Source organism: Triturus cristatus, chromosome 3_1, assembly GCF_964204655.1.
Source record: "Triturus cristatus chromosome 3_1, aTriCri1.1, whole genome shotgun sequence".
Lineage (NCBI taxonomy): Eukaryota > Metazoa > Chordata > Amphibia > Caudata > Salamandridae > Triturus > Triturus cristatus.
Window position 1 is genome coordinate 425,432,599 of NC_140583.1, and position 72,089 is coordinate 425,504,687.

At 47.7% G+C, this 72,089-nt stretch overlaps 1 protein-coding gene across 1 annotated transcript; it reads right to left on the reverse strand.

Annotated features, from left to right (window-relative positions):
• Positions 1-16,844: 16,844 nt before the first annotated feature.
• On the reverse strand, positions 16,845-49,090 carry MYEF2 (myelin expression factor 2). Its single transcript, XM_085644205.1, has 18 exons — positions 48,868-49,090; positions 47,781-47,986; positions 46,739-46,791; positions 45,760-45,767; positions 45,582-45,675; positions 45,134-45,325; positions 44,242-44,395; positions 38,341-38,390; positions 38,191-38,254; positions 36,732-36,830; positions 36,605-36,649; positions 36,451-36,525; positions 36,263-36,379; positions 36,035-36,133; positions 33,698-33,766; positions 20,508-20,695; positions 20,377-20,428; positions 16,845-17,246 (listed from the first exon to the last, which is right to left on the reverse strand). The coding sequence occupies exons 1-18, from the start codon at positions 49,017-49,019 to the stop codon at positions 17,083-17,085; spliced, it is 1,881 nt and encodes a 626-aa protein (XP_085500331.1). The 5' UTR covers positions 49,020-49,090; the 3' UTR covers positions 16,845-17,082.
• Positions 49,091-72,089: the final 22,999 nt, after the last annotated feature.

The following is a 72,089-nucleotide window of genomic DNA, read 5'->3' on the forward strand; positions in this document are numbered from 1 at the left end:
ATCACAACCGGGTGGACTACATTGGGAACCACCTGCTCTGGGGACACCAGCTGACTCCTTACCATAGTCATGCTGGTTCCTGTGTCCCTCAGAGCCTCCACCCTCTGGGCATTGATGGTGACCCATTGCCTGTACTTAGTAGTATTCGAGGGCACCTGGGTCTTAGGAACCATCTCACAATCCCCTAAGGACACTAAGGTTAGCCCTGCCCACTCACCTCCTTTATCTAGGGGCAACTCCTCCCCAAGCACTACACTCGCCACCCCAGGGGTCTTTCCTCCAATGGGAGGGTGTGGCCTCTTGGGACACTTGGCGTCCCCCTTATAGTGCCCAATCTCACCACACTTATAACATCGGACAACCCTAGGCTGCTAACCACTGTCAGGATAAGGGGGTTTGTGGGGGCCAACCTTAGGAGGGAATCCTACTCCCTTCCCTTGTGAACTCTTTTGGGGGCCTTTGGAGAACTCCTTCTTTTTGTCTCCCCTCTCTTTCTTCTGGGGGGTGCCCTCTCCATCCCCTTGGAAATTCCCTCCAGTCCCTTTTGAGGATACCCGGGTACTTGCCCAGATATCATCCTCCTCTGCAAGCTTCCTAGGATTAGTTAGCTTGCTGTCCACCAGGTGTTGACGCAGCTCCGCAAAACTTTTCTCGAGGAGGTGCTCCTTTAGAATCAGATTATACAATCCCTCGTAGTCCTTTACCTCACTGCCCTGTACCCAGCCCTCCAAAGCCTTTTTGGCGTAGTCCAGGAAGTCCACCCAATTCTGGGTGGCCAACCTTTGACTGCCCCGAAACCTCTGCCTGAATTTTTCAGGGGTCAACCCAAATTTCCTGACTAGGGCGACCTTCATGAGGGGGTAATTGGTCTGATCTTGCTGTTCCAAAGCTAACAAGGCATCCCTCCCCACCGGAGGCATATACCTGTATAGACCACCCCCCACTGAGCTTCGGGGACCCCATGGGCTCGTAAGGAGACCTCATAGGCAGCCAGCCATTTAACGATGTCATCCCCGACACCATAGCTGGCGACCACATCTTTTGGCAGGTAGGGCCTGGGCTCCCTGGGGATTTCTCTAGGTACGCTGCCACCACTGGGACTGCTGGGGGTTCCCAACTGTAGGGCTTTGAGTTCCAATTCCTTTAAATGGAGCTCATGGAGGAACCTCCTCTCCTCCCTCTCTTTCTCCAAACGGGCCAGATCCATTCTGAGCTGCCTCTCCTCCCTTCTGTCAACTAAGTCAACTGATGACAGGCTTCCCCCCCCCGAGGCGCTACTACCCGCTCTTGAAGGGGCGCTAGGTCCTATGTCCATGTTGCCACTCCCAGGGGGGAAAAGTAATTCTGTTCCTTCTGTGATGTCCAGTCCTGGTCCCTCCTCCCGTTTCCCGCTAGGGTGGGCCATAACCCAGGTTCTCAGCCAGTTTGGAGTTCTATTTTCTTTGCCCCCGGCTTGAAGAATACCTCCCTCTCCTGGCAGAATTCTTTTAGTTGAGTTACCGTATATTCTTCCAGCCTACCCAACTCAAACTCCATCCTACCAGGTGGGACCCAACTCTGCAGAACAGAACTCTACAATAGGACACCTTTCCTTTAAGAGGAAGTACACCACAGGACAGGACAATTTAAAAAAAACAAAATTCCAATTAGGGAGGCAATCTGGAGAAAACTCCAGTAAAAACAATCAGGTGTAGGTTGTGGCGCGCGCCAAACTGCTAATGAGCGGATGCAAGCACAGACTCTGGATCCCACCGATGAACACCAACTTGTTGGACCTACGTCCTAGGGGTAGCTTGGCTCAGGTCAACAGGCTCTCATCTCAACATGGTATCTCGTGCTTGCATCCTACCCAGCTCGCAATCTAGCGCAACCCCACTCAAAAAGGACACTACACAGATTAAATTTAAAGTTTACTAGAAGTCTTTATCTCTTTTTAGTAAACTCGGGTATTCAATTTCACACTACAACCTGAAACATTTCATTACATTTCCAGATGAACGTTCCCCTTTATTTTGGGGTAAAACATGACATTACAATTCAAAATAATCTTTTCATCAAACTTTTTAGAATAAACACTCTGTTACATTTCAGAATAACATTTCCGGGCATTACTCGAACAACAACGGACCTGGAATATTACTTCTAGCTCAGCACATATCTAAACACTCTAGGTGGGTTCCACATGGCACCGGGACTCTGGAGGGATGACTAACTCCTTGCAGACTGCACGCTGTAAAACACTCCCCGATCCCACAATTCAGGGTAACCCTTAGTCTAATGAGGGTTCTTCTGATAACTGGCTGCCCTGGGTATCAGGTTTCCTGGCCCTTAGACTGTCATTCCCCTCTGCTCCTGACATATACAAATTATCGGGACATCGGAAGTACTGTTGGCAATCAATGGGCTACTTTCATCCAGGTAACTGTTAAGAGTGTTTGACCACTGAAACTACTCCACCCCCGTTATGCTATAAATCTAAGCGCTTTCTGATACTGGAGCTTAACCCACCACCTCCCACAACAGAAGTGAGTCTCCTTTCTAATTCATCCTAGTCACGGGCATGGTTGCGCTATGCCGCCAGTACATACATCAGGGTCTGATGGCCTTCCCCCTCTCAAGCCTTGACAAAGAATTCCTCAGCGCCCAGTTCTCTCTCCCTTCTCCCGCGCTGCAATACCCTGCTTACTGTCCACCAGTGATGTCCTCCTCCTGGAGCTCGCGATGCTGCGAGACGTGTTCCCTCGCCCTTGACACGGAGCCGGAAGGGGTATCACGGGGGAATCCTCACACGAGTGAAAGGAACGATAATTCACATCCTCAGGGCCACCTCCCACAAGGGGTTCCCCCACATATGCACTTCCCTTCACTGACGGGAGCCTTCTTCCTTCGTTGACGGAGGGCACTCCCCCTTCTGAGGCAGAACCTCTTCCTCACCGGGCACCCGACTGGTAGGCTCCGTTGTCGGCCGTCCCACTGCTCCTGCTGCTCCAACCCGGAACAGCGCGTCTTGCGTGGGCGCGGCCTCCGCTCTTGTACAACAACCAAGGGGCGGCGCTCCGGCCCCCTCTCAGGTGACTCGGGCAGCAGCTTCACTGCCGCTCCGCTTGCACTTCCTGACTGTTTGCTTCTCTAGTCCGACATTCGCGTCTCTCTCTCTCGCCCGCCACACACCTGGGGCCGACCCCTCTCCTCAGGCCACACGATGACGGCGGACCACAGCCGAAGATCACCAGGTAACCTCTCGACCTGACAAAAGGGTGGCGGCCAGGGTTCGAAGGCAGAACTCGTGGAGGGAGGGGAGGTTGAAGTAAAAGGGGCCGGTCCTCTCACGGCACCGTGGCTGAGGCTGAAGGGACTCTCAGGGCATGGGCACATACATCATTCCCCTATGTCTGAGAAGGTGGCAATCCCAGGCAACAACAGAGCTGAAAGTCGATAGCCCCCGGCAATGGCCCTCTACCAGAACTAAGAGGTCAGGGGTTCACTCTTCCTGGAGACCTCTAAAGATACGAGTGTCTCAGAAGTCACTGGCGGCGCTCAGGGACCGGTCAAAAGGTTGGGGGTGATGTCACTGACGAGGGGAACCGTGCAGACCCTGAGACCTGTCATTCCCTGTCCAGCACAGCCACCTCCCCACTCAAGTGCCTTACTCCTGACTAACCGGCAGCTCAGCTCTACTCTAAAATGGCCGCCCTCCTGTCACCTCCATTTATCACCTTGGGCCTGACTGGCCAGAGGGGCCCAGAAGGTTCCGGAACCTCTCATGGCAGTCATGGTCCAGGTGCTGAGGTGACAGTTGGAACCACCATTTTGTGAATCTAACCTCCCTTATCTAGTTTCCTCAGTGGAGTACCTTGCGCCTCTCCCTCAGGTAGTGAGGATGAGGCGCCCAGAACCTCTACATCAACACCCAAAAAGTTGGTAGTAGACAGAAAAAATGAGAAGGGGACGGGACAAAAAATAATAAAATGAGGAGGGAACTGCCAAAGGGCTGACAGGTCTAACAGGCACTTTGCCAAAAAAGGGTCATTTTTCACAGCGAAATTGAGGTGTGTCCACATTGCGTTTTGCGCCGTTTCCTGTCGCGGGCACTAGGCCGACCCACACAAGTGAGGTACCATTTTTCTCGGAAGACTTTGGGGAACGCGGGATGGGTGGAAATTTGTGGATCCACGCAGATTCCAGAACTTTCCATCAGAGAAATGTGGGGAAAATTTGTTTTTTTTGGCATTTTTTTAGGTTTGCAAGGGATTCTGGGTAACAGAACTTGGTGGGAGGCAGTCAAGTCACCCCATCCTGGATTCCCCTGGGTGTCTAGTTTTAAAAAATGTATAGGTTTGCTAGGTTTCCCTAGGTGCCGGCAGAGCTATGGTTCAAAAGCTACAGCTAGGCACTTTGCCAAAAAAAGTTCATTTTTCACTGCGAAATTGAGGTGTGTCCACGATGCGTTTTGCGCCGTTACCTGTCGCGGGCACTAGGCCGACCCACACAAGTGAGGTACCATTTTTCTCGGAAGACTTTGGGGAACGCGGGTGGGTGGAAATTTGTGGATCTACGCAGATTCCAGTACTTTCCACCACAGAAATATGGGGAAAATGTGTTTTTTTGGACATTTTTGAGGTTTGCAAGGGATTCTGGGTAACAGAACTTGGTGGGAGGCAGTCAAGTCACCCCATCCTGGATTCCCCTGGGTGTCTAGTTTTCAAAAATGTATAGGTTTGCTAGGTTTCCCTAGGTGCCAGCAGAGCTAGGGTTAAAAAACTACAGCTAGGCACTTTGCTAAAAAAGGGTAATTTTGCATTGTGAAAATGTGGTGTGTTCACGTTGGGTTTTGAGCCATTTCCTGTCGTGGGCACTATGCCTACCCCTACAAGTGAGGTACCATTTTTATCGGGAGACTTAGGGTAATTCAGATTTGTAAAGGAACTATTATTACCTATTGACTTTCGATGCATTTCTGCCTTCCAAATGAAAGACATTGTGTAAAAAAGAAGTAATTCTAAAAATTGACTGATAATTCTCATGCTAGTATGAGCATTCCCAAATTTGGAAATGTGCAAATATCTACTGTTTCTAAACTCTATATTTTGTTCCCATTTCAGAAATACATAGGTGTCTTTCATACCGATTTTTCCATGTACACATTTTTACAGAATAATTACTATATACCCGGTACATAATAAAAAAACATTGCAAGTTGCTGCTCAGTTTTTGGCTCCTGGTTCATCGGGTTCTTGGTGAACTTACAAGTCCTATATATCCCCACAACCAGTAATGTCCAGCGGATGTAATGGTATATTGCTTTCAAAGAGGTGTCATAATTAGAAGAAGTTACAGGTGAAAACGTTGACACAAAAGGCGCTTTTTTTCAACAAATTTTCAATTTATCCTATATTTAACTGTTCGTTTCTATAAAGAAACCTTGATGGATCTACACAAATGACCCCTTGCTGAATTCAGAATTTTTGTCTACTTCTCTAAAATGTATAGCTTTCCAGGATCCATTATTGCTTTTGTACCCATTTCTACCATTAACTGGAAGGAGGTCGAAAGCACAAAAAATAGCAAAAATAGGCTATGTCCCAGAAAAATGCCAAAACTGTGTAAAAAATGTTGGGTTTCTGACAAAAGTCTGGTATCCCCTAAAAGCTGGGAAAATGGTGATTTCAGCCCCACAAACCCTTTTTTGATAACACTTGCAGTGAAAAACCCAGATGCTTTCATTTGCAGCCCGTTTTTCCCATTCTCCCCCAAAAAAACCTAAATTTTGCAGTATTTTGGCACATTTCTGCGACCCCTCCAGGGGAATCCACAAACACTGAGTACCTTCAGAATCCCCATGATGTTGGAAGAAAAGGACGCAAATTTGGCGTGGATAATTTATGTGGTCAAAAAGTTACAGGGGCCTCAGCGCGCGCTACCCCAAATAGCCAAAAAAGGGCGTGGCACAGGAGGGGGAAAATGCCCGGCAGCGAAGGGGTTAACAAGGTTATTTTAGATGAATCTATTTTTGTCTACAAGAGGGGGAAGACCATACGCAATATATTGTGTCCCAGGTTTTCCAACCCTAAAAAACAACAGGAAGGCCCGGTGTGGCTACGCCCCTCCACATGTAGGTTTTTTCAAATGTGGTCACTGTAATGTCTGCCCATACACAATAAACAAGATCAAACACTTCAAATATAACACCACTACTCAGTACAAAATAGAAATATTTATTAATTGCAACACCAAATTTGTGGTCTATTGCATTATATGTGTGTGCAAAAGTATCTATATTGGAAGTACTACTAGGCCATTTAAATAAGGGATGCAAGAGCATATTCGGGCCATCAGGAATGACAAAAGTAAGTATACTATGGCTGTCCACTTCAATACGCATCATGGGACAGCAGATATACCTCGGATGAGATTCCATGGAGTGGGGGTGGCCATGGACCACCCTAGAGGTGGTGACAGGACACACACATTGCGGAAACTCGAACTGGCATGGATTACCAAATTTAGGTCAATTGATCATGGCCTTAATATGGTTAGAGAGCGGTTTGTATTTTTAAAAGATTGAATCTGTTCATACATCATAATCAGGTTGTGACATCCAAAAACAGTGTCTATATAAAAACGTGGATTCTAACCAATCTATAAGCCTGATTAGTCTGGTAACCATAGCCTATGCCGTTGGGCAATGTACTAAAAGCATTCTGTATATGCAAATTATTTGAAATTAAAATGTGGATAGAAGATCAATGTGAAGGCTATGCTATCTACAGTTGACAGCCACTTATCCTTTTCTAGTATGAGACTTACTACAGTTTTATTGAACTCCTTTCTTACTGTCATGTCAACTAGGAGACAAGTTTTAGTTATTAATAATACAATGTACTATGCTGCTACCACACCCGATCATGGTCACCATTTTCATTCTCATATCAATGGGTAGATCTGTTTTAACCCTGCCTGAGGTACTAACCCATTCACTGGCACTATCTGTACTTTCCTATCTCTCCTTCCTTTGTGAGTGTGAAACTAATCTTGATGATAACCAGCGTTTAGCATTAAAAGAGACATTTAGGTTTTAAGTTAATCTTTGACTGACTACTGTTCACATCTGACGAGATACAATATATTTCTGGTATTACGTCCAATAAGTCGCTCGTTCCATCTGTGTGCACTGAATATTCTTGGCGATATTAGTATTCAAAAGCAAAGAGACATGTAAATTTTAAATCATGTCTTGACAGGGTATGGTTTACGAGTTATAAATTACATCTTGTATCACTTCAAAATGGCGCTCCTGATCGGAGTACGGGTTGCCCATTTTACTCCGCTTTCCATGTCTACATAGTTTATTGCAGCTTCAAAAATTAGTCAGTTACGCGAGTCGAAAGACGCATACATGTTTAGAGGCCAGGCGAGCCGCTACGGTTGAGCTTTTTATTACATTGATGTCTTTAGCCTTTCATTGGTTTTAATTTCAATGTTTACGATACTCTTGATTATTCATCTTCTTTTTGTAATTTTGGTGATTACGATTGCATTGCTGGCTTATGTTCTTCATATCGGGCCGATCTTATTCCGTGGTTGCCCACCATTCTCACTTAACTACATGGGGAACGCTGACACAATAGAGGTATGTTCAAACACATATCCTGTACTTGAATATTGACTTGTCTTTTTGGTGTTTTCACTTAAATAGTATATGGGGCAGTACTAAGCTATATACATAAAGAAAATGGGTTATAATATATGCGGCTGTTACATGTTGACTATGACATCGTCCCTTTTCTTGTTGCCTGGCCGATGACCCGGATTGCCAATTAGAGATTTGGTTAGGCTATAGTACTTGGGTTCTAGCCAATTAGAAATTTGGTTAGGTTGTATTATTTTAGTTCGCTTCGGTCATCCAGCGTCATTGAAAAGTACTTTTCTGTGTGAACATATGAGTCTGATTACTCATGTATCCTAATGACACATTCGGTCTGATATAAAGAATTTCTTTTTTGGGTACAGAATTTTGTGTTTTCTCCTCCTGATATAATGAGTTTACTTCTTTTTGTAGCAAACACTGTAAACCAGAGGTCTTTAAAATTTAAGACTTCAGCTTTGAATGTACCTTTTACCTTTCTTCAGTAACCAGCACATGAGGCAGAATTTTTTCTTACTATGTCCTCGCTCCGAAAGATTTATGAGGTAAATTTCTGTTTTTGAATCATGGCCTACATCAACAAGACACTGAACGGGGGTCTTGACATGAAACGCCTTTTTTTGGTTAAAAAATAGAAAGGTTTCTCCTCACCTCGCTCCTTTGGTTTGGTTTTGGGTCATTATCACTTGGTGAATTTCTCTCTTCTTCACCTTTCTCAACTCAGGATTATGAAGTGTTACTAACAATATCCACATGAGAAAGTAACACTTGATGAGCACCTGTTTCTCTGTGCACTTTGTCAGGATGCAAGTGTTGTATAATTTTGTATAATACATATGAATGAAATCCAGTTTATAAATATGCAATGTTTTTAATTTTTAATTAACAGCCGTGAAAAAGTCGCCATTACAATGAAACATGTGTAGGCTGTTTGTATTTATTGACAGCCTGTGTGTATTCATCGACTGACCTGCGTGTTAACGGATTTTGGATTGTCTGAAAGTTAGAGTTGGATCTGCTAGATTGACAGACCGAAATTACTATATTTGTGTAGTGCTCTGGATCGTTCAATATTTGTTTGTATACGGAATCCTTGTTTTTTAATATACACTATTTTCACATCAAATTTAAAAAAAAAATCTTTATTTAATTTTTTTAAACCATAAAAGATGCATTTGAACACGTACAGATTCAATAAGCAAATAGTGCAGCAATGTTAATAAATGGAAGGAGCATAAAAGAAGGGTGTTGTACATGACCTATCACAATTACATTAAGAACATAATATGTTTAAAATAGGCATCAAAATAAAAATATTACCGCTAATATTAAACTCGTTATTTTTGTTCTTTGTGCTTTCATCCCTAGAACATTAAAAAACAATAATAATTTCTTACTATCATTTCCCACAAGCAAGTCTCCCTTATACCTATTGTATCTACATGCTCATTCCGAGTTAATTTGTTATTGCCCTGGAAATACTTAATCATATTCATTACAACTTCAACCCTGATTTGGCCCTTAAGAAACTTACGGCAAGTAAACATTTACTGACACTGAATACAATTGGTTGTGATGTATCAGTTTTCAAAATTCTTTCTGCCAATACACTATTGAAGTGGCATAGTGTCGGTCCATTTGAGCACACGTTAATTTAATATCACATATACTTACCATACATTGTAGTTAGATGTGCAAGCAGTTAATTAACATGGCCATCTTTTCTGTTTTATAAACATAGTTAGACCGACTAAGATTCGATTATTATGCATTTGTGATTTATAACTTTTGTTTTAAAAAAAAAAATCCAACAGTCATTCAATGTTCTCCATTTTCAGATTAAAAGAAACAATGAATTTAAAATTTTAAGTTACATTGTTGAGAATATCAAACTTAATTTTTACAAAAAACTTACCAAGCAAATAGCCAGCTTCAAAAATCCCATTCTCAAACTGAAGAAAGATGGTAATGTCAGAAAATGTAAGTGTTAGGCACTCACAGAAAATGTTGCAATTATGTTTGTAACGTAGTATGTTAAATCACAAAAGGTCTGAACGTTTCTGGAGTATTGCGTTTACGACTGTGGTACAGGTGAGCATTGGCTGCTGCTGGAACTAACTTGACAAGTGTACAATCAATTTCACCCAAAACATTTAGAAAATGAGCAATTTGATAGAATCCCCAGAGAGGCTGCTGAATAATTTCAGATTGGCATCCACTGAGATGAGACGGCCCGCTTTGAAATGCCAGCAACTTCACTATGATAGCGCAGAAATCTTGTAGTAATATCTGTTTGGAAAATTTAGTAAATGTGACACAATTACCTTTAATCACTGGGACTTGGCCTTTTTGGCCAAGTTTCCCAAAACATTTAGCTTTTCCCCTAGACCAGAGGTCTTCAAAACTTTTTGATGCTGAGACCCCCCAGACAAAATCTTTTCGGCGTGAGGACCCCCTCCTGACCAAAAATTCTAGAACTTGGTACTCCTCATCATTGACAACTATCGACAACCATAAATGCCCCCAATTCCCACAATAAATCATTTTTACAGTGGGGAAATATTAAACTGTTTAGGAAAGCAAAGGTCAGTGATCATGGTGTGGCTAAAAACAAAGGGCCTTGCTTATGAGGAATTGGCATGGGGCAGCGCTGCAGGTCTTTTTGCTATGCTGCCCTACGCCAATGTGAAAGGGCAGGAATGCACCTTATTTATGAAATATGGTACATTCTTGTCCTTTCCACCTGTGTTGGCACACTAACTGCTGCCTAGCACCAACATAGGCAGGATTGTTTTTATGCAGGAAGGGGCAGCTTCCTGCACAAAAACAATCCAGAGGCAGTGGCGTAACGAAAATTGAGGGGGCCCTCCTGCAAGGTACATGGAGGGCCTCCCTACGGGCACAATTGGAACTCTGCTGCCAAAGTACTCTGCTGAGGGTGCCCACTGGAGCTTGGGGCCCCCATGCACCACAGGGGCTGTGGGGGCCTGTGTTACACCCCTGCAGGGAGGGGTTTTCCTCTTTCCATGTGTGCTGCATTCTGCCTGCTGTGTGGAGGCGTAAGGTTTTGGCGCTGCCCCAGGTTTACATGGTTTTGTAAATCTGGGGCGGCGTCAAAATCCATGGGCATTGTTTGGGAGCACCCACTGCAATGCCCATGGAAGGCCTACTTGACACAGAGTAAGGCAATGCAGAGACTTGCACTGCTCTGTCTTACCCCATATCTATGAGGCCATGCAAAGCCACGCTGGGTGACTTTGCACCGCCACATACAGTTGAGACGCTTGCGCTGCCGGAGATTAATAAAAAGTGACACTCCAGCGGCACAAGCATATCATAAATAAGCCCCAAAATATTTTGCTCATTTTTTAGAACTTCCACATTTAGGTAGCTACATTTTAAATATTGGTTAGCTTAAATGAAAAATACATTTTAAAAAGATGTTACTAAAGTGTGGGAAACGCACTGTAGTACAATATGAAACCTCTATTAGTTAATGCACCGCAGAGGTCTGTGGCTGTAACCAGAGAGCCACAGATTTACATTTGGTTGGTGCAGTAGAGAATAGTGATGTGTGGACTTTTTGTGCTACGAGGTCACAGCCTGTAACAGAAAGCACTGTGAATGTGCAAGTAATTATTTTTATAATATTTTAGGATAAAATGGGGCTCCAAAAATGTAGATTTTAGTGAAACCAGTACATGTAATGAATAATTTTTTTTTTTTTGCAAAGCTGTCCCTTCAACCCTCCTCAGGGGTATTATGCGCTGTGTAAATACAGGTACAATTAAAAGCACAACTTCACAGCCCAGGTATTGACACTTCCTACTGCCACTGAAAATAAAAACACATCTTTGCAATCACAATGCTTGGAGTGATAACCGCTAACAAGCACCCTTTACACTTGCAGATTAAATCATGGCTGCATTTGATTCAGACAAGCAGCCACCCTGGTGTGAAGGATTGTTTTTTGCCCGGTCTCAATGTTCCCCAGCACAGGAGACTCAATTAACTTCAGCAGAAGCATTTAACCGATCAGAATGAAGCGTCCTAGACCGTTGTCTTTTTCCAAAAGGAAAAGCACATTTTGGATTCCAGGCAGAAGTGAGGCCTGGAAATCTGTGACCTCCTTTCTATCACTCCAGGGCCCCCCTGGGGGTCACGCCTCACCAACTGAAGATCTCTGCCCTAGACCGTTTTCCTGACATGGAGTTGCCAATTTAGATGCCTTGGGTACTCCACCACTGCTGATATGTGTCGAAGTACAAGTGTTCCCCGTGTAAAGTGTAATGGTAATTGGTTGGCCACGATTGGTATGTTCGCCTTACTAGCGAGGTCCCTAGTGATGTGCACTGTGTATTCCAGGGCTAGTAATGCAAAGGAGCGCGGAGAAGGAAACTCAGGCATGCAGTGTAGGGCCTGAGCACAGTTTGCTAAGTTAGCATGTTTTCCTGACAAGTGCAACCACTTGTCAGGCCTTACTTTCCCTTTTGCGTACACAGTGGGCACCCCTGTGGTAGGTTCCGGCTAACTCCTGGGCAGGGTGCAGTGTAAGTAAAAGGCAGGACATATACTGAGGTGTGTGCTATGTCCTGACAGTGAAAAACACTGCATTTCATTTTTCACTGGTGAAAGGCCATCTTTCCAATAGGACAAAATGGGACTCTGGAAGACTCAGCCAGTTGGAACCACATTGGAATGACCAGCCAGGTCATGCTCCGACCGCCAACATTGTAATTCAGTGCTCAGAACGCAAACTAACCGTCTGAGGCTTTCTGACCAACATCGTAATCAGCCCCAGTGTGTTCCCTACCAGCTTGACTGACCCTCTCCCATTGTCTCTCAACCACTGCTGGCATCTCTTCTGGAAGAGGAGCTATTCCATCAAGGGGACACAGAACTCTACAGATATGAAGCAAGCACACAGTTTGGTTCAACCAAGTCTTCAGAACTTGTTTCTCACTCACACCACCATCTCTCAGATCTAGGTTGTCATGGCATTCATTATGCAGATCTTGTGTAGCAACTGCAACCAGGTGAGAAACTGTATGCACCACATCAGCCAATCCTTCACAGCAATCGCTTATCTTCTCATCTGTGATTTTCAAAAAGGCACTTCAGTGATGTTGAGTGACAGACTTTTGCAAATCGAGACTCAATGGTGCCTTTGTGTCGCTCGATTATACTTGAAACTTCAGGTCCATAGCTACAGTGCAATCCTTGTTCAATCTGTATTTGTGCAACTATAATTTCCAGGACCTCAAAGATAGTGGGTCTTTTGATCTGATTTCAGAGCAACAGTCGATCTATACCTGGGGATCAATGTTTGCAAGAACAAATTTGTACTGCGTTGTAATTTTTTCTGGTTGTGTAGGCTTTCACCCATCTCGTAAAGATGTACACTACGACTAGGACGTCTCAGCTCATTGTAATACGGAATTTTGATAACATTCTTTTGCATTCCTTTGGAGGGACCTTCTGATCTCCCTATGTGTGTGTAGCGTGTGTTCTTTTCCCTACATTCATTTGTTGACGTCACATCTCGATGACACTTCTGCAAGTTTCCTAAACTTTTGGCGGCATCTATTCTTTCTAAAGGGACGTTTCATTGAATCCCTCTCCAAGTGTGTGTCCATGCATGTATCGTATCAACATTGATTAGACATTGTCCTTTTCAGATTCACATTCGAAAATTCCATTACATGTGTAGGCTAGCAGGACACTATTGTGCAACTGAATTAGCATCTCTTTACCATGACAATAGCCACTCCCATAAGAGCAGTTAGACTGCATGCTATGGTAAGGACAATCAATTTTGTATCTTGTGCGGAGGTCGCTTTATGAAGCTTTACACAATTCAAGGTGCACACGTCATATGCTGCTCCTAATGTGCCTCTTAAAGGGCCATCTACAAAATGAACATGATCGGGCTCAATCAGGGACTCATCATTAGGGTCTAACCTTGGCTTCAGTTTAGAACGGCGCACTCCTGTGAGATGATTCTGGTGATGAAGAGTAAGAAGGTAAATCGTGCAATCGGGTTGATCCCCCTGAATATGAGGAATGTGTAAGCAATCCAAAAAAGGCACTCTCCTTGGGACAAGGAGAACGTCTCCCTGATGCACTCAATTCAATATTCAGTAGGTAAAAAAACTTTTCTGGAAACTTTAATATCAGTCAGTAGTTTTATACTTAAAGATTTCAAATAGTTCTCAAATTGATCATCAATTCCATTATTATTGCGTCATAACAGTAATGGAAAATCAAAATATTCTTTATGCCCAATGCATTTCGGGCACAGATGCCCTTCTTCAGGGGCTATACACTGAAAAATAGAGGAAACGAGGAGTCAGCACTAAATGCTGTTAACAGGTAATGAGTGACCGTCTCCAGATCGTGTGCTAAACTGCACATACTCATAGGGTGTCTATGATTAGTGTGGTCTGTTCCATGACCCGCCATGGGACACGTAGAAATTAAAAATGGAAATTAAAAATTAAAACAAATCGACGTGTTAGATCAGTGTAGTCATTTCATAGAGAAGAGAAGCATTGGTTGTGCCCAAACGTGATATGCGCAAAATCAATTCCAACTAATGTGATGTTGCTAAGTCGACAGGTGTCTTAGATCGGTGGCATGCCCAATCTTTTCACCCTCCCTCCAATAAGATTTCATACTTGCCAGTAGGTTGGGTATTCTTTTAGTCATCTTTTCTAGTCTTACCTAAGAGTCAGAAGTGGATCAGCCTCAACGTTTTCACAAAACCTTTGCTTTTAATTGTGCTTAATAGCATTTATATAGCACTTACTACCCCCCTATGAGGGGTTGAAGGGCTTTACAGCTTGGGATACGCTACTCAGGAGCCCAAAGTCAGGGGTAAGTCCATCAGTTACTCGGTTTAGTTTTGTTTGCCCATTCCATGCATTCACTCCAGTTTTGTTTGTGGTACATTGACATGGCTATGACCATTAGAGGGGGCTATGAGAAGTAATTTCGTTCTGGATTTGATAGATCTGGTTATAGTTTCCCAGAAAAAGCTTAATGTGGATACCAGACAGGGCTTTGGAAAGGGTTTGGGGCCTCTCTATTCGATATTGTGAGCAGTCTTAGTGAGGTGATTGCTTTTTCTTCCATTGCCTTACTCGGTGCTTCTGCATGCAAAATCATTAATGATAAAAATGAGTCAGCAGTCACCTGCTTTCTAATAGACTGCTACATACGATGGGCCCTTTGGTGCTACTCATATATAGGGGATTCTTTATTTTATTATCTTACTTCAGAAATATTGTTCTGAGTTTTGGTTTAATAAAATAATTTTACAGGTTTTCAGAGGATAAATTGGTGTCAGATAGAATGATGCAATGAGTGAGACGCATGGTATGTACGTAGGGGCAATGAATGTGAGGATTGTAGTAGAAGAGAAATATGAAATTGGAGAAGTGGAAGTGTTGGAGGCAGACAGTATGGAGTAATGTAACGATAATGGGGGTAGGAGCATGGGCGGGACATAGGCACACAGGGAGATCATTTGATGTCAAAGATGAAGTTAGAGCTAAGTAAATTAAGGTTGAGATTAAAAGATGGAAGACAGCTTAGTGAAGGACATTAGAGCAGGCTGGTTTGGGAGTCAGATAAGTGGAAATGGGCGATTAGGGTATGAGTGATTAAAGGCACGAGTAAAGAGGAACAGAAGCACAGTGTACTAGGAGAACCTTGCAGGCAGGAGACAGATGGGGTGGTAGAGAGGGTTAGAGTAGGTAGGTGGGAACAGGAGAGAGTATTTTCTGGGTGTGGTGGTGAGAGGGTAGCTTTGAAGGCATGATGGGTTAATGGTGGAGATTGGAACTACTGTCCCATCTGAACTTCAAATGAGACGCATGCTTAATTTCTGGTTGCATTCCCGACTGGTTCCCACTTGTGCTTCTCCATTGTGTTCAAGTTTATAGTAAAGTACCTTAGGCTCCAGACACTGCAAGGATTGGCGGGTGATTCTGGAACAGTGGGTGCTCTGCCAAGAGGTCTAACTTGTGTTACTATACCAGAAATGCTGCCAAAGGAATCAGATAACCACAATGTGTCTACCCAGAAAGGGAAATTTAGCTCTCAGGCAGACACAGGGGTGGGTCTACATGGTTTACCCAAAACCCAAGATTGATTGTCCAAGAACAGTCAGAAATTTACAGCAGCAAGTCTGGGGAGTTTCAACTAGACAGATGTAAAAATCCAACAGTAGAGTCTGCCCAGAAGTGGAGAGGTCACTTCTGGGCAACACTTGTTTTGTTGCACAAACTGGGAAATCGTCCCAAGACTTTCTCAAGGCTTCAATGTCATTGGTAGCAACTTTCTCTTTGGTGACAGTTCCATACCACAAGCTTTAGACTGGTCTAGTATCCTTGCTATGAAGAGAGCAAATGTGTAGTTTTCAGTAAAAGCACCCCACTCCGTGTCGTAGTACAGCCGCAACTAGATCAGTCTGTCCAGCCCTCGAGTGCTACCAATGACATTGAAGCCGAGAAAGTCATGGGACGATTTTCCAGTTTGTGCGACGAAACAGGTTGGCTGATCAGAAAGAGAATAAAAGCAGATTTCTGAAACTGTTTATAATAATTTGTGTATACTTGCATTGGTATTTAATATTGCGCCACAGATGTGTGCTGAGGATTGTTAACTTTTTAGACAAGTGCAACGTCCCAAGCATACTCCTAGGATTGTAATTTGACTTGCACAGACTACTATTTGTACTACGTTCCCAATTGCAAAGAACCCTGGACAGGGGGAACAAATCGCTTTATGAAATCACATCACCCAGCAAATCTAAAGGTGATAACCATTTATCCTTCCCATCCCTGTGCTGGAGAAAAAGTTACATCTTCCAAAGTACAAAAGGGAACAGTAACTTGGGAACACTAATAAAAGAAACCTGCGCTTGTGGGTGCTGCCACCTTTCAAGGCAAACTACGCCATAAATTCCCAAGTCTTACTCAGTGTGATCTATAGCTCTGGAGCTCTCTGGACTTATGGCAGAGATCTCTATTATCAAAAATTGATTTATGCCAGATAGGAAATACTTTTTGCTCCTTAAAGGATTTCACTGCAATTAGTTTGTATACTTCAATATACAGCCGAAGTACCTTTGTCAAGAGGTCTCCCGAAAAATTAAGAGTTTTGTAAACAGAAAGTATTTAAATTAAACTGACACTTAACAGTGAGAAATGACTTTTATTAAAAACAGTATATCCATTCATATAAACTGAATGACCACAGGGACGCCGTCTTAAAAACCAAACTTAGTAAGATTAACAAATTACAGTATATAAAACTATATACTGTTGAGGCTGGTGGGACTTGAGTTACAGCTCAAAGCATACACTTACTAAAATGATTTACTAGGAAAAATGCTAAACAAATAGGAATGTTCTTAGAAATTAAATTGATGATTATGCATTCCGATCCATGCGCACATCAATCTCTCTACCATTGATCTTTATGCCGTTCATTATCCTACATGCCTTGTCAGCTGTTTCTGGTGAATCAAATCTGACTGTTCCACAACCTTTGGATTTTCCATTCTCCATTTTTATTTCTGCAAACATCACATGACCTGAAAGTCAAAGAACAAGGATCAAAAAAAGACCAAACAATTCAAAATATAACTTAGTGATACACAAAAGCATGCAAATGCTATCAAACAGCATGTGCACCCATGTAAGAAAGGTGCTGTGGATTGGAGCCAGCATTTTTTGCGTCCTCCATTCATGTGTAGACAGCATTTTTAGATTAGACATTCTTCTGTAAACGTCAACAGCATTTCACCTCCACACAACACTGGTAAAACTGAGTAACGGTGGATGATAGTTTTGCTTGCGGTCCTGGAAAGGCAGATCTGATGAGAATTTTTAAATTAACCCATATTAGATATTAGCACGAAGGGCATCCCCTCTGCAGTCACAGTGAACAAGCACTTTGGGTCAAAGGAGAACAGTCCATAATCTACGTGAAATTTGCAACCGTTACCACTGCTGTGGATCTGGACTCTCCACAAATAAGAGGCAAGATAAACAAGCATTTGCAAAGCAATAGGTCTCGCTTTTACGCGAGTTTAAGCTATTGGTATTGTAAAGGACAATGGATCTCTACCAGACAGTGATGGCCAGATTGTGTGGTAGTGGAACAGCTGACATTTGGTATGCTTGTGAGGGGACTATGAGCTAGTGCACAGATGTTTGTCCAGTGGGTTGGGTGTATAAAAATGTGATTTAATGCATGCCTGCTTCTGGGAATGCTTACCATTAGCACAGGAATGGAACGTTGTTAGAATAAACCAGTTTGTCTATATAGTTCCAGCAATTTAGTTTTTCTGCATTTTACATAAATAAAATTAAAAAACAGGGCGCAAGGAACGCTAAAAAAGAATACAACTTGACACCATGGAAAGTTGTAGTGGAGCACCAGTTTGCACTTTTGCTGCATGTGGATGCTTTTAATAACTTTAACTAGAGCACTTGTAAATGTCCTGTTACCACGCGTTTCTCACAGAGCTACTAAGCACTGCAAATAGCAAGTGTCAAATAAGACAGAATATAGTGGTATCATTTTCCCTATCGCCAGAAGGAAGGAAGGCTACAACAACTTTGGAGTTCTAACGTGCAAACTGCAGATCACCGCATATTTGAGGCGGGCAATCAAATCTCCAAGGCATCCTGCTGGTTTTATCATGCGTAATCACTACAATTTGATACTTTCATGTAGGATTGACATTTTACAGCTAGTAGCACTCCTTGCAGAATTTTTATTACACTGCGCCCACTCCTTTTGGGGCCTGTAATGTTGCTCCAGTGACAACTACTAAAGTGTGATTCGGCTTAGGAGCTGTGCGTAGGGAGCCAAAGTCACATTACCCACCATGTGAGTGGGCAGATATGCTAATCTATGCGAGTTACTTCGGATCCGTTCAGAGACTTTTTTGCAGTTTAAAATAGCGCGAACTCGACCCAAAGGTATCAGAGCACTTTACATGAGAACCAGTTGCATTACAGATGGAACGGACACATTCAGAGCCTCGAAATATTAAAAGGGCTGTGCTATTTTGTTTGTTGCTAATATGATCGTTTTTAAGCGGGTTGCACAGCCTGCAGCCTGGCAGCAGAAACTGCATTTAGGTACAGACGATTTTAGGTCAGTCTGTGTGTCATTTTCCCTAGATAAACTCCTTGTCCTAATCTTGACCCTGAAACCATCACACTGCCGCCACGCTTTGGAAGCTAACAAACTGCTGCGGGCTTATTACCAACTCCCAAGGTACTGGAGCTCTCCTACTCTGCAGCACGTAGAGCTCAGGGTGTGAGTAAACACAAGCATTTATTTCTTCCTACCCCAAGTTAGCACACTCACTTTTGTGAGCTAGAGGAGAAGATTCAACTGACAGGATACCGGCTCACAATTGGCTGGGCCATCACTCCCGGAGTAAAGAACGGCCTTTTCAAGTGAAGCAAGTGCAGGCAGTTTATTCCGTAACATATGGGCCATGTGTTTATGGGCAGGTCCTAAAGACAGTTTAGTGATGCCCGCTTAGGTTGTTAAACAAATGGGAACAGTTTGCCCATTGGTTCCACTGTCACTCGTTGAATTTCCTTGAAGGCAGAAGTACAGTAGAGGCTATCAGAGCTTCAACAGACGTTGGGAGGTGGGAGTTAAGGCTGATGCTTGCAGACATTCTTCCAGTTTCTGAAGGATTGGCATGTCGTACTACACCACGCCCATTGAAACAAGCATTTGCAATGCAACAGGACTCGCATTTACGCTAGACCTTTTGCACGGGAGTGCGGGTGTCGGGGGGGGGGCTTAGAGGGCACGAGTAATGGGAGTGGGGGATAGAAGTCACTGACAGCGGGAGGGGGTGGAAAGGAAGAAAATATTGCTCATGCAACAACCGAAGTTAAGGGGCTAGTAGCCATGGAAGGATACAAATGACGACATGGTCGTCATAAGGAAGGACTAAGCCTATAAACCAATTGGAAGGCAGCATTCAGAAAGGACAATGGCACAAGCCGATGAAAAAGTAGACTGGGATTGGGCGTGGCTTCTCCCCCATACTCTGCCACCACAGATCTACCCCAAGCAGTGCTTGTGCGCTGGCCCAGGGATCGAACTAAAAATATAACATTTAGACCCCCAAGGCAGGTTCCGCCACCAGGCCTAGTGGGCCAGGTTCTCGGATCCACCACGGTGGATCTAGGTCTCTAGATATACATATACCTTTAGTAACTCCCGAAACTACTCAGATTTACAAGTAGTTACAAAAAGCTGATGATTTCTTCGCTGGTCAGGTGCAAGTGAAAGGCTTTCCGCAAGGTTACCCAAACAATCCAGGACCAACGTGCCCCGGTTTTTCCAGACACCACCATCATAAATTGAGCAGAAGTACAAATCCTTCTGAACAGGCCACTGATAAATTTAACATCTCAAAATCAAATGTTACTTCCAACTGAAGATAGCAAACTTACAATTTAGAGATCCGAATGAGGAAAAACTACCTCAAGATAAGTAACTAATCTCTCCTTTAAAGATGGCCTACTCTAGAACTTCAGCCAGCCAGTCATTTTCTCAGTCATAAAGTAGCGTTATTTTAAATAAACACTACCGTTCACTAACAAAGTTAAACTCCAGTTGTTGCATGGCTCGCCCAATGAAGAACTGACATAAGAAGCCACAACCAAACTGAGCTCACTCACCACACTGATTGAATTTTTCCTTCAGTTTAGGCCACGTCAAATCAAAGGGAAGCTAGAACAGAAAGAATACGTAATGAACCATGTATACTAAATATAAAACAAATTTTCAAGTTTAAATTAACACCACTTACATTTCGCACAAATATTTGGCATCCCTTTGTGAAAGCTCGATCCCTTTTTCCACTTCCCATCTGATTAGCATTAAATCCGCCAAATCCTCGATCCATGTCTAGGCCAGCTCCCATTCGATCAAAATTGGAACCCATGCGATCCATTCCCATGCCCACTGCCATGTTATTCATCGCACCCATCCCACCACCTGCAAATATAAAAAGACAACATACATCAGACGCACATGAAAAATGAATATGGTCAGACATATTTGGGGGCGGAGAGGTATCGGGCAGCCCTAATCATGCAGCAAGCATAGAATGGAGAAATTAAAGGACAGCAGTAAAGTGTCAAAACTGACATTTCAGAGGAGAAAGTGGTGAAAGCCTAAAGCGAAGCAATGGCATGCAGCACTCAGGCCATCATGTAAAGAGTGCACAACAAAACACTTTGTACTCAAACTCTGCATTAAGAAAAAACAGGACAATAGGTAAAAACTTGCAGGGCTGCAATTGGCAACAGATTGCACGTCCACAAAATGTTTGAACAAGAATAAGTCTTACTGCCATTTAATGCGTTTCTTGCATACTTCTCACTTAAGTTCATACAACAGATTAAGTTAGACATGGGAACTTGTATCGGATGGTACAGCTTAGGGACTACACTTGCAAACGTTCTCTGCTTTACCCGTACTCCTTCACCCCTGAAACCTGCTGACATGGGATCCTCGTATACCTTCTGTTACACTTGGCATTAGAACTGAATCCACGCATATGGTGGTCTGTGGTATTGTACGCCCAGTCTACCACAGCTTAGGCAAAAAAATTCTAATAGAGCTGCATTATCGCCTTCACAGAAGATTATTCGAATATGCTACTTACCAGTATGCATCTGTTCTTGGCATGTAGGGCTGCTGACATTCATATCTGTGCATAGATCGCCGCCTAGTGTTGGGTCCGGATGATTGCACATTGTTGTCCTGGAAGAGTCGAAGTATCACGAGATAGGTGGCTCCTCCCCTGGACTACAGTGCGCATGGGCATCCCCATCCTCAGATTGTTTTTCACCATTGTGGCCCATTGTGGCATAGATGGAGTGTAATGAATATGCTACTTACCAGTATGCATCTGTTCTTGGCATGTAGGGCTGCTGACATTCATATCTGTGCATAGATCGCCGCCTAGTGTTGGGTCCGGATGTTTGCACGTTGTTGTCCTGGAAGAGTCTTCGAAGTATCCTTGGATAGGTGACTCCTCCCATGGACTACAGTGCGCATGGGCATCCTCTCCATCCTCAGATTGTTTTTCGCCATTGTGGCAGTGATGGAGTAGATACAGAAAGTGATGACCATGCTTGCAATAATTCTGAGAGCTGCAGCTGCGACAGGCGCCGGGGAGGAGGGAGGGCGATATGAATGTCAGCAGCCCTACATGCCAAGAACAGATGCATACTGGTAAGTAGCATATTCAGTTCGAGGCATGTGGGCTGCTGAATTCATATCTGTGCATAGAATACATAGCAGTGCCCTCTATTGGCGGCGGCTACCCGTGCCAGCTGCAGCGGTCTGAAAAAGTGTTTTGAGAACAGCCTGTCCTACAGCTGCCTGCTGTTTTGACTGCACATCTACGCAATAGTGTTTTGTAAATGTGTGTGTAGTGGACCATGTGGCTGCTCTGCATATATCATGCAGGGGAATATTTCCTAGGAAGGCCATGGAAGCCCCCAACTTGCGTGTTGAGTGGGCTCGTGGTGGAATAGTTAATGTGCGTTTTGCCTTTTGATAACAGATTTGAATACACTTAACTATCCATCTGGCTATCCCTGCTTTGGAGATGGCGTTACCTTTGTGGTGTGGGGCAAAGGCAACGAATAGTTGTTTTGTCTTCCTGAAGGGTTTAGTCCTGTCGATGTAGTACATGAGGGCCCTCCGTACATCTAGTGTATGTAATGCCCGCTCTGCAACAGTTTGTGGGTTTTGGAAGAAAACGGGCAGTTCAATAGTCTGGTTCATGTGGAACTGCGATATTACTTTGGGCATGAATTTGGGGTTGGTACGTAGTACGACCCTGTTGGCGTGAACCTGAATAAATGGCTCTTGAACGGTTAGTGCCTGGAGTTCACTAACTCTTCTTAGGGAAGTGATCGCTACCAGGAAGGCTACTTTCCAGGTAAGGAATTGAATCTCGCATGAGTGCAGAGGTTCAAAGGGTGGACCCATCAGGCGTGTGAGGACCAAGTTGAGGTTCCACATTGGAGCCGGTGGGTGACTAGGTGGAATGACTCGTTTGAGTCCTTCCAAGAATGCTTTGATGGCAGGCACTCTGAATAGAGAGAGGTGCTGCCTGGTTTGCAGATAGGCTGATATTGCGGTCAAATGGACACGTATAGAGGTGTACGCCAGATTGCATCGGTATAGGTGTAAGAGGTAACATATGATGTCGTGGATGGATGCGTCCAGCGGGTTAATGTCATTATTACCGCAATAAATGACGAACCTTTTCCATTTGGCTGCATAGCAAGCTCTTGTAGTAGGTCTCCTGGCCTCCTTGATGATGTCCATGCAGTCAGGTGGCAGATTGAGATAGCCAAACTCTAGGACTTCAGGAGCCAGATCGCCAGGTTCAGCTGTTGCGGATCTGGGTGCTGAACCTCTCCATGGTTCTGCGTCAAATGCGCAGGTTTGATCCGCAGCCTTTGATGCGGTACCACGGAAAGTTCGAGGAAGGTGGTGTACCACGGCTGGCGTGCCCACGTGGGAGCAACTAGGACGAGTGTCAGGGAGTGTTGTCGGAGTTTGCGAGCCACCAGCGGTATCAACGGTGCTGGGGGAAAAGCGTACGCAAATCTGCCGGACCAGTTCATCCATATCGCATTGCCCTGCGACTGCGGATGTGGGAATCTGGCGGCGAAGCTTTGGCATTTTGCGTTTTCGCTTGTCGCGAATAGGTCTATCTCTGGGTGACCCCACTGCTGGAAGTACGGTTGGAGTACTGATGGGTGTAACTCCCACTCGTGCATCTGGTGGCTGTGTCTGCTGAGCAGATCCGCCATCTGGTTGTCCTTGCCGGGGAGGTGTTCTGCCATGAGGAACATGTTCCTCTGAATGGCCCACTTCCACATGCTCTGAGCCAGATGAGACAACTGTGGAGAGTGTGTCCCTCCCTGTTTCTGTATGTAGTACATTGCGGTCATGTTGTCCGTCCGGATCAACACGACCTTGTTGCACAGATGTACTTTGAAAGCCTTCATGGCCAGGAAGATTGCCATCAGTTCCAGAAGGTTGATGTGCATCTTCTTCTGTTGTGTCGTCCATAGTCCCTGCACTGTGTAGTGTAGTACATGAGCTCCCCATCCCTGGAGAGACGCGTCCGCTGTCAGTACTATTTGTGGAACAGGCTCTTGGAACGGTCGCCCCTTGCAAAGGTTTTGTGGATTCCACCAATGCAGAGAGTTGTATGCCCGACCGCTCACCAACACTAGGTCTTTCAACTGTCCTTGAGCCTGATTCCACTGACGTGCTAGGCACTCCTGAAGTGGGCGCATATGTAATCTCGCGTGCGGGACTATGAAGATGCAGGAGGCCATCATGCCTATCAACTGCATAAACACTCGCGCTGGAAGCGAGTGATTGTGTTTGAACTTGGAGATCAGCAGTTGTATGCTGTTGATCCTCACTAAACTTGGCTGAGCTGAGGCCGCCAGAGTGTCTATAGTCGCGCCCAGGTACTGTTGTACGTGTGCGGGCTGGAGATGGGACTTTGGGTAATTTAGTGAGAATCCCAGACTGTGAAGAAGGTGAATGGTGCGGGACATATGGCTTGCACATTGCTGGGCCGACTTCGCTTGAACGAGCCAGTCGTCTAGGTAGGGGTAGACGTGTATATGCTGCCTCCGTAAGTGTGCTGCCACCGTAGCTAGGCACTTCGTGAAAACCCTGGGCGCTGTTGTCACGCCGAAGGGAAGGACTTTGAACTGATAGTGCTGCACCTGAACAGTAAACCTGAGGTATTTTTTGTGTGAGGGATGGATGGGTATGTGGAAGTACGCATCCTTGAGGTCCAGTGATGCTAGGAAGTCTCCCTGCTTGAGAAGCGGAAGGACTTGCTGTAGAGTGAGCATGTGAAAGTGCTCTGAAAGAATGTACTGGTTCAGGGGTCTCAGGTCTAATATAGGCCTGAGCGACCCGTCCTTTTTTGGAATTAAGAAGTAGAGGGAGTAAACCCCCGTGCCCTGCTCGTGGATGGGTACTAGCTCGATAGCGCCTTTTAGAAGCATACTTTCTACCTCTTGCTGTAAGAGCGTTAAGTGCTCTGAGGACATAGGACGGTTTCTTGGTGGTATTGTGGGTGGAGTGGAAGTTAACTCCAGACAGTAACCGTGTTTTATAATATCTTTGACCCACCTGTCCGTGGTGATGGAGTTCCACGTGGACAGGAACCGTTGTAGCCTTCCCCCGACAGGTGTTATGTGGTCGGGAGGAAGGGAGAGGGCGTCACTGCTTGTTCTTGGGGGAGGACCTGGTGTTGCCGTAGCCACGTCCTCTGCCCTTGGTACTGGAGCCACGATAGCCACCTCGGGTGTTCTTATCGTAGGTGGTCTGCGTATTACCCTTGTTATATGTTTGTTGTGACCCCTGTCCTCTACCTGCACCCTTGTTTCCGGGGCGACGAAAGGAGCCGCTCCGAAAGGACTGAGTTTGTAGGGCGCCCATGGACTTTGCAGTGTCCGTGTCCTTTTTTATCTTCTCGAGGGTGGTGTCAACCTCAGGTCCGAACAAAAAGTCGGGGTTGACGGGCTGATTAAGTATATTGTTTTGTACCTCAGGCTTGAATCCTGAGATACGTAGCCAGGCGTGACGTCGTAGGATGACGCTAGTGTTGATGGCCCTGGCAGCCGTGTCTGCAGCGTCTAGTGCACATTTAATGGCAGCATTTGTGAGTAGCTGTCCCTCTCTGATAAGGATTTCTGCACCTTCTTTGTAGGGGTCAGGGAGGTGCTGAAGAAGTTGCTCCAGTGTGTCATAGTGCGCTCTATCGTAGCGAGCGAGGAGCGCTTGAGTGTTAGCTATGCGCCATATGTTTGCAGCTTGTGCGGCAACTCGCTTGCCGGAGGTCTCTAGCACCTTGGACTCTTTGTCCGGGGGAGGAGCGTCACCCGTTGTCTGCGAGTGTGCCCTCTTGCGGGCATTCGCCACAACGATGGAGTCGAGTGGTAATTGGCCTCTGATGTAAGTAGGATCCCCAGGTGCTGATCTGTATTTTTTATCGATCCTGGGGTTTATCACTCGTGCCCTGGTGGGTTCCTTGAAAATGTCAGTGGCTGGCTTGAGGACCCCCTTCAACATTGGCAGAGTCTTTACATGTCTTTCTGAGGATGCAAAGGTGTCCATTAGAAAGTCATCTTCGATGATATCAGAGTGAAGCTGTACATCATGGTTGTTTGCCGCACGTTCAATCAGAGCGTTGAACGCCGCAGTATCCTCTGTGGGTGATGTTTTTGGCCCATATAGTTGTGTGTCCTGTGCATCAAGAGGTGCACTGGGGTCTGCAGGGTCGCCCCAAGTTTGGTCAGGGTCCTGCTGGTCATCAGGGTCCGTGTCCACATGGTAGGGGACTTGTTCATCCAAGTAGTCCCCCAATGCATCCGTGTCGGAGCGTGTGGGGGAGGCCCGGTGTGGATCCTGGTAGGGTGAATAGAAGGGTTCATACAGGAGAGGTTCTGAGTCCACAGGCAGCTTCCTCTTTAGCGGGATCCTGAAAGGCTCCAATGGCGGTTCCGAAGTTATCCTTCGGCCGTGGAGAATCATCCTGCCAGTGTCGGCGTCGATGACGTGTGACGGAGACGGCTCGACAGGTGTAACCGCAGTTTTGGTGACCTGTGTCCTGAGTTGAAACGCCTTCGGGATTGTGGGTGGAGGCAAGCCGAAGGTAATGCTGGTCGGCACCGACGAAACCGCCGGAGCCGAACCGGAACCCGACGGGTCCTGGAGGGCGTCCTTGGATCTGCAGCCTGGCATCGCGCCAGGCCGTACTCGGGGCGCCTTAGAGGTCGTGGCCCCCGCCAGGGTCGTCGAGGCGGCTGCAGATATCTTCTGCGCCCGTGGCGCATCGAGTCGAGGTGCGGAGATCACCGTCGACGTCTTCGACACGTGAGGTTTTGGTGTCGTCGAGGGAGTGCTGCGAGGCGTAGCAGGCGGGACGGCCCTCGGTGTCGGTGGCGTCGACGCCGGTAACCGGGCAGGTTTGTCGGCGCCGATGACCTTCTTCCGTTTGTCGACTCCCATGTCGCCCGTCTCGAGTTCGGCACCGAAGTCTCTCTTGGTGCGGTCGGTGCCGACCCGGTGCGCTGGCGTCGAAGGTGTTGAAGGCCTCGATCCGACTAGCGCCACTTTCAGTTTCGGTTTCGTAGGAACCTGAGCAGCTTTCGTCTTCACCTCTGTGGAAGAGTGACTCGTCGGCCTCGTCCGATCCGGGTTCGCTCATCATCGGAGCTACTCTCTTCGGCTCCTAAGGCCTCCTCGTCGTCTCCTACCTCGGTGTTTTTTTTTTTACGGAACCGGGCACAGGCCATACATGTCGATTCGTCGTGGTCCGGCGAAAGGCATTTGTTGCACACCGGATGGACGTCGATGTGTGGGTACTTCGCATTGCATACCGGACACCTTTTGAATGGCGTCCTGGATTCCATCGTCGAAGTAGAGTCGATGGACAGGCAAATGCGAACAAAGTCGGTGCTGAAAGTTAGTAAACTAACAAAAAGTATCGAAACCCGATCGATAAACAGTACCGACGCGAACTAAAGGCCTTGTGGCCTCGACAAAAGTTTTTCCTAACTTGAGCTAAGATAGCACATCCGAACCCAATGGCGGAAAAAAACAATCTGAGGATGGAGAGGATGCCCATGCGCACTGTAGTCCATGGGAGGAGTCACCTATCCAAGGATACTTCGAAGACTCTTCCAGGACAACAACGTGCAAACATCCGGACCCAACACTAGGCGGCGATCTATGCACAGATATGAATTCAGCAGCCCACATGCCTCGAACTACAGTGAATGATGACCATGCTAACTAGTAATTACTGAATGCTACAGCTGCTACAGGCGCCGGGGAGGAGGGTGGGCGATATAAATGTCAGCAGCCCTACATGCCAAGAACAGATGCATACTGGTAAGTAGCATATTCGGTTCGAGGCATGTGGGCTGCTGAATTCATATCTGTGCATAGATTATATAGCAGTCCCTCCATTAGCGGCGGCTACCCGTGCCAGCTGCAGCAGTCTGAAAGAGTTTTGAGAACAACCTGCCCTACAGCTGCTTGCTGTCGAGAGTGTACATCTACACAGTAGTGTTTGGTAAAGGTATGTATAGTGGACCATGTGGCTGCTCTACATATCTCTTCTAAAGGAATGTTTCCCAGGAAAGCCATGGAGGCCCCCAACTTTCGTGTGGAGTGGGCTCTTGGAGGAATTGTTAGCGTGCGCTTAGCTTTTTCATGGCAAATTTGTATACACTTAACAATCCACCGAGCTATTCCTGCTTTGGAAATGAGGTTGCCTTTGTGCTGCGGAGAAAAGGCAACAAATAGTTGTTTCGCCTGTCTAAAACCTTGTGTTCTATCAATATAGTACATGAGAGCTCGTTTGACATAAAGAGTGTGGAGCATTCTCTCTGCTCAGGATAAAACACTGGTAGTTCTATGGATTGGTTTATATGGAACTGTGAAACTACCTTGGGCATGAAAGTAGGGTTGGTGCGTAGTACGACCCTGTTTGCATGAACCTGTATAAATGGCTCTTGGATGGTTAGTGCCTGAAGTTCACTAACTCGTCTCAGAGAAGTAATGGCAACTAGGAAAGCTACTTTCCATGTTAGAAATTGAATCTCACAGGAGTGTAAAGGTTCAAAAGGTGGTCCCATGAGGTGCCAGACTGGTGACGGGGGGGGGGGGGGGGGGGGGGGGGGGGGGGGGGAACACGTTTGAGGCCCTCCAGGAAAGCTTTGATGGCAGGCACTTTGAACAGTGAGAGGTGCTGCCTGTTCTGAAGGTAAGCTGCTAGTGCGGTTAAATGTATACGGATGGAATTGTATGCCAGATTGCATCTGTATAAGTGAAATAAATAACAGATAATGTTTTGAGTTGACGCATCCAGTGGATTTATGTCATTATTTTTACAATAGATGACAAATCTCTTCCACTTGGCCGCATAGCAGGCTCTGGAAGTGGGTCTCCTTGCCTCCTTGATGATATTCATACAGTCTGGAGGCAAGTTTAGGTAGCCAAACTAAGATCTCAGGAGCCAGATCGCTAGGTTCAGCTGTTGCGGATCTGGGTGCTGAATTTCGCCATGGCTCTGCGTTAAAAGTGTAGGTGTGAGCCGTAGCCTTTGATGCGGTACCACGGAGAACTCCAGAAACGTGGTGTACCACGGCTGACGTGCCCACGTTGGAGCAACCAGAATGAGCGTCATCGAGTGTTGCTTGAGTTTGCGTGCCACCAGCGGTATCAATGGTGCTGGGGGGAAAAGCGTACGCAAATCTGCCGGACCAGATCATCCATATTGCATTGCCCTGCGACTGTGGATGTGGGAACCCGGCGGCAAAGTTTCGGCATTGTGCGTTTTCCCTTGTGGCGAATAGGTCTATCTCTGGATGACCCCACCGTTGGAAGTACGGCTGGAGTACCTATGGGTGTATCTCCCACTCGTGCATTTGGTGGCTGTGTCTGCCATCTGGTTGTCCTTGCCTGGGAGGTGTTCTGCCATGAGGAAGATGTTCCTCTGAATGGCCCACTTCCACATGCTCTGAGCTAGATGAGACAACTGTGGCGAGTGTGTTCCTCCCTGCTCCTGTATGTAGTACATGGCAGTCATGTTGTCCGTTTTGCACAAGTGTACTTTGAATGCTTTCATTGCAAGGAAGATTGCCATTAGTTCCAAAAGGTTGATGTGCATCCTCCTCTGTTGCGTAGTCCATAGCCCTTGCACTGTGTAATGGAGTACATGAGCTCCCCATCCCTGGAGAGACGCGTCCACCGTCAGTATGATTTGTGGAACAGGCTCCTGGAACTGTCGGCCCTTGCAAAGGTTTTGTGGATTCCACCAATGCAGAGAGTTGTATGCCCGACCGCTCACCAACACTAGGTCTTTTAACTGTCTGTGGGCCTGATTCCACTGACGTGCTAAGCACTCCTGAAGCGGGCGCATATGTAATCTCGCGTGCGGGACTAGGCATATGCAGGAGGCCATCATGCCTATCAACTGCATAAACACTCGTGCCTGTAGTGAGTGTTGAGGTTTGAACTTGTTTATGAGCAACTGCATGCTGTTGATCCTCACTGAATTGGGCTGTGCCGTGGCTGCCAGAGTGTTTATGGTCGCGCCTAGGTACTGCTGTACGTGGGAGGGTTGAAGGTGGGACTTTGGATAATTCAGTGAGAATCCCAGGCTGTGAAGAAGGTGAATAGTGCGGGACATGTGGTTGGCACACTGCTGGGCTGACTTTCCCTGGATAAGCCAGTCGTCCAGATACGGATAGACATGTATGTGCTGTCTCCTTAAGTGTGCCGCTACTGTCGCTAGGCACTTGGTGAACACTCTGGGTGCCGTTGTTACTCCGAAAGGGAGGTCCTTGAACTGGTAATGTTGATTTAGAACAGTGAACCGGAGATATTTTCTGTGTGATGGGTGTATGGGTATATGGAAATACGCATCCTTGAGATCTAGTGTTGCGAGAAAGTCTCCCTGACTGAGCAACGGCAGTACTTGTTGCAGAGTGAGCATGTGGAAATGCTCTGACAGAATATACCGGTTTAGAAGTCTTAAATCCAGTATGGGTCTGAGAGACCCATCATTTTGGGGATTAGGAAATACAATGAGTATACCCCTGATCCATGGTCTTTCGCAGGCACAAGTTCTATGGCTCCTTTTTGGAGCAGACTGAGAACTTCCTGTTGGAATAAGTGCAAGTACTCTGCGGACATATGATGGTGTCTTGGTGGTATGTTGGGTGGAGTGGACGTGAACTCCAGACAATAACCGTACTGGATAATATCTCTCACCCACATGTCTGTAGTGATGGATTCCCAGACCGGCAGGAACTTTTGGAGTCTCCCCCCGACAGGTGTTACGTGGTCGGGGGCATTGACAAGGAGTCACCGTTTGTTGGTGGCAGAGGACCTGGAGCCGTTTCCACGGCCTCTGCCCTTGACGTCGTTTCCACGGTATCCACCTCTATTATTTTTATTATAGGTGGTCTGTGTACCTCCTTTAGTGTACTGCGACTGTTGGGAGTTCTGGTTCTTAGATGGTCCTCTGGTGCTAGAGCGACGAAAAGACCAACTCCTAAACTGCTGTGATTGCAGAGCCCCCATAGACTTTGCAGTCTCCGTATCTTTGAGTTTTTCCAAGGTGGTGTCAACCTCAGGGCCAAAGAGGGAGTCAGGGTTGACAGGTTGATTGAGGATAGTGGTTTGTATTTCAGGTTTGAATCCTGAGATTGACGCTGGTGTTGATGGCCCTAGCTGCAGTGTCAGCTGCGTCAAGAGCACACTTAATGGAAGCGTTGCTAATAAGCTTCCCCTCTCGAACAAGTGACTCTGCTCCTTCCTTATACTGATCTGGGAGGTGCTGTAGTAGTGTTTCTAGGGTATCGTAATGCGCCCTGTCGTATCGAGCCAGAAGTGCCTGAGTGTTGGCAATTCTCCAGATGTTAGCTGCCTGGGCAGCAACCCTCTTCCCAGATGTCTCCAAGACCTTAGACTCTGTCGGGGGGAGGAGCACCACCCGTTGTCTGTGAGTTGGCTCTCTTCCGAGCATTGGAAACCACCAATGAGTCCAAAGGCAACTGTTCTCTTATATAGGCAGGGTCCACAGGAGCTGGCCTATATTTCTTCTCAATCCGAGGGTGGAGAACCCTAGCCCTTGTGGTCTCCTTAAAAATGTCATTGGCTTGTTTGAGGACCCCCTTTAGCATAGGCAGAGTTTTAACAGATCTTTCTGATGTAGAGAATGTATCCATTAGAAAGTCGTCTTCAATAGGATCAGTGTGGAGCTGTACGTAATGATTGTTAGCAGCTCTTTCAATTAATGCATTAAAAGCAGCAGTATCCTCTGTAGGAGATGTTTTCACCACATATGCCTGTGTGTCTGGAGCAGTATTGTCCCCTGCACCAGTATTGTCCACCCAAGGTTGGGTTTGATCTTCATGGTCAGTGTCCACAGGATAAGTGTCCTCCATATCACCAGTATCTCCAACATCCACAGGATAAGTGTCCTCCATATCACCAGTATCTCCAACATCCATATCAGAGTGTTGGTGAGAATGACTGAGGTTCTGGGGCACAATATTTAATATGTTCCACCAGAATTGGTGACGTGGCTTTTTTCCTCTTTAATGGAATCTTGTATGGCTCCATTGGTGTCTCTGGTACTATTTTCCTCTTGTAAATGGAAAGTCTACAGTGTTGGCGTCGATGAATTGCTTCGGATCCTCATGTTTGTGAGGTACTGCCACAGTTTTCAGCCCCATTTGAATTTGTCGGTGCATTGACATTTGTTTTCGGGTCGACACCGTCTTGCGGGGTGAGACCTTTCTTGGCGTCGAACATCTTCGGTCGCACCGCTGGCGGGAGCCTGAACTTGATGTGGGTCGACGCGATGTGCACCGCGCTGACCGTCTTCGGCTGGGGGGCTATGATTGCGCCCGGCATGGAAGCTTTGTCGTGGATGCGCGCTAACGACTCAGACACCTTCTGCTTTACAAAGGGAGAGGGTGTGGATTGGACACGGTCCCTCGACGCCTTCTTCGTTGTGGCATCAAACCCTGTCCCCGACGTAGTCTTCCGGACACGATGGGAATTGGATGGCTCGAGCTCCACCTCGGAGTGGACGATCCTCGGCGCCGATAGTTTCGGGTCGGCAACCTTGACCTTGATCTTCAGCGTCACCCTCGGCTCGACGTCCCCATGACATTTGTCGGCGTCGACCGCCTTCTTTTGTGTCTTCGGCTCCGAGGCCTTGTTGCCGATGAGACTTTCCCTTTCGGTTTCGATTTTGGTGCCGTCGCCTTCAGTTTCAATTCCCGTTGATCGAGTGATGGCGTTTGATACCGATGGCTCTTTGGGATAGTTCGACGCCGGGCCTTTATGCGGGGCGGAAGAATGAGAGGAATGGTCTTGGGTAAGGCCTTGTGGCGATCCCACGACCCGAGCCTCATCAAGTGTCTCTGTGGGCCCTGTGCCGATCTGTGGGCCTAGCTCATCTTCTGATCCATCCTCTTCGGCCCCAAGGGCCCCTTAGTCATCGCCTACCTGTTCGACGACGTTGTCTTCTTCTAATATATGTTAGTCTTCCGCATCATAGACGGATTCGCGCTACGACGCCGTATCCGATCTCTCCCCGAGCTTCAAGGTCCACGACCTCCCCATCTTCGGCCCCGAAGATGTTGTACGGGTTCGGCGCCGCTTTCTGCGCCTCGAGCAGAGCTGCTCGACGAATGCTAAGGGTTTTCTTGGAGCGAAACCTGGAACACGCCATACAGGTGGCTTCGTCGTGGGTTGGAGAGGCACGTGTTGCACACCGGGTGCACGTCGAAGCGAGCATACTTCGCGTTGCACAGGGGGCAACGCTTGAAGGGGCTATTGGAAGTCTTTGGTTCCATCGTCGATCCCGCTCGGGCCTTGGACGTCAAGGACAACAATGTGCAATCATCCGGACCAAACACTAGGCAGCGATCTATGCACAGATATGAATACAGCAGCCCACATGCCTCGAACTGGCTATTACACACAGCACTGTAGAGTATTTACCTTCAGCGCGTTGATCATATTTGGACAATGCATATCCATGTGTAAGTACATTTATTTTGCGGGGTGAGTATGAAGGGCAATTTCACCACTTAAAAACCTAAAGCCAAAATGTCAGGTAGAAGAACGCAATTTTTTTTTGTAAGTTACACACAAAAAACTGACTTGATTACAGTTCTAAGGAGCCAACAAGAAACTACTGCAGGCATCCCAACTTTTGATTTTAAAAAAGCAGCACTGAGTAGTGGTAATAGAACATACCTCTGTTAAGACAAAGGTTCTCGGACAGGAAATTCTAATCTAAAAGGTCACCATGAGTACTTGCTGGAGAAAGCTTACACCTCTAAGTAAAACACTGAGTAAGAAACGGTAATGCCAGGCTTGGAATTTAGTTTAAAACTAGCTTACTCATTCCAGAGGCCACAGGTCCCATGCCAGATGGTGTCATTCCTCCAAATCCTCCAACCATAGCGCCAGCTGAGGAAACAATGATAAACACTAGTTACATTTAACAGACATCTGTAATAAAACTAGATTTATGGTTACTATGCCAGAGCCATCAACTAGTTTAATTCATCACCCTATTAAAAATAACATGCAATATAAAGCATGTGTGTTACAATGAATATAAACATTTGGCTGGCACACAAACAAGCACAGGACAAAAAAATCCCAGCCCAATTACTGCTCCATTCTTAAACTACTGTCCATGTCACTCCTATATTAGTTTATCATTCATCCTTAACTGCTGTTTTACCTATACTTTCAACCACTGCATGCAACCGTTCTTCCCATCTTTGCCCACTAGTCTGACCCACCCATTTTCCTCTGCATTACCGCCCATCGTACACCTTTCCTGTACCTCACTGCCACCAGCTGTCCAATCTTAAAAATGCCACGTTGTTTAGCCCATCTTAATCAATCCATGGCAGTAGAACATGCTCTGGGAAAACACTTTTCGCAGGCAGTATTTGTAGTGTTTGTGTCTAAAACAAGCACAACTAGAAATGTATAAGAAAGCCAAGTGAATAACCACGCCCTTAAGCGTAAGCCGAAGCATTCAACTCTCTGGTACTCCAAAGACTTGCTAACGAGGCATCCCCATATAGGCAAGAAAATGAAAAAAAACAGCTCTCAATAGGACCTCTTGATAATGGAGTCCGACCACGCAGATGGCTCATAGCCAAAGCAAAGTATTAAACCAACAGCATCAAGCAAGCTGTCAGAAGCAGAACGATGCTTAAGACAATCAAGCACTGCATCAACTTGATGTTGGACCCAACTATTTCTCACTTCACAGCAAAACACCATTAACCTCATGTCAGTAGAAAGATCAGACAACACATCAAAGCACTATCTTTCCCAGATATTGCTGATGTACTCCACTCCCTCAAAGCAACGTCTTAACATTATCCTTCTTCAAAGTTCTTTCAGGATGTTCTTACCTGTACTTACCATTGTCAACGCCTCCTACACTCAAGGCACCTCCATACGTAATGAAATCTACACTACATCTCAATGACCATGCCATCTGCAAATCCACCATTTCTCTACCATTCAATGGGCAAGATCACTGAAAAAGCTGTCTATCAACTCCAGGATTATATCAATGCTAACCATCTCCGCATGACTTCCCAATCTGGCTCAATAACAGCCACGACAGCTCAGAGCATTCACTGAATGCTAAGCCACTAAGACTTACCCTTGACACAAACTTCACCCTCAAGGAACAAATTGTCACAAAACCAGATGGCTCTTCTAAATATAACGTTTCTGTACAAGCCCTCACACTTTTGCGCCTGAATGGGGGGTGGGAGGGACATACTCCATGGGCTCCCATAAGTCACACTTGCACCTCTTTAAGACATCCTACACGTTGCATCAAGTCCCATCCGGGGCCTGAATAAACAGATCACCTGCCCGAGGAAACTCAGTTAGCTTCCCTTTCTGGTCCTCACCAGCTATAAACCCAGGGGCATTTATAAAATTTTCAAAACCAGCACCCCAGTACCCTACAGCTTCAACATCAGACTGTAGACTAGGTGTACAAAGGAAAAAGTAAGACAGCAGCAGGCCTTTCCATCCAGGCACCCAGGATCAGGGCCACCCCCAACTCTGCTCTAATTTATTAAACAAAGTAGACGTGTCTCAGTAACGAAAAGTATATCAATGCATTAGCCATACACACCTGACTCCCCCCCCCCCTCGCTTGTTGACTTCACAGTTTGTGACTATGTACAGAGCTGCCTTTTGGCTAGGTTTGCACTACACAGACTATAGGCATACAACCAGACAATGATACAAGTATAAATTGTGCATGTTTTACTACATTTGGGCTGTTTGTGCAGTCACTCAAAAATAGCACAATGGAGACTGCTCCAGTTTTACGGACATCAGGCCAAAATATACACAGCATCTTAGTAAGCCATAAAAAGGCCACTTGACTAACAGTAGCAATGAACATAATCCCATCTGGAATCACTTAAAATGCAGACTGAAATATCCAATAGCAAGTGTCCCATTTAACATTTCTACCCAAGTTTCCTGACGAGAGTGAGCATAACGCTACATCGCCTGCCTGAGGTCTGCAGTACTCTATGCCTTATAAAAATCAGACAACTTTCTTCCAGATGCCCTAGCCATCTGCAGACTACAATTAAGCAGATAAATGTCCAATTAACTGTATCCACATCCATTTGCCAACATACTGCACGCCATTAGAAATAAGTGATTTGGTACCCGTACCCATTTGCCCAAATGAATCGTTAAAGGTACGGTTCATAGTCATGTCTCCACGAGCGAAATCGCGATCCATAGTATTCCCCATTCCAGCACGATACATATCTATTAAATATAACAAAAAGAAAATCAGAATATGTACCATGGCCAACATTTTGGGCACGAGCTTAAGTTAATATGCACACTACATAAGCCCAGAAATGCGGACGTTGGCTATTTAACAGACCATCTTACCTCCCATGCTGCTTGCCATGCCTCCCATGCCAGTTCCCATTCCTCCCATGCTGTTTGTCATGCCTCCACTCATGCCAATGCCCATATTCCCTCTGAAGTCATCCACACCACTCATTCCTATGCAATGGAGAAGTAAATGTTATAGTGGTAAGGGGAACAAAGTGGCATTAGTGTTCTTTTTTTTTTACCTGCCATTCTGTTGACTCCACCAAATCCGCCCATGTTATTCATTCCTTCCATTCCTCCAAACCCGCCAACTCCTGCTGAATACAAGAAACCATTAAGGAACTTGTGAAGCAAAATAATTACAGACTGCAGAAACAAAATGCAATATGATCTTACCTCCTCCCATTCTGTTCATTCCTCCAAACCCTGGGGTTCCCATTCCTTAAAGGGTAAACAAACATAAATAAATGATCTTTGATTATTATTGTGTTATCTATACAAATGAAAATAAATGTTACTTTACCTCCAGGGCCCATATTTCCCATACCACTCGATGCACCCATGTGAGCATTTATAGGCTGCCCACCTGGTCCAAGACCCATGCCAATGCCCCCAAGGCCACCTATAGAAAAAAAAAAAGATAGCTTTTCTGTAATCCAACAACGGACCAAAATTCTGTAATCTGTAACTCGCAATATCGAGGAACCAAAGAAAATGTAACAGCAGTGCGACAAAAAAGTTAAATGCTGCATGCTATGGAGAAATACCAGTCGATATAGAAAACAATGGTTCTAGGCGTATTTTTCAACTACAGTTTGGTTATGTAAATGGTTTAATCTAAGAGAACATTCATTTCTCAAAAACCAGATCAGATATGTATGTACTCAGCATCTGGTTATTGATGTACAAAAATTTATATAAAAAATGCAAATATGTACTTCCTCAAATGACAACGGCACCAAATATATCTCCATTAGTGACTGTTTTATATCAATTATTTTCATAACAGTTTACCATCTTAAACGTTTTAACAGGGAGGTTGCTCCAAAGGGAGTGTGAAAAAGAAAATTGTGCTTGTGAATAGAACAGAAAGAAGGGAATTAAGTCAGGATAGAATTTCAAAAAGTCAATTTTCACTTTATCATAAGCGAACAGGCTATGATTTTTAATGGCACCAGTTCACAACTAGGCCTGTCCTGCATAAATAGTTCCAAAACGTGGTTTACAGATTTTCTGGAGGTACACAGAGATTATATCATATGTGAAATTGGCAGGGCTGGGGTCGTATCGGGTACAGGTCCACTGGGTGTGTGTCGACGTTTCGACCCAGACGCGTAGAGGGTAATCAACATCCTCCGCGAATGGGTCTTCCACAGGACAGAAGGGTAAACCTATGGTTAGGTAAAGTGGTGGTCCACACTGTTTGCGGCATAACTACGGCTAAATCAGAGATGTAGTATCAGCAGTGAATTAAATAAATCTTGGGTGAATCAATCACCCACAGGATCTGAATCAGTTTTAAACGCAGCCCGGGTGATCAATAATGTACCTCTCGAGTCAAAAATACCAGACCAACGATATTTACGATGGGAAGCAAGCAATTATAATTTCATCCAATCCAGTCCATCTAAATAAAGGGCATTTTCATGTAGAAGTATCATAGTCATTACTTTGCCACCGTGCTTTTCTAAAACATACAGAACAAAGGCATGTCCTTAAGAAAGGAAGTGTTCCAATAGTATATCAAAACGGCAACAGCATGAAGTAGTCTTCATTTATGGTACTTGTTGCCAAGAAAGAGCTACATTTAAATGAAGTTATAGCTAGTCAGTGTTTCACTATAAGATATGTAGATATTAGCAGCATGCTACAAATCCTGGTCTTTAGCAGCCAGTGCTTGTATACGGTGCAGCTAGTCTACAAGCATGATTGTTCGCCATAATTACTAATCACTCAAATTATGAAAAAGATTTTCAACTTACGCGGCAACTGTGGCGTTTTACTATCAGCTCCGCGGAAGTCATCCTGGGGGATTGATTTATCATCCTATTGAAAATGGTTCAGTACAAGATTAACTTTGTGTCCAGTAAATCTGCTGGATTATACTAGCCATTTAACATAATGATACCTACCATTTTTACATGCATAGGTCTGTCGAATAAGAACTGTCCATTGAACATGGCTAAAAAAAGTGTTAAGGGAAACTCCACAGCTACTAGAACAAGACGTTTTGCTTTCAACTAAAGACTACAAATGAAAAGATGCAAATGAGTGGAGAAAGATGGCCATCAAAGCAGGGCACAAGATTATAAGAAAAAGCAGCTTTCGGTGTCAGACCACATGACAACAACCAAAAAAGGCGTGATCCAACTCAATTAGTAAATCACCTTGGATGGAGATGCACCTTGTTAGACCTGTCAGCCCTTTGGCAGTTCCCTCCTCATTTTTATTATTTTTGTCCCTTGTCCCTTGTCATTTTTTCTGTCTATCGAACTTTTTTTTTCTGTCTATCGAACTTTTTAGGTGCTAATGTAGAGGTTCTGGGCGCTTCACCCTCACTACCTGAGGGAAAGGCGCAAGGTGCTCCTCTGAGGAAAACTAGGGAAGGGAGGTGAGATTCTAAAATGGCGGCACCAACTGTCACCTCAGCACCTGGACCATGACTGCCATGGGGGTTTCCGGAACTTTCTGGGCCCTTCTGGCAGGTCAGGCTCGAGGTGATAAATAGAGGTGACAGGTGAGCAGCCATTTTAGAAGAGAGCTGAGTGGCCGGTTAGCCAGGAGTAAGGCACCTGAGTGGGGAGGTGGCTGCATTGGGCAGGGATTGACAGGTCTCAGGGTCTGCACAGTTCTCCCCGCCAGTGACATCACCCCCAACCTTTTGACCGGTCCCTGTGTGCCGCCAGTGACTTGAGACACTTGTTTCTAGAGGTCTCTAGGGGGAGTGAATCCCTGACTTCTTGGTTCTTGGTGAGGGCCATTGCTGGGGGCAATCGTCAAACAGCTCCGTTGTTGACTGGGATTCCCGGACTGGCCTGGGGGTTACCACTCTCTGACAGAGAGGAGAGGTGGACGTGCTCTAGTCCCTAGAGTCTAGCGGACCTCCGCCACCGTTCCGGTGAGAGAACCGGCACCCGTCAATTCACCCCCGTCTGGAAACCCTGGTCGCCACCCCTCTCCCGAGTTCAAGAGGTTACCTGGGATCCTTGGGCAGGAGTCGCTGTCGCCGGAAGGCCTGGGGTGAGGGATTGGCCCAGGTGTGTCAGGCGAATGAGCGACGCGTCCAGCGGCTTGAGGAGACCAACATTCAGGAAGTGCGGGAAGGGAGGCTGTGAGGCCGCTGCCCTCATCACGTGCGAGGGGCCTAGCGCCGCCCGCTGTTGCCGGACGGGAGCAGAGGCCGCGCCCCCGCAAGACGCACTGTTCCTGTCATCGGTGGAAGCGCCTCCCAGCAGTGGCGGAGGAGAGGGGCTGTCGTCAGTGAGGGGAGAGAGCAATTTAGGAATCCCTTGTGGGTGGAGGCTGGAGGGTGTGCGCAGACCCCCCCCCCCCTTTTTCTGAAAGGGGATTCCTTTTGTCTTGTTAATCAGCAAGCTCCGTCCCACAAAAGGAGGGAACAGCAAGCTCCGTCCCACGAAGGGAGGGAACGTACCTCCCGTCAGCGGTGAACCATCCAAGCGGAGGACCACAAGTGTGACAGTAAGCTGGGCCCATACCCTGAGGGGAAGGGGAGAGGACTCGGTACTGAAGAGAGTGTTGGAAGGCCTGAGGGGGACCCCTTTGAACGTGTTGTTGTTCCGTGGGGAAGCCAGGGGCCAGCTGTAATTATCGGCACCTCGGCACAACCAAGCGTGTGGCTGAGGGCATTGGATAACAGGGCGAGCTCTTGTACTAGCGAGAGAGCCTAGATGTACTGCCAAACAGGGATGGTTTAGCGCGGTACTAAAGTGCCCTAAAAGTAGCTTGTCCAAAGGTAACGATTTGGCTGCCAGCAGTTTAGTGAGCCCAGCTGTCAGGAGAACCCCCTCCGTACCAGGGGACAATCTTAAGTGCGTAATGGGAGAGTGCTCTTCAGAGCGCCGTCTGTGAGGAGGTTAACCATCCCTCCAGAGTCACGGCGCCGGATGGGATTACCTAGAGGGTGTACAAATCTGCTGTGCTAGAGTTATCTTGAAATGATTTATCTTGAAACGTAATGAAATGATTTATCTTGAAACGTAAGGAAATGGTTTATCTTGAAACGTAAGGAAATGGTTTATTTTGAAACGTAATGAAATGGTTTATAGTGAAATGTTCAACCCAAAAGGGAATGAAATGTTATCTTGAAATGTGAGGAAAAGTTATCCTGAGTATAATGCCATGTAATCCCGAAATGAAGGGGGACATTCATCCTGTGATGTACTGAAATATTTCATTCTAAAGTTGAAATTGGGTAACCATGTTGGCAAAGAGGTGATAAAGACTTTTGGTAAACCTTACATTTAACCTGTGTAGTGTCCTTTTTGGAGTGGTGCTGCGCTAGATTGTGAGCTGGGTAGGATGCAAGCATGGGAGGCCAAGTGGAGATGTAAGCCTGTTGACCTGAGCCAAGCTACCCCTAGGACGTAGGTCCAACAGTTTGGTGCTCAGCGGTGGGATGACTTATTCAGTGCTTGCATCCGCTTAGTGGCAATTTAGCGTGCATCACCACCTACACTGGATTGTTTTGACTGGAGTTTTCTCCAGATTGTTTTCTAATTGGAGGATTTTTGAAATTGTCCTGTGTATATCCCCTTTCTTGAGTAAAGTTCTGGTTAACTGTGTTGGGGTCCCATCTGGCAGGATGGAATTCGAATTGGGTAGGCTGGAGGAGTATACAGTGGCCCAATTGAAGGAGTTCTGCCAGGAACGGGGGGGTATTCTTTAAGCAGGGGGCGAAGAAGACAGAGCTCCAGGCAAGCTTAAGAGCCTGGGTTATGGCCCACCCTAGCGGGAAACGGGAAGAAGAACCAGGACTAGATCTCCTAGAAGAACCGGAAGTCCTTCTTCCCCCTGGGAGCGGTAATATGGACGTTGGATCCAGGGCCCCATCAAGAGTGGGAAGTAGCGCCTCAGGGGGGAGCCTGTCCTCTGCTGACCTAGTTGATCGGAGGGAAGAGAGACAGCTTAGAATGGATCTGACCCGGTTGGAAAAGGAGAGGGAGGAGAGGAGGTTCCTCCATGAGCTTCACTTAAAAGAGTTAGAGCTCAAAGCCCTTCAACTTGGAACCCCCAGCAGTCCTAATGGTGGCAGCATACAGAGAGAAGTCCCGAGAGAGTCCAGGCCCTACCTGCCCAAAGATGTGGTTGCTAGCTATGGTATAGGGGATGATATTGTAAAATGGCTGGCTGCCTATGAGGTCTCTCTAAGAGCCCATGGGGTCCCCGAAGCACAGTGGGGGGGTGGCCTGTATAGGTATATGCCTCCGGTGGGGAGGGGTGCCTTGTTAGCGCTTGAACAGCCAGACCAGACCAGGTACCACGTTATAACTACATCCTCCTGGGGGACATCAACTTCCACCTGGAGAACAACAACGACCGCAACACCACCACCCTGCTTGACAACCTCGGACTCAAACAGCTGGTGTCCACCCCCACCCACCTCGGACACACACGACGCCATCTTCTCATCCAGCAAAGACATCGCCTTCAGCCACGCCACTGGACGGACCACAGCTGCGTCCACTTCACCTTCAGAAGAACCACGATCCACCACCACCACCACCAGGAGGCTCGTAGAAGCTGGAACAAGATCACAGCCGACCAGCTCGCCGCCTCCCTGAGACAGCACCATCCAGCCAGCTCAGCGAACCCTAGCCAGGCCGCCGACAACCTCACGAAGTGGATCAGCACCTGCGCAGACGAACTCGCCCCACTGAGGACCCCGCCCAACAGACCCGGCAGCAAGAAGGCCCCATGGTTCACGGACGAACTCAAGAGCTCCAAAAAGAACTGCTGAGCCCTCGAGAAAGCCTGGAGAAGGGAGCCAACACCGGACAACATGACCACCCTCAAGCTCGCCACCCGGAAGCACCATCAACTAATCCACGCCACCAAGAAAACTGCATTCAAGGACCGGCTGGACAACAACGCACACAACTGCAAGGAACTCTTCAACATCGTGAAAGAGCTCTCCAACCCCGGAAACAACGACATCACCCCATCGCAAGACCTCTTCAACTCCCTCGCCTCCTACTTCCACAACAAGATCGCTGACATACACAACAGCTTCATCCCACAAACAACGCCCCCCACGACCGCACCAACGCCCACCACCACCCTCAGCGCCTGGACCCCGATCAACACAGAAGACACCATCCACACGATGAACTCTATCCACTCCGGATCTCCGACCGACCCCTGCCCTCACCACGTATTCAACAAGGCCGACACGGTCATCTCACCCCACCTGCGAGACATCATCACCACCTCCTTCGACACCGCCACCTTCCCTGATAAGTGGAAGCACGCCGAACTCAGCGCTCTACTAAAGAAACCAACAGCGGACCCCACCGAACTCAAGAATTACCGCCCCATCTCGCTCCTCCCGTTTCCAGCCAAAGTCATCGAGAAGACCGTCAACAAGCAGCTGGCCGCCTTCCTCGAGACGAATGGATCCCTCGACCCTTCACAGTCTGGCTTCCGAGCCAACCACAGCACCGAGACCGCCCTCATCGCTGCCACCAATGACATCCGAGCCCTGCTGGACAACGGAGAAACAGCGGCCCTCATCCTCCTAGACCTCTCCGCGGCTTTCGACACTGTCTGCCACCGCACCCTAGTGCAGCGCCTCAGCAACGCCGGAATCCAGGAGAAGGCACTGGAATGGATCATCTCCTTCCTCGACGGAAGGACACAGAGTCCGCCTACCACCGTACAAGTCAGAGGCCACCGAAATCATCTGCGGCGGCCCCCAAGGATCCTCACTCAGCCCCACCCTCTTCAACGTCTACATGAGCCCCCTTGCGGCCATCGCACGCCAACACAACCTCAACATCATCTCCTACGCCGACACCCAGCTGATCCTCTCCCTGACCAACGACCCCGCCGCCGCCAGAGCCAACCTCCACGAAGGGATGAAAGACGTAGCCGCGTGGATGATGACCAGCCGCCTGAAACTGAACTCAGACAAGACGGAAGTCCTCATCCTGGGCTCCTCGCCCTCCGCCTGGGACGACTCCTGGTGGCCCCCCGCCCTGGGCACCGCACCCAAACCGACAGACCACGCACGAAACCTGGGCTTCATCCTGGACTCCTCCCTCTCCATGACCAGACAAGTCACCGCCGTCTCCTCGTCCTGTTTCAACATCCTGCGCATGCTACGAAAGATCTTCCGGTGGATCCCCACCGAGACCAGGAAGACGGTCACCCAGGCCCTTGTCACCAGCCGACTGGACTACGGCAACGCCCTCTACGCCGGAACCACCGGCAAGCTCCAGAAGAGACTCCAGCGGATATAGAACGCCTCAGCCAGACTCATCCTCGACATCCCCCGAAGCAGCCACATCTCCGGACATCTGAGAGACCTGCACTGGCTCCCCGTCAACAAGAGAATCACCTTCCGTCTCCTCACCCACGCACACAAAGCCCTACACGACCAAGGCCCGAGCTACCTCAACAACAGCCTCAACTTCTACGCTCCCAAACGCCATCTCCGATCAGCCAGCCACGCCCTCGCCGCCCGCATCCGTAGAGCGACAACAGGAGGAAGGTCCTTCTCCTACCTGGCCGCCAAGTCCTGGAACTCCCTCCTGACCTGCGCCTGACCCAAGACCACCTCTCCTTCAGGAAGAAGCTCAAGACCTGGCTGTTCGAGCAGTAGCGGCACCCCCCCCCCCTAGCGCCTTGAGACCCTCCGGGTGAGTAGTGCGCTTTATAAATGGATTGATTGATTGTATATCAGAGCACATGGCCCAGCATTTATTCCCAGCAAGTTCCAATCCAAGAACTCGCCAGCTGAAAAGCTAGACTGGGAGTACTCACTGATCAAGGGAATCAGTTACTTAAAAGGATACAGATTGCTTGAACAGCTTCAAGCGCTTGTTCAAAAGTGACTGTGCCCATTCCACGACTCTTGCCATCTTGGTCTTCCTTTATATCTGCCCGTTTCACAGTTCCTGCCATGCTAAACACCTCTTTCAGTTTCTTCCATCCAACTTTAAAATCGAGCTGAAAAACAAAAAGATATATATTATGACCCTATAAAAATGCTTCCCAAACTAACTTATTGGTGTGATTGATATAGGAGGGGTGTGAGGGGTAAGGATTTACAATGCAATAGGTCTTGCCATTGCCACAAAAGTCAATAAGCAGAAAAAGGTGTACGCTGCACTGGAAAATGTTACATTGCACGCTAATGCAACAGAAACCTGAAAATTGCGTTATGGCAGTGCGTAGCTGTAGTGCCAACAACGGCAGCTACACAGAAGTAGTCATTAACCAAAGAGTGCTCACAAAGTGTAAATGAAATATAACCTCTCTAAGGACTGCCCCTATTTGTTACTCGGTACAAGAGTAGAAAAGGGGGGACTAATTAGCAAAGTAACCAAACAATTAAGCATTTACAATGCAGTCAACAGCAAATTGAACACATGGGCAAGGTTTCAAGCCCATACCGTGAACACAGCATGTCTTCAAGACAGGCGAAACCTTAATTTAAAAAAAAAAATACACCCCATCAGAAATGTGTGTTTTGTAAATAGTAACCCCTTCCATCGGCAGGAATGTCAGGATGCCTGGGTGTTCGGAGTGGACATGTATATGTATAAAACAAAGAATATCCTACTAAGCAGCCCCATGATCGCATTAACAGTATTGTAACCTGTCCAATTTTCAAAATTTGAGTAAAGAATGCAGGTCCTTTAACACAAGAGACATTTGAGGGAAATTTATTATAATCAGACTTACATTTGCAACAAAAACAGTGGTTCCGAGTCGACCAGCTTGCAACGAGTTTATGATCTCTGGGGGTATGTTGGGATGATTCACAATATTAGGAGGTAAATTCATCATCCCCGGTCGGACCTCCGCAGTGTGTCCTGCTGAAAATCCTCCACCACTGCGGCTTAAAGCACGACGAGCATGTTCCCCTTCAAAATCCTGGGGGGGAAATTAACATGCGGTTGAAGAAAAAAAAATACTGCAAATGTGACAAGTTTTACCGAGAGTGCACATTACTAGAATCCGACAACGTCTTAGGGAAGTTGGTTTAGATGAGTTATGTTCCATCCAAGTACTTTTTTTAAGTGGGACACAGCATAAAAGTGATAATCAAAATGACCTGTAAAGGCATAATTGAGTTCGGCTTTAGAAATCCTGCTTTAGTAGCATATTTTGACAAAATCGACAGCCTCACCTCTTTAATGTTCAAGGGTCTTCCACTAAGATCGTGCTTGGCCATAACTTCCACTGCTTTCTTGACAAACTCTGCATCTTTGAACTCAACCACACTGTAGAGAACAAAATGTATATTAACCAATAGAAGGCACAAACGTACACAGATATATAAATATATATTTATATTGGTTACTTACCCACAACCCTACAGCAAGGGATATTTTCAAATCCATGTAAAGAAATAAAACAAATTAGTAAGTGAATATCTTCACACAGAATAGCTTGCAACAGTGAAAAGGCCTACACATTTAATTAAGCTAACCCTGCCTGCTTAAAGCAGTCAGCTGCATGTAAACAGCTGCCATGTAGAGATAGGTTGCCCTCAGTGGTAAACATATTCCATAACACGTTTGTTTGCTGGATCCAGTTCACACGTAACCTGGATGGCAGCTTACTGGCGTGCAACGATGCAGGAGCAGCACTCTAGTTTGACTTGTTAAATAAAGCTGTGCTGGGGAGAGTAGCATTTGTGTGTTATCAAGTACTGTGCCATTCGGCAATATGCACATTAAGCAAAAGCACCGGCATGTGGGCATTTTGTAAAGGCTGTGTTGTACAGCAAACAATCTAGTTAATTCGTAGGACAGTTTGTCATGTTTCAGCACACAAATATTTATGGTGGGTGGCTTTTAAGCATATAATTAATAGGTTAAATCGGTCTTAAATCCCTTCCAAATATATGTATCCATCCAAGTCGGAAAGCAGCAGAACCTGACAAACACCAATTCATTTTAAAATGGGACTGGTCTATTGATCCACAGCACTATCGTGTGCAGCTCTGCAAACTGCTTGGAGGATGCCAAAGTACAACATTGCACTACCTGAAATTGACCATTCAGTATAGTGTTGAAAATCCAGAAAACAAATTCAGATTACAAGATCTAACACCTAGTTTAAGTTTCTAAAAGGGGACAAAGTTTGCAAAATAGGGTGCCTTCAGCCTTCCAGTTAAATTTTAAATAGAATCCAATTATTTAACAGTGTAGGGATCCGAGATCTTCCATACACAAACAGTAAAATGAAACTTACTTTCCAAAACTGGTACAGGTATAATGCAAAAATAAAACTGCTGAGGAAGTTTAAAACCTCAAACAGGTTATTGCCCACGGCACTTACCCTTGATTTTCCTTCAGCATCCTTAAAGAGTTCCACGTATGTAACCTCACCAACTACATAAGACATACAAAGGGAAAATACCAAGAAACAAGGCATTTAAAAACACCAGCATCTTTCTTTACTGTGCCCAATGCACAACTCTACAAAGAACCTATTTTTCACCAACAATGAAAACATACCAAATGTCAATCAATGGCTACATAATTCAGCCAAATTCAAAAACGTAGCAGCCACATACTCAATAGCAATACACAACTATAACCCAATTCATACTACAAAATCATATTTCGGCCACTACGAGTAATATATTACAAAAATCAGCGGCCATTTATCCTCAATTTAAAACAATTATATAGCACGTTTCATTGACGTGTCATCTCAAGCACGACAGCTGTTTTAAGGTGACTTTCTACCTGAATGAATTCAATCTTGAAAAAAAGTTTACCTTCAATATAAAAACAAATTTACAAGCCAAATGTTCACAGGAGGCAACACTTTCTAAAATTCGGTAATAAAAACCAGTCAAATAGTTATGTCACCTTACAACAGATACACCAAGCACAATTTCTCACAGACCTGCCTTACACAATATACAGTTTTTTAACGTTGATAATGACCCAGTAAGTGGGACTTTATAATTTCATTATTCTGCCAAGACTATGCAATGTGTAAACAAAGAACAGCAATAAGCAATTGTAGTTCGGTATCACCTGAGATCGTATTGACAGTGTGCAATGCAGACAACTTGAATTCCAACGCCAAATGTACCACCAAGGAGATACAGTGTCTGAAGGACATCCATCATAGTAAATACATGAACACTACATATTAGGATTGCCAGTAAAATGACCTACAAGGAACCTTTTGGAAGCATGGCGGCATGCATGTGCCAATCTATGTAAGCAGTATTCAGCAGAAGAGCACTAACTTTAACATTGCTCCTCAGCAATGCTGGTTGTCTTGAGGAAAAAGGGGAAGCAAAAAATAATTTAAAATCCTCAGCAAAACAAAAAACGACGTTGTCAGGGTTGGGGCAAGTTACCTTTGTCTCGCATGATGTCTTTGATTGCTTGCCATTTCATGTCATATGGGATGTTACTAATGAATACTCTATTGCGTCCCTGTCCCTTCCGGTCACCAGAGCCAGATCCTCGGTCCTTTTGGTACGGCTGAAACCGATTTCCTTTCCTAGACCCTGTAGATTTTTCTTTCAGTTCCGTCTTCTCTTTCACTTGCTCTTCAGACTCGCTAGTAAAAAAAAAAAAAGGCAAAACAGAATTAGGTTTATCTCGTTCCAGGCACACGTAATTGATATAAAAACAAATGTCGCATCACAAAGCGAAATACTATATCATGCTTTATGGTGGAGACAGCACAAGATTAGAAGACTACTAGTCTCCAATTAAAACTACCAACTAAATTTATGCGCTCAATTTAAGATCAGGCAGAAGTGCGATAACCTCGCTAATCTAAGTTTGTAGATATGCCAATAGTAAAGCTGTTTCTGTAAACTTGTGAAAACATACTGCGAATACTCAAATTCAAGAAGCCGATATACGTTAAGTTTGTCGCGGTGAAAAGCCTTGCGAACCGTCATTATAACAAACCCCGGAAGTAGTATTGCAATAACCAGCGCATAATGCTGAACGCAATGTTTGTCCATCCGGTTCAAAAGTACTACCGTATAGTCCGACGCCTCGCAGCTATAACGAATTGACTGGACTAATATCACGCGTGATACGGGACTGAGATTTACAAACCAGCAGGGCGCGTTGTCCCAACTTCCCTTTGACATACTGCATTTCCAGCGCTTCAAACTTGCGGACGTTTCCCTTTCCTCGCTTCAACTGAATAGCATTGACCGCACAAGCCCCCACCGAACTACTGTCAACACCCAGATGAGAGCCCGGGGATACATCAATAAGCGAGTCCTGCGCCATCCCCGACAACGGCCTAAAATTCGACATTAAATTTTTCAAGGCCTACTACTCTTACGTAACCCCGTCTCTACAGCAATCAGCCGCTTATGTGGGGTCTATTTATAACCGTACTCGTAATTTGCCCCGATACTCTAGCGTCTACCCGACGCGGCCTGCCCAGCAATCTCAAAGACAATAGGTAGGCCGTACGCTTGAGCTCCATTGGAATCGCCGTTCTCCTCCGCCCGTTGATCGTCACAGTTGTTGACCTCCTCGCTCCCGTGCTCCTGCGGAGGCTCCTCTTCCTGGGCCCCCTGTGCTTCAACGGCTTCCTGCGCCTCGTCCCGGTCCATGTCTTCCATTCTAACGTGCCCCTTGATCTCACGAAGGCTTCCACAGCAAACAGGCCGCTCCGTCTGCACCGTTGGAAAGAACCGGTGCGTTGGGCTGCAGTGGGTGTCGTCAGAGACAACTTCTCGCGAGAGGGGGAGTATTCTTTAATTTCGCATGAACATGGAAAAAGGACAGAGAAGCAAAAGAACCCAGTTAAAATGGCATCTTACTAATGTGTGTTTTTAACCACATTCGCTGTAGCGATATATGGAACGCAAGCTTTCTTATGACTATACGTTCATTTATGTGACTGTAAATAAGAATATAAGTAAATATTCTACATATTGTATTCATTTAAAAATATTACATGGCTCAGAAAAACATTTCGTCATACATATTTTTTTATACTTTTTTTTCCCAAAGTAACGACTTGGTGTTAAACCGATAGGTTCGCTTTTTATAGCGTTAATGGTATCATAAACGATATTTTTTTCTATATTAAGATGGCCGGCTCAAAACATGAGTACAGTCGTATCTTCTACAACTGAACATAAGTACACGGGTTGAGTAATTGTGCAGCGATGCAAATTAGAATGCCCGCTGAAAAAGCACGTAATAGAAAAGGTGGCCATTTTAGGGCTGAATTGTGTATACCAAAAGGACCGCTCGAAGCAAAAGATTCCAAACCACTTTTTTTCTCTTGAATAACGCGCGCTCAATAACTGAAAAGTTTCGGTTGAATACATGACAACTAAATACGTAATGATCCCAGCTTCAAGGTCGTACAGTTAGGGGCTGTGACCCACAGTTGTTTTAAAATGGCGGCAGGCGCCGTGCACGTTATTTTTAATTTTTAGAAGGTAACCAGGGCATAAGTCATACAAAAAGAAGTGTGTGTGTGGGGGGGGGGGAAATAACCTAGTTAGGCAGTGTGCAAGAGACGTCCCGGTGCATGACATCACGTCATGTGAATGTGACATCACGTGGCATCACAGAAATTGACATCACCGGAAGTGGCATCACAAGCCACGACTTTACAGGAAGTGGCATTGCAAGAAGTGGCATCAGATCTTAAGCCTCATGTTTAGCAGATCTGTCATGTGTACGTTTGAGCGTATTGCGAGGCTAATAGCACAATGAGCTAAGGAACATGATTTCTGACTTCTACAGCTTGTAAACCCCCAGTTTTATGTCACACATTCTGTACATTCAATTACAAACTATTGTATATATGCACATCTGGTGTAAAGTGCTCTGACACCCTGCATTGGGTTAAGTAAGGCTATACAAGAAAAAATGGTGGTACTTAAATTATTTCAGTGCCTCCTCAGGGGAAGTAAGCTCTATATAAATGCAATTTGTTTTGTGTAAATACTGGGAAAGTCCAAGACATCTGACATTCTTACAGTGCATGCTTATCTCTTAAACAGGGACTGAGCAAAGTGAAAAGCTGCCTCTCTTTTAAGCATGTGTGAAGTGCTAACAAGGTGTGAGCCTTTGTTTCCCCTCCGCTTCATTTGCATCAGATGTGGCGCACACGTGGGAACGGTTAATACACTGTACTGGCTCCTTGTGTTTATTTAAGTTACGGGCCTAGCCCCCGCAGCCAAGAGGTCCCAACATTTTCAAAATAGGTTATGCCTGACCCTATGTTGGATTGGTAGTGCGTTTTTGGTGGAAGCATCCTTCATTGCTTTGGTCAATAACACCTAGAAAGTCCACAATGCAAAAAATTGATATAAACAATCTATCATATAATCTATGTCAACCTTGATGGGATTTCCAGACGAAAATATAGAGAAAATGAATAAAGAAAGATACATGTGAACCCCAGAGTGATGTAGGTTTTAGTAGTGTCAGCAAGTTGACAGTTATGAGGAGAAAGACAGTGCTCTCATGTGTGAATTCATTAAAAACATATTTGCCTCATGGTAAGTGACTTTAAGGAAAATGCAATTGTGTTTAATTTTCTATGGACATATCCTCTTTTATAACTAATGCTACTAATCCACTAGTTACTTTCAGATTTCTTCATAATATTCAAAGTGTGCTTGGTTTTTAAATATATGTTTAAAGTACAATAGTATATTAGCAAAATCTTACATATTATGATAAGCATGCTACATGAGGGTTTCTTTTTTTACAACTCTTGGTGTTTGATTCTCACAAAATACTTACATATTTGAATAAACATTTTAAATGTTAGACACACAAATAATATTAATCCCTTCTAAATCATGTCTTCATGTCTCCCCGGAGCAGTAGTAAGTCATAGGTGGTTACTTTAGAGTGTTTAAAAGATACTGATCTGCAGTGCAAGTTGCCTTATAACTGGTGGAATAATTCTGAAAACAATGGTGATTGACTCCCTGTCATGGAGTGATTCCAATGTAGCTGAGTTTCATAAAACGTACCTGACAACACATTGTGTGTGCCAAAGTCTTGACTCAGACTTGATAAAGTCAACTGTAGCATTTCTAAAACGGTGGTGTTGTTCATGACTGAATCTGAGCTTAAAATCTGTGTTAAACACGAGGACAGTCCAATGTGTGGCTTAAGACTTGAGTTGCTAGCAAAATGTGAGGCCGACTTTATATCTTGATAATGAGTGGATTCATTATATATATTGCATTGTAAAATTCATACTTTATTTTTCATTATGCCTTGTAGCACTTTTTTAATTCTATACTTCCTAACGTTGTACATTCTGTGCATTGTTTCTGTATACACACTATCCTTTGCTGGGCTTTTTGATGTATAAAAGCTTGTCATTAAACTGAAATGTAGCAAACCACTACTGAAGCAGTTGGGCAGGTTGAGATGACAGTAATTTAAAGTGTTTTCAGATGAATGTATATTGTGTGGATGTAATTAATGTTTGGAAAATAGTTCTAATTTCTCAAGTAGTATGTATGTTTTCATAACAACAATGTAACACTTATTTATTTATTTATTTGTGGTAACACAATACTTTTATTTATTTATATAATATAACACACATTTTCAGAAAATCAGTTAACTTGTGAGTTGGATGAAGAAATAAAGACATCCATAAATTGCATAGGATTCTTTTCCAGACAATGAGTAGATTGCAAATGTTTGGTCATAAGTTGGAAAAGATGAATAGTAGAAATGCTTATATTAGGACATCACTTTTTGCATCTCTTGGTGGTGACTTCCTGGATGATGTCCTCAACTGAGCCAATTGAACAACCTGTCCTAAGGGCAACTTAGGTGGCCTGAGTGTCAACAACGGGGGTGGTGTCTGGTTGATCCATGTGCAACAATGTCATACATTCTGTGGAGCTGTCAGCTGTAGATGTTTCTGGCACTGAGCTGGCAGCAGACTGTACTTGACTAGGAAAAGCAACAAATAAATAAGACACTGCTGCAGACAAGGCTCTGATGCCATCCTATAGCACCCCAGAATGTAAAGTGTGGTCATTCAACTGATGAAACAGTAGACCATTCTGGGCCCTCATGAGATTTCTTTTTCCTTAGAATTTTAATAATCTGCTCCAGCTGTTCACCCTGCTATGTAGCTGCATCCATCAGGCCTCTACTGATGGGGCTGACATTGGTGAATGCACTCTGAGCACCTCAATGTGCAAGCCTTTGCAAGACCGGTCACCACACACACGGGTACCCCACCATCACATTGGAGAGCAAGACCATTAGTTGTTTAGGCTTCAATGTGGCTACTTTTAATATTGTAGCCTTGAACAGGCTGGACTCAGACCAAGCTAGAATGGTTTAAGGCTTTCAGAACCTGAAGAAAGGATGTAAGTAAATTGTGCTCGTAAATGCTTAATCATGTAGCCATGTTCCTGTGAGATTTCCCCATCTCATGAGATCGGTGGCCATATTGGCTGGCCTGTATGGCCACTCACCACTTGTTTTTCTTACCTGCATTGACAGAAGCAGCATTGCGGTTCTCTAGCTGTAGTTCCTGACATCACAGTGAAGATTTTCCTGACAATCTGGATGTCCAGCAGCTTCTAACCCAGCTCCATGTGGAGATCTTGATCAAGACCTGAAAAAGAGAGAAAAGAAAAAAATGTTAAACAAGCCGGATATGCTCGATGCCAACAAGATTACAATGGTACCTGCTAACAGTTTGAGATAGTTTCTCTTTGACTGAGCTTTCGGAACAGTATACTTAGGTTTATTTTTATACATATGAGGAGAGTATATGCTGGACCATTATTCTTCTCTTCCTCCTATGTGATATGATACTTACTGCACACTTCTCAGAATTCAGCAGGCTAAGGACCTTATTATTAGTTTGACCACAACAGTGTCCCACCCCAGGACCGTCAAACTCGACAGTCGGCCACTCGGCGCGTCTTCGGCTTCCCATGGCGGTGCGTATTAAAAAAGCACAGTTTTGGGAATGCCAAGCCTGTTCCAGCACGGCATGGACTGTTAAGTCCATGCCGTGCATGAAAGGGGGTAACTACACACAGGGTAGGCACATGTTGTGTCCCCTCCTACAGGCATACCATGGCCCTGAGGTAACAGGGGCCCTGTAGGTTTTCCCTAGAGTAAATTGGAATTGTAAGCCACCCTAAACATTAGAACAGATATGCGAGTAACTGGGTGAATAGTCCTAATAACCAGTCAGTCTAAATGAGATAAACAGTGTCATAATTGATTGTGTGTATTTTCTCTCAAGGTGGTTCAGACAGCAACACAACTCTACAGAACCAGATGATTGCTTCTAGGTGTGAAAGAAGGAATATTGAAGCAGGACAGGGAGTGCACATTGAGGGAAATAGACACTATGGTGCCGATTAGGATCCTGGAAAAAATTTCCCCGTACGACTCGTATCCGGTCTTTTTACCGTACGAATCGTACAAGTGCCGTACAAACTGCCAAGTACGATTCGCATGGGAAAAAGTCCGTACGAATCGCATTGGGAATAATTCCCCACACGTCCTCGGGTCGGAAAATGTGTCCGACACGTCCCCGGACGATTTACCATACAAATGTGAAAAGTGAAGTCCGACCGCGCAAGTACGATCCATCCCGTGCGTCCGATGTTACAACCGTATGGAAAAAACACTGTCCGCACCGAACTCCCATAGCAACCATGGAGTCATGTGCCCGCATACGCGCCGAACACCCCCCACAGCCCCCGTATGTACGCGCCCAACCACCCCCCCAGCCCTCGTATGTACGCGCCGAACCCCCACCCGTGCATGTACACCCCCGTACGTACGGACCGTACACCCACCCGTGTATATACACCCGTGTACGTACGGCCCGTACCCCCACCCGTGTATGTATGGAGCGTACCCCCACCCCAACAGTGGATGTACGGACCGTACCCTCACCCGCGTATGGATGGAGTGTACCCCCCACCCCAACCTTGTATGAACGGACCGTACCCTCACCCGCGTATGTATGGAGCGTACCCCCAGCCCAACAGTGAATGTACGGACCGTACCCCCACCCGCGTATGTATGGAGCGTACCCCCACCCCAACAGTGAATGTACGGACCGTACCCCCACCCGCGTATGTATGGAGCGTACCCCCACCCCAACAGTGTATGTACGGACCGTACCCTCACCCGCGTATGTATGGAGCGTACCCCCACCCCAACAGTGTATGTACGGACCGTACCCTCACCCGCGTATGTATGGAGCGTACCCCCACCCCAACAGTGTATGTACGGACCGTACCCCCACCCGCGTATGTATGGAGCGTACCCCCACCCCAACCGTGTATGTACGGACCGTACCCTCACCCGCGTATGTACACCAGTGTATGTACGAACCATACCCCCACCCGCGTATGTATGGAGCATACCCCCACCCCAACAGTGTATGTACGGACCATACCCTCACCCGTATATGTATGGAGCGTACCCCCACCCCAACAGTGCATGTACGGACCGTACCCTCACCCGCGTATGTATGGAGCGTACCCCCACCCCAACAGTGTATGTACGGACCGTACCCCCATCCGCGTATGTATGGAGCATACCCCCACCCCAACCGTGTATGTACGGACCGTACCCTCACCCGCATATGTACACCAGTGTATGTACGAACCATACCCCCACCCGTGTATGTATGGAGCGTACCCCCACCCCAACAGTGTATGCACGGACCGTACCCTCACCGGCGTATGTATGGAGCGTACCCCCACCCCAACAGTGAATGTACGGACCGTACCCCCACCCGCGTATGTATGGAGCGCACCCCCACCCCAACAGTGTATGTACGGACGTACCCTCACCCGCGTATGTATGGAGCGTACCCCCACCCCAACTGTGTATGTACGGACCGTACCCTCACCCGCGTATGTACACCAGTGTATGTACGGACCGTACCCCCACCCGCGTATGTATGGAGCGTACCCCCACCCCAACAGTGTATGTACGGACCGTACCCTCACCCGCGTGTGTATGGAGCGTAACCCCACCCCAACAGTGAATGTACGGACCGTACCCCCACCCGCGTATGTATGGAGCGCACCCCCACCCCAGCAGTGTATGTACGGACCGTACCCTCACCCGCGTATGTATGGAGCGTACCCCCACCCCAACCGTGTATGTACGGACCGTACCCCCACCCGTGTATGTACGGAGCGAACACACACCCCACCAGTCTAAGTACGGAGCGCACCCCAGGCCCCAACACCAGCACCCTCACCCAACATCGCGCATGTACGAGTCGTACCAAGCCAGAGACAAGGACAGCACTGTACAACAAAATGGCCGATGTACGCACCGTACAGACGCTAAAAACACACGTACACAACCAGGACAAAGCAAAACAACACAAGAAGACTCCATTCGAATCGCACAAAGCCACAAAACATGTCCAACAAGCACAAATACAATCTATTCACTGACCTGCAACTGCCAAACTCCCAAACAGAGGCCCAAAACACAACCACTCCTTATAACACACCCACCCAAAGTTCAAACACAGCCACACCCACCAATGGACCAATAAAAAGACCCAACACACACAAACCATGATCCTTTGCAACAGACCCACTGCTGCCAGACCACACAGAGAAACAACTGCACCATACTACAACCTCCCCTACACCTTACACCTGCACACCTTCACACAACCACCTTCACAAACACCCCCTCATCACATTCACACACACACCTGCACAACCACACCCACACACCCACAACCATCCACACCCACACCCCCCACAACCATCCACACCCACACCCCTCACCATGCCCACTAACAAGAATCCAAAGTTCACTAGCCAAGAGTTGGAGGTCCTTGTTGACGAAATCATCAGAGTCGAGCCACACCTCTTTGGAACATTGGTCAGACAGACCAGCATTTCCGAAAAAACAGCCATGTGGCAGACGATTGTCGATGCTGTGAATGCTGTTGCGTCCACCAGAAGGACCAGGCATGAATGCCAAGCCAGGTGGTACGATCTGCGGAGGACGGTCCGCCGCAAAATGACCGGCGACCACAACCAGGCCAACATCACTGGAGGAGGGCCGGCCTGCAGACGCGTACAATACCATCCCTGGGAGGAGAAGGTGATGGCCATACTGCCGGTGGTGGCAGTGGAGGGAGTAGAAGGACTCCAAGAGCCTGGTGAGTACACAAACAACTCACCTCACATGGGGGGAACGTCATCCACAACCAAACTCACAATCATGCACGCAACCACCCCAAAGCTATCGCATGACTCAACCACACTCCATAAACACGCACATGCCACTAGCGCCACCATGCCCCATGCACCCAGCTAGACAATGCCAAGTCACAGGCCACAGAAAACACCAACACAAGACACGGTAACCCGGATGGCGGGAGTGTGGGCCTCAAAAATCACATAGTGCAACTCAGAAGCAGACAACAATGCCCTCTGCCCATATGGCCTAGGTCACAGCCAGACAAACAGTGTGTCCCCAAACAGGAAAGACTTGCCTGCAAATGGCGGACGCCTTGCATGAAGACATGGGGGTGAAGGCACTTTTTGCACATGACAGCGGCCAATGAACAGCCAACACTGTGAAACAGTGGCAGCACACACCACCACAGCAGCAGCGCAGACACAGACACTACAGCCAATGGGTGCCTGGAGATCAGAAACAAACTCACATGAACAAGCCAAGGGCCATTCAAAGATCTGCAAAAAGTGTGTGCCTAGGAAGCTGGGCTGAGGTGACAGAGGGTGACACACAGAGGGAGGAAGAGGGGGAGAGAGAGGGAGGGAGACACAGGGAGACGGACAGAGGGAGGAGGCTGACACAGGGAGGGAGGGAGAGGGGGACAGAGAGGGAGTGAGAAAGGGATACACAGGGAGACCAATTCAGCCTTGGGTGGTGTGGGAATGTCTGCTCGTCAGCAGGAGGACTGCGTGCATGTAGACAAGGGTGGCCAGTGCCTGAATCCCCCTCTCTTCTCCATGGCAAAACACTGGGCCATGTCTCAACCTGTGCACGAGCACAACGCCAGCTACCTGCATTATATAAGTGTGTGGAACAACTCCATGTGCCCACGTACAGTGCAACATGGAAGGCGAAATGCATGGCTTTCCACACCTGCTCACTCCATTGCTGACTGCAGTCACAATTGACGCAGCAAGTAAGACTGTGTCACACATAGGTAAAGTCTCAAAAGCTGTGGCCAAGGGACATACCCATGCACAAGTGCACTGTGAGTGGAATGCAAGACATATCCAAATACCCAGAGGAAATGTGCCAACTTTGAAACGAATGAAACATGGATTTTGCATGGAACAAAAATAACATTGTCTCTCTCACACACAGGTCAACGTCGTGGATCATCCCCCAACACTGGGGGGGAAGACTCACAGGACCTGGCTCTGCGGGATGACGATCCCACCGGCAGCGACGACTCTCACCACTCTGTGGACGACCCCGACCAACCTTGCCCCTCTGGTGTCCAACCACCTGCAGCACCTGCGTCATGTACAACTGGGCCAACCACCACCCCCACTCCTGCCACATCCCAGGAGACACCCAGGATCCCTGCCCCACCGCCACAACGCAGCCAGGCTGACCAGGAGGAACACGGTGTACCGGGCACCCAGGAGGAGGCAGGCGACAACGCAAATGCCACCCCTCAGGGGTCCCGGCGACCCGATGTGCCCACAAGGGCAGGCCAGGTGCAAGTGGGCAGGGGTGGTGGGAGTGGGGGACGGCGGAGGCGCGAGCCTGACCAGTTGGCTGCGGAACCGGTATATTCCCATGTAAGAAACATCCTGGACACATACCGGCAGGACACCACGGGCATGAGCCAGGTTGTGTCCACCCTCAACGAGATGAAGGGGACCCTCGAGGAGATCAAGACCCAGCAGGCCCAGCAACATGCGGAGCAACATGCCTGTCAACAGCGACACCAAGGACGGATGGAGGACAGACAGGCTGAGCTCGTGACGGTGCTCAAGGGAATTAACCGTTCACTCCGTCGGATAGCCGACAACATGGGCAACCCTCCCTGTGCCACCAGGCGAAGAACATCACCACCCACAGGGGGGGATCAGGAGGAGGAGGATACATCCGACGGAGCATCCGAAACATCGTCACAGCCTGCTTCTGAGGGTTCCCGCAGGAGGGCGGGTCGTCCACGGAAAAGACCGTGAGGGTCGGCGCAACAGCACCATCTCCCAGGACACCTGGCCTGGCACCTGGCCCACTGGCGCAACAGCAGCACATCAGCAAATGACATTCTCTGCCACATGGACTTGCTGGTCACTGTCTGACCAATGTTGACAAAGACTGTGGCATGGACTCTGATGATTTGCAATGGCAAGGATACCAACTCCCCCAGTGAACTTTGGATTCCACACACCCGGAAAGCCCCTCTTGTCATACCCCCCCCAACACGTACCCCAACACAAACAAAAACGTACACGATCAAGAGATGATGCCTACATTTTGCATTATTACCTTACATGTGTCTTGTAAAGTCTAACCATGCCTGAGTTCTCATATGACTTCAACCATCCATACCCTGGGGCCTGAGTCTGGCACAGGACACACATGGGTCACAATGTATTAGGCAAGACAGACATGGAGCACCATACACACCCGTGATGGGCCCAACCAGCTGAGGGGGTGGCCGCACAACCGTGCCGACAGACATATTGAGTACAGCAACAGTCATGCGCAGAGGTCAGGGATCATGTGGAGTGTCCTGGGGGGCACCCAGGTATGTGTAGACAGGTGGCAGAACCATGTCCTGCAAGCTTGAGTCAGGTGGATGCAGAGAATGGTGGCCTGGCCAACGTTGGATGCATGCGGATGGCACATGTCACAATACCCACACAGTCATGGACATCATGCACAATACAGAGTCTAATCCCAGACACACAGCTTGCATCTTGCTACTCTACACATAGACACATAGCCACTATCACTGAAAACCATGCCAGACATGGCGTATGCACCGTGGCAACACACCAGCATTGACTGAGAAGAGGCACCTTGGAGGCATAGGGACACCTTTATTAGTCATGTATTCCGGAATGCAGAGGCAACTCGGAGTACACATACACAGGTCATGTGGAGTAACATGTGGGTCCAACACTGGCACCCCCCTTCTGCACCACAAATGCTTGATATCCATGGAACTGGCACACAAGTGTCGGGCAACAGCTAAACACCCCCTGCTGCTCACAGAGAGGCTGCCATACACCATTGATCCTCTGATGTGGAAGTCCCACACCATGTCAAGCCAATGCAAACCGTATGTGTCCGAGGGCAGTGTTACACACATTGATGCCATCATCACAATCCACTATCCCATTACAGATGACTGTCAACAAGTCTGACCATCTATTCAGGTGTATCCAGCTACATGTCATGTGTCCCATGGTGATGCGACATGTCTGCAGAGGAACCAAACATCGACAGGGGCAGTGTGCACACATCGTAAACAACTGCCACACCCAATACACCCCTGATGCATCCCTTACCCTAAGGAGACTTCCAAACTTGTCCGTGCGTGTAACGCTGAGTCAGCACACGATGACGTGTCCATGAGGAATAGCAGTGCCACAACAATGCAACCAGCAGACGGCATGCGCAAGTACCTGGGCATGAGAGACACACAAGAAGTCAGCCACAAAAAGCACATCCACTTGCATGTGCATGTACTCGACACATGTAAGGATGACAACATGCTAGGTCACAATTATGACTGTGGAAATACACTCATCGCTGGCACCATCACTCGAGTGACACATCCACACACACCTCTGACTCACGTGGCATACATGCAGATGGACACACACATTGCAACACATGCCACACAAGGACCAATGCGTGCACACTCAGACACTGGTACTCACCACTAAGCAAAGAAGTCGCGTATGAGCCGACTCCGGATGTCCTCTTGCGGAACCACATCCTCCACATCACTAGCCCCATTGCCAAGCCCTTCGTCCTCCACGGGTGGATGGTCCTGATCATCTTGATCCAGGATGAGTGGCACAGCTTTCTCAACTGCCATGTTGTGCAGCATGCAGCAGACCATGAAGATTTTGCAGACCTTCGCCGGGGCATATGGGAGGGCGCCGCCGGTCTTGTGTAGGCACCTGAATCGGCTCTTCAGGAGGCCAAATGTCCTCTCTATCACTCGCCTTTTCCGGCCATGGGCGGTGTTGTAGCGGAGCTGGGCCGGCGTGCTGGGGTTGCGGAGAGGTGTGATCAGCCATGGCATGTTGGGATAGCCAGCGTCCCCTACATGGAAACCACATGGACATAAGTAGGACAGGAGAAGCAGTTGGGCTGGAAGTCTACGCAAAATACAGGACAGACAGAGTGTACCCACCAACAACACATGCTCGTTCGTTGCGCAGCTGCGTCATCATTTCAGGCACCCTGCTACGCCTCATGATGTAGGCATCGTGTGCTGATCCTGGAAAACGAGCAGAGACATGTGAAATCACCATGTTGGACAGACACACCACAAGGGCATTGATGGAGTGGTAGTGCTTGCGATTCCTGTACGCTACCTCCTGTGCCTGTGGTGGTACCAAAGCCACATGTGTCCCATCTATGGACCCAATGACATGGGGCATCCCTCCCAGGGCATAGAATCCACGCTTGACACCTGTCAACTGTTCAGGAGTTGGGAAATGGATGAACTCATCCAGGTGAAGCAACATGGCCTCTAAAAAATCATGCAGCGCACGGCTGAACATGCTCTGGGACATGCCACCAACATGAGCTATGGTATATTGAAAGGTACCCGTGGCAAGAAATGTAGGGCTGCCATTACCTTCAGCTTGGGTGTCAGTGCCGTAGGATACCTGTGCAGCGGTTGCAGGTGTGGTGCCAGCCTTGCCGTCAACTCCTCAATCAATGGTTGGGGGAAGCGGTAGCAGCGTATACAGTCATTCTCCCGCATGTCAGCCAAGTCCGGAATTGGTCGGGGAAGAGGCGGCGCTCTGCAGTAATTTGGAAGTGACAAGGATGAGTGAGTGCACTACAACAACAATTTATATGTACTGAGCACATGTTAATCTGTCAATACACATATGCTACATACGGAGTCAGGTATGTGCTACATGCCCTGGACACGTATGGCTGCCAGGTGACACTCCTACCAAGACCCAGCTACACACGGAGATTGTGAACCTCCACATCCCATGGCATGGGACTAGCTGTGTCCCAGTGTAAGTGAACAGCCAGACGCAATACAGGAGTGACATACATCAACATATCAGCAGAAGTAGGATGTTGATTGCAGAGACAGGTAGCGGAACACTAGAGCCACAGGTCACATGACATTACACTAGGACAGCCCACACACCTTGCCATGAAGGTGTACATGTCATGACTGACCACACATACATTGAGAGGATGCAGACAGGTCCTTGTTACGCTACTCCGTGTCCCATGCATACATACACACCTTACATCCGATACCACATGTGGCCTGGTGTGCGTAACAGTGTGCCATGGCCATCTACACACAGACACATGTTGGTTGCAGCAACTGCAGATGCATTTGAGGGAACACCAACATCAAGCTAATGGGAACACACCACACATACATGACATAGTCACATCGTACAACGTGGGTAGTCACATGTCAGGTGTGGTAACCCCTGTAGCGGGCATCAGGGGACACTTGCGTGTGTTGTTGACTGTGCCATGCCAGTGACGCTCATCTCAAGTGTTCTGTACGACATGCACACATGTCAAAGGAGTGAAGGGCATGTCTGGCACATAGTGCACCATCACACATAACATCTGTACACATCTCATCATACATCTATTGCCTTCACAACTCAGGAGTAATGTGCCACATCACAGCCTTTCACACCTGTGCCCCACACATGTAGTACTGCCCAGACAATGCCTTGATGTCCATCCATGGACAAGTATGTCAGCTCTATTCCTTTCTGTGTGCTGCCTGTCACCACTGTTATGTGTGAAAGGCACCGTACATTCGCTCTGAGGGCGTGTGTACGTTCCCTATCACTATGGGAGTGCTGCCGTAGGCCTACCCATAGTGATAGTGAGCGTACACGCGTGTGTACGGTCCGTATCACTATGGGTACGCATACGCGAGCACACCCATAGTGATAGTGAGCGTACACGCGTGTGTATGGTCCGTATCACTATGGGTACGCATACGCGAGCACACCCATAGTGATAGTGAGCGTACACGCGTGTGTACGGTCCGTATCACTATGGGTACGCATACGCGAGCACACCCATAGTGATAGTGAGCGTACACGCGTGTGTACGGTCCGTATCACTATGGGTTTGCTCGCATATGCGTACCCATAGTGATACAGACCGTACACACGCCTGTACGGCCCGTTGCTATGCATTTGGGGTGCCCTCGTACCCCGGAACGCACCGTACCTGTGTGTGAATCTACAAATTACATAGGGGACACATGAGGGACAAGTATAAAGCCCTACATGCATGCTGGTTGTCATGGAGACCAAGTTTAAAGTTTGAATTTTTTTCATCAGGTGCCCAGCAAAAGTCGGTTTGAAAGAATCTACTTTGTTGCAAAGTGGTTGTGGAGTTGACATCATGCTCAAGAAAAAAAAAAGCAAAGCCACTGACTGTGCTAGGTTTAAAGGGATTGGAGGAAACATAGGATGCAAATGTGAGTGACCAATCACTCTGTACTCCTGTGCATGAAACAGGCCAGCAAGGCAGATATAAGGCAGCCAGGTCCCATGAGAGAGCACTTGCCTGCACATCTTTTGATTCTACAACACTGCTGCTGCTTGTGATTCCCTGGCACCATGTCAAGGTCTGTGCAGAGGGCCCAGCCTTTCACCCTGGAGGAGAATCTGGCGTTGCTGGATGTGATCCTCCCACAGTACCCCATGCTGTATGGGCGACCAGGGTTTCAGGTGAGTGCAGAGTCCACTAGCACAGACTGTGTCCCTTTTTTGTGACTGGGACTTCTGGCATTGTGTCCAGGTGTGACACACATGCATTGTACTGTAGAGTGGGTCCCAGGGGGGGGAATGCCTGATGTCTCCCAGCAAGAGCATGCTGTGGTGCATGTCTGCCGTCCTCACTTGCATTGTGTTTACTGTGACAATCACTGCATGGTGCATGCCACATTCTGCCTGTCTAATCCTCCTGGGAATGTTGCTTCTACAGTCCTCATGTGATTCTGTGGTCACCCCAGTGTGACAGGTGACTGTACCCACAGATGTGTGTTTGTTCAGTGTACCTGTGCTGAGAGTGTCCACATGATGTGGGCGTACCCTGGACATCGGTGTGTGTGTAAGTCCCCTGTCATGTGGGTGGGTGCATATGTGGAGTGTAGCACCCCAGCTGCATGAGGGATGGATATACCCTGCCCATCTGATGCGAGCAGGGAGCAGTGCTGTGTGTCTGACGTCCAGAGCCAGCCCCACACCTGTGAGCCCCCCCAGTCTAGTGGCACATGTGCAGAGTGAGGTTTGTAGCTGCATTTTGCAATGGCAGGTGTATGTCCTGTGCCTGTGTGTGTCTGTGTACTCTGCTGAGGTAGCGTCAGTGGCCTGTGGCATGTGACTGCTTTGAGGTGCTGCACATAGTCCTGGTGTACCTTCTGATGCACAGTGTGAGTCTGGATCATTTATTGTGTCGTACCCCTCATGCCACCTGTGTACTTTCTATGGCACGTGGTGCATTTGCCCTTATACAGAGAAAAAAGTCCCTATGACAAAGGTGCAATGCTTTGGCTGCATGCTATGCCTTGTTGAAACCAGAAAAATAGTTCTAATGTGTGTCTCTGTGACATGTGGCAGGTGTATTGATGTAGTCTCACTTTTTCAACCCCACAGGTAGGCGCCTCTGCCAAGGAGCAGATCTGGAGGGACGCCGTCAGTGCCGTGAGGAGGACGGAGGGTCGCAAGCGGCGCCTGGCCCAGGTGAGAAAACGCTGGCAGGATATCCAGTGCTGGACGCGGAGGATCGCACGGGTCCTGCTGGGGAATCACCTGTGGGCCCTAAGAACCATGGGCGTCGCCGTCTGACCCACATCAACAAGCGTGTGCTGGCGGTGGTCTTTCCAGACATGGACAGGCGGTTACGGGAGAAGCAGCAGCAGGAAGGGGGTAGGTACATGTGTGTTTGTTGTGTGTCACCAGCATTTGTAAGTGCTCAGTTGCATGGATACACTGCCAGTGTTTAAATGTGCGCTGCAGGTCCTGTCACCCACAGTATAGCGGTGCTGTCCTTCCTCCCTTCCCCTCCTTGCCATGTGTTCCCTGATCTGTGTGTAGTCACTCTTTCACAAGGTCATCTGGGCTGGCAGTTTATCCACGTGACCAATGCTTGCAGCATCATGTGTGGGGGTGGTTTGTAACAGGTTTTGGGACCTTGCCTGTGCCCTGTCCAGTTCAGTACTTGTGGGGTCCATGTCAATTGGCACTGATGCTGAGTCCAGACATAGCAGTATGTCTCTGAAGTGTAATGCCTTACAGCAAGCATGTCCTATGTTGTGGCCTGTGACATGATGTGCATGAGTGTGCGATACGCAGAGTGCAGGGATGGTGGCCTGTGTTGCAGTCAATACCATTCAGGACCATGGAATATTGTGGCCACTACTGTCCCCTGGGGCATATTTTGCTAGGTATCATGTGTGTCATCACAATATGTGCACACTCTCAGTGTCTACAGCATAGGATGTGCTCTGTGCCATTGTCCCCTGGCACCATGTATATTTACGTAACGTGTTCTACAAGTGTCCACTGTACAGCCTGACCTAATTTTCCTCGTTCATACTCACGGTGGCCAGTGCCTGTGTGTCTTGTTACAATTATCTGATGATGGCCATTTGTAAATGAGATCGTTGTACAGGCGCACATGGGGTATTTTGGGTCCAATATGGGTTTCTGGCAGCCCATGTGTATTTCTCCCAGACTAAGAGATGCAAGTGCTTCCTGTGTCTCATCAAATTGTCGCATGTAGGGGGTGGTTGGTGCGGGCAAGGCCTACATGTCGACACCTGAAATCTCATTGCTCGGTCTGGCCAGTGTGTGATGTTTGTCTGGACATACACTCAAGGTGCAGTGTCCCATTCATGTTGGGCATGTTTTTAAGTATTACCTTTGCAGCATGTGCCTCAAGTTCATGGAGATGGTCCCTGCTCATCCCTAGTTATGGCAACGCTGTGTGGTGCAGATGCAGTGCTGGATTGGCCCCAGAGCCTGGCTCCTCTGTCCAAATCCATATCATGTCATTTGCAAATGTGTCATGCTCTCCATAGTTTCTCAGTGGCATGGTGGGTGAGCCAACTGTGTGTTGCAGGGCCTATATATGTACCTTGTATTGTAGATGTTACTCATCTTTCATTTCAGGCTATGCACTGTAACCTATGTAGATTTGACTCATGTGACATATGTATACAGGTGTCTGATTAATTCCTGTTTATTCACCTTGCCCATAGCATCGTCGGGGGACACGGATGGAGACACCGGCACGGACCGTGCGGAGGGACCGGGCACCAGTGCCAGCAGTGACATCTTAGCTGGCACATCGAGTGGAACTGGGGCCGAGGGGAGTGAGCCGGAGGACCTGTCCACTGCCACCACAGAATATGAAGCTGACGGGTCCGAGGCTGAGCTCTCCGAGGGGGCGGAGGCTGCTCCAACAGCTGACAGCAGCACAACATCTCTCCCCGCCCCCTCCATTGCCATCACCGGCCTCCCACTTGCTCGTGTCCCTTCCTGGCGTGCTAGGTCACCACGTGTCTCCTTCCTGCCAGGCACCGCACCCCCTGCCCCTGTCTCCACTGCTGCAGCCAATGCCGAGTCTGTGGACATCCTGCGGTAGTTGCAGGTTGGTCAGGCTGCGATGCTTAATGTCCTCCATGGCCACAGCCGGGTGCTCAACAACATAGAGGCATACTTGGAGGGCATTTCAGCATCGCAGGCTGACCAACGCAACTTGCTGCGGTCTATTGACTCGACACTGACTGCAGCAGTGGATCTCCTGCAGCACTTCGTCCCACCCCCTACCCATGCCCTATCCACACATCCCACTCCCATGCCTGTCCCACGTACACCCAGACGTCAGCATGCACACACCCCACCAGACACAGGCACCACACCAGCAGGGAAGGCAAAGCGCACACCTCCTGGCACGCACACACAGGGTGAAGTAGGCACACCCACTGGGTCGGGGGGGGAAACGGAAGACACGCAGCCAGAGTGGGAGTCCACATTCCTCACGACCACCACCCTCCAAATCCACTCCCCTCAGCTCTCCTGGCCAAGAGTCGAACACAGGGTCAGTCCTGCCCAGTCTGTCCATCAGCCCCAGTGTGGCACCACCCCGCAAGCGGTGGAGGCAGGACACCGGCAGGGGAGTTGAGTCCCCCCCCTGTCCACACCCCCCCCAGTAGCGCTGCGACCCATCCCTCCAACCCCCCCCCCCTCCTTGGGGCCTGTGGTTCCTTCGGGTGCAGGGGAGACGCTGGGCGACCTGGCAGTAGTCTGCAGCGCCGTGCTCGAATCCACCTTTGGCGCTGCCCCGCCCCCTGTGTTGGAGTCGTCCGTCCCTGCACCCACAACACCTCCCCTTGCCCCTCCTGTCCCTGCGGTGCCTGGTCCTTCCCCCCAACATGATCCCCCCCACCTGTGGAAGACAAAGGAGTCTGACTGTGCAGGCAAGCTAGTGGACACACGTACCACTGTGTCCCCCATCCGGATTTGAGTCATGGACTGCCCTATGGGCCTTGTATATATTGACATTTATGATGATTATTACTTACATCCTGCTGAATAAAGCAATTTGTTTTTTCCTTGGAACACTACTGTTTATCTGGTATTGCTGTTGGTGGACCAGCTCCATGATTTTGGGTGGTGATAATGTGTTGGGTGTGTGGGAAATGTAGTCTTGTGCTGGTCATAGGGTGGACCCTGGTATCTGTGTGCCATCACAAGCTGTTGACTAAATTACTTTGTTCATGTAAGCAGTTACTGCATGGTGACATCGTCCCAAGGTGTGTTCCTTCCTCTGTGTAACCTGACATCTTCCCTGCAGGGTGTTTCCACTATGTGGTGCTGAGCTGTGTCTACATCAGCTGGGTGGGTGACGGACTCCTTCAACTTTGCACATGCATGCTGAGCGATGTCTCCACCTGCATCATTCGTGGCATCCTTGGTGGTCACTGTACTTGTGTATGTAGACTGTTGACATGACTTCATGTGGACATGTTCTCTTTTAGGCGCTATGCATGTGTGTACTCCCAGCCTCGCACACATGTGGTACATGTACTGCAGGGTCTTTGTGCACCTGACTGACATTTGTGGGCATTGTATCTGTGGCTACTCCACCCTTTGCGTTCCATGGGCACTGCTGGGAGGACTCTGCACCCACCCCTCCTGGGTCTGGGCACTGATGGGAGGACTCTGCACCCACCCCTCCTGCGTCTGGGCTCTGCTGGGAGAACTCTACACCCACCCCTCCTGCGTCTGGGCACTGCTGGGAGTGATAGCCACCCACCCCTCCTGTGTCTGGGCACTGCTGGGAGGACTCTACACCCACCCCTCCTGCGTCTGGGCACTGCTGGGAGGACTCTGCACCCACCCCTCCTGTATCTGGGCACTGCTGGGAGTGATAGGCACCCACCCCTCCTGTGTCTGGGCACTGCTGGGAGGACTCTGCACCCACCCCTCCTGTGTCTGGACACTGCTGGGAGTGATAGGCACCCACCACTCCTGCCTCTGGGCACTGCTGGGAGGACTCTACACCCACCCCTCCTGCGTCTGGGCACTGCTGGGAGGACTCTGCACCCACCCCTCCTGTGTCTGGGCACTGCTGGGAGTGATAGGCACCCACCCCTCCTGTGTCTGGGCACTGCTGGGAGGACTCTAAACCCACCCCTCTTGCGTCTGGGCACTGCTGGAAGGACTCTGCACCCACCCCTCCTGTGTCTGGGCACTGCTGGGAGTGATAGGCACCCACCCCTCCTGTGTCTGGGCACTGCTGGGAGGACTCTACACCCACCCCTCCTGTGTCTGGGCACTGCTGGGAGGACTCTACACCCACCCCTCCTGCGTCTGGGCACTGCTGGGAGTGATAGGCACCCACCCCTCCTGTGTCTGGGCACTGCTGGGAGGACTCTACACCCACCCCTCCTGTGTCTGGGCACTGCTGGGAGGACTCTGCACCCACCCATCCTGCGTCTGGGCACTGCTGGGAGGACTCTGCACCCACCCCTCCTGTGTCTGGGCACTGCTGGGAGTGATAGGCACCCACCACTCCTGCGTCTGGGCACTGCTGGGAGGACTCTACACCCACCCCTCCTGCGTCTGGGCACTGCTGGGAGGACTCTGCACCCACCCCTCCTGTGTCTGGGCACTGCTGGAAGTGATAGGCACCCACCCCTCCTGTGTCTGGGCACTGCTGGGAGGACTCTACGTCTCGCGTACTCTGCGTCAGGGCATGTACGCTCCATACATACACTGTTGGGGTGGGGGTACGCTCCATACATACGCGGGTGTGGGTACGTTCCGTACATACACTGTTGGGGTGGGGGTACGCTCCATACATACGCGGGTGTGGGTACGGTCCGTACATACACTGGTGTACATACACGGGTGGGGGTACGGTCCGTACATACACTGTTGGGGTGGGGGTACGCTCCATACATACGCGGGTGGGGGTACGCTCCATACATACGCGGGTGGGGGTACGCTCCATACATACGCGGGTGTGGGTACGGTCCGTACATACACTGTTGGGGTGTGGGTACGCTCCATACATACGTGGGTGGGGGTACGGTCCATACATACACTGTTGGGGTGGGGGTACGCTCCATATATACGCGGGTGGGGGTACGGTCCATACATACACTGTTGGGGTGGGGGTACGCTCCATACATACGCGGGTGGGGGTACGCTCCATACATACGCTGGTGGGGGTACGGTCCGTACATACACTGTTGGGGTGGGGGTACGCTCCGTACGTACCCGTGCCCACGCTGTGGAATGCTTGTGCGGCCCATACCCAGGCCTTTGGCACATGGGTACGGGCCGTACTGCCATTGTTGGGGTGACGTGGGTGTGGGCGTGGTACGACTCGTACCCACGCTCTTAAGGCAGGGGTACGGTACGTACCTGTATTGTTGTGTTGCCGGTTCGCGTCGTCGCCCACTTCCGCTGTGGCGGACGCTGGCGTTGCTGGACACGCCCCCTCAAAGTGACCAGGGCCTGGAGGTCAGGTATGGCCAGGGCATGTGTGCTGTGTGACTTGGGTGGGGGGTTTGTGTCCTGCCCCTGCCCCCCCCCCCCTTTGCCCCTGGGTGTTGTTCTGACCTTCTGCGGCGTCTGCGTCGGTACCTGTAGAGGAGGTCGACTGCTATGAGGGCCGGGATGACACGTAGTTTCGGGTCCATGTCTGTCCGTCACGTACAGGTGCTCCTTGTGCGCGTCGTCCTGATTTCCCGGCAGTTTCTGGCTGCCGGAAAATATTCTCCGTGCGGGATGACGTCGGTGCGAATCGTACTTCCTGGTTCGTGGAACGCAGGCTGCATACGTCCCGACGTCACGTCAGCGCTTTTCTGGATGTCATTTGTATGTTTATTTTCCTCGGTTGGTGTTTTGTACGACTCGTACGGAAATAGTGTTTCCGTGCGAATCGTACTTGCATGTTTGTAAAGTTTTACAACCGGGTACGAGTCGGACGGAGAAAAGCCTCTGTCCGACGGTTCGTACCCGGTTTCTCCAGGATCCTAATCGGCACCTATATGTGGGAGTAAGGATTAGTTCAGTCCCTAAAATCTGTTTACATTTATAGCAGGTAACCTAGACACAAATCATACGGCACCATGGACTGAAGGGTTTAGGCGACCAAAGTAGGATTGCGGGCTACCCAAAACTGAGAAAGCTCGTTCTCATCTCTTCCTATTCCCAGTTCCACTGTCTGACTGGACCTACCTTCAAGTTACCTTTGGTCTGGAGGTAGGGCTAGTCGGGCACTGGTGTTAGGATACAGCCCATGTGACTCCAACTTGTTCCCACTGGGTTGTGCAAAGTACAGGTTAGTGTGTATGCTTAGCGCTTGACAGTTACTTCATGTTGTAAATAAGATGAAAATACATACGTAGAAAATTATTTTTATGGTATTATTAGGCAATAGATAAACTCTAAAACACTTGGCCTTTATTAATGTTTATAATGTCAAACTGCCACTCAATGTATTTTTTACACAATTGATCCAATTGAAGGTTCATACAATTTTTTTTCCTTGTGTTAATCTAAATAATGTTGAGAAAGACGGAATGAGTAGGTCTGGGCAAAAGTTTTATTATCCTGTGTAATTTTCATAATTTCGGGAAGTTTGGGTAATGTGGTTACGCAAAATTTCCAAAATTACACCATTTTGCCACTTTAATTAATTAATCACCATACATAGTAAAAATGTACCACAAACATGCAATTCGCTGTAAAGAATTACTGCAAATATGCAAGAACAACAGAATGTGAGTGGTTATTGTTTACAGGGCTTTTGTTTTTTTTGCACAACTGCTTTTAGCCTGAAATGCATCCTTGCATCATAAATTGATGGAAAGATGCATTTTGCACTACAATATAATGCATAATAAATGAATTGCATTTTGCACAACTCTGCCAAATTTTACATAATTTCAAGAAAACAACGTATGCAAATTTCACATACCTCAAAAAGTGAAAATATTTGTGGCTTCACAATTTAGGGCTGTGCAGTGTGTGTGAGCTGTCAAGACTAGATTTGTCTTACTCCTGTCCCAGAGTTGATGGTGCTATGCCTTAGCAACAATATGTGAAGCAGAATCCCCCAAACCCTTGTATGTCAATATTTTAAATGTAGTACAATCTTAGCCTTCTTATGGAGCTAAGTGAGGACATATAGAACAATATGACTTCAACACTGAAAGTGCAGTCCATTTAAAAATTAACATTCACAAAGAGCTATTTTGTATTGCAGGAAAAATAACAGTGCTATATTATTAATAGTTAATTTATTTAAACAGAACATATATGTTAGTCAGTACACAGGTGTGATTCAAAGACATTATGTTATGTGGATTTGTATAGTGCGGCTAATCATCCGGGAGGGTATCCGGTTGCTGAGTAGGGCAGGCCTGAGGGTGAGGAGGAGATCATGCCTGATTCGTCTGGACAAGCCATGTCTTGAGCTTCCTTTGGAAGACCATGAGGGAGCCAGGTCGTTTCAGGTCTTGGCTGCGAGGTGTGAAAAAGAGCGTCCTTTGCTTCTGGTCTTGAAACGAGGGCGGGAGATCTGCACCTAGTCATGTGCTGAATCACATCACTAGGTGTAGATGGCAGCTGTTCTTTGTGTATTGCTCCCATACAGTGAGACAAAAAGATGGTAGGTGTTGGCAGGATGGGCCACTCTGAGATAAGGGTGGGGAGGAGCGGTCCCCTACCACACTTGCACATCACAAAGTCTCTGCCTGAGCACTCTCACACAGGTGCTGTCACTGGTCACTGACACGCTGGACAAGCTGGGGCCAGGGCAGGGAGGAAGGGAATGCCTGATAGTTCAGGGGGTGGAAAAATCTAAATACTTCCTCCTCTTCAAAGTGGGCACCAGGTATAAATATTAGACCCAACTCTTACATACACTTCAGGACTTGTGGGTTCTGCCAGGAA

Bases quoted from the DNA above. Each gene is read 5' to 3' on its own strand.
- MYEF2 (XM_085644205.1), bottom strand. From the start codon at position 49,019: ATGGAAGACATGGACCGGGACGAGGCGCAGGAAGCCGTTGAAGCACAG. The intron at 38,255-38,340 runs GTAGGTATCATT...CATTTTCAATAG, and splicing joins GACCTATGCATGTAAAAATG to GATGATAAATCAATCCCCCA. The intron at 36,526-36,604 runs GTAAGATCATAT...TCTTGTATTCAG, and splicing joins AATGAACAGAATGGGAGGAG to CAGGAGTTGGCGGGTTTGGA.